The sequence below is a fragment of the Balaenoptera physalus genome (genome assembly GCF_965194825.1).
Source record: "Balaenoptera physalus genome assembly, chromosome: 5".
NCBI lineage: Eukaryota > Metazoa > Chordata > Mammalia > Artiodactyla > Balaenopteridae > Balaenoptera > Balaenoptera physalus.
In genome coordinates this window covers 87,664,136-87,736,224 of record NC_138884.1, presented here as the reverse complement: position 1 = coordinate 87,736,224, position 72,089 = coordinate 87,664,136, and the positions used below count along the sequence as shown (strand labels likewise).

General features: G+C 40.0%; 1 protein-coding gene across 2 annotated transcripts; it reads left to right on the top strand.

The window, feature by feature from the left end:
- Positions 1-27,009: 27,009 nt before the first annotated feature.
- PGM2 (phosphoglucomutase 2) lies at positions 27,010-61,302 on the top strand. 2 transcript variants are annotated; one of them, XM_082464217.1, is made up of 15 exons: positions 27,035-27,171; positions 29,028-29,113; positions 30,943-31,110; positions 35,376-35,482; positions 38,954-39,038; positions 40,693-40,776; positions 40,893-41,086; positions 43,539-43,728; positions 45,224-45,321; positions 47,070-47,250; positions 47,341-47,434; positions 48,927-49,056; positions 49,794-49,983; positions 53,392-53,525; positions 58,908-61,302. In XM_082464217.1, exons 1-15 carry the CDS (start codon positions 27,162-27,164, stop codon positions 59,008-59,010), a joined length of 1,854 nt encoding a protein of 617 aa, XP_082320343.1. In that variant the 5' UTR covers positions 27,035-27,161; the 3' UTR covers positions 59,011-61,302. The 2 variants fall into 2 exon arrangements, with proteins under 2 accessions (XP_082320342.1, XP_082320343.1); XM_082464216.1 differs by lacking the exon at positions 29,028-29,113 and having other exon boundaries at positions 27,010-27,171.
- The last annotated feature ends 10,787 nt before the right edge of the window (positions 61,303-72,089 follow it).

Below are 72,089 nucleotides of genomic sequence, written 5' to 3'. Positions count from 1 at the left end.
ACAGTCAGAGAGCCCAGCACCGTGCTGCTACAATTAAACTGTTTCCTCGGGGTTTACACATTTACTGATTCCATTCTTGACAGAGAAATCAAGTTCAAGGGGGTAAATAACAAATCTCTGGGAACCTTTGCTCACCTCATTTCCTCCACCAACCCTTGTTATTTCAGATTCCACCAATCTCATCTCCTTTTCCTTTTTATAAACTTCTCTGAATTGTCTTCAATCAGCTCTCTCTTTTCAGAACTCTAGATGTATATTCTCTCTTCCACTCAAATGGTGCTTAATTAAATATACCTTGTGATGACTCTCACATTTCCACCTGCCTAGTTATTAAATTAAACATTTATTTTCTTTCCAACTAGAGAAGCTCTTTTGGGGCAGGGACCGTGCCTCACTTTTCATTAAATCCCTAGAGGACCAAGTATAGGGCCTAAACAAAAAGCCATCCAACAAACAGTGAATTCATGAACAAAATACAGATCATGAACAGATACGTTTGAGACTACAAGGACGTACTATTTTATGTCTTCAGACTCTTAATTTGGCCATCATGAACTGAAGGAAAAACGTCTTGTCTCCCTGAGAAAATCTTTCCTACAATAAAAGTCAAAGGGAAGTTGGCCAAAGTTCACATGACTAAGTCGTGACCAAAAAGAAACTTGATCTGAGACCTTCAGTGACATGCTCAATGTAGAAAGTGTGAATGAGCTTAATGATTAGTGATGGCTGTTAAAAATTAAGGCTTTAAAAACTCTATTTATGTGACTACTAAAGCTGCACATATCTGGAGGTAATAGGTGATACCCTTCTGACTAAATTTCTGTTTCTAATATTTTCCTTCTAACAGTCTTCAGAGCAAATAAAGCAATGAAGCCAACCAGAAAAATGACAGGAAACAGGTTTTCCATATACCTATGGTCTGCTTTCCTTTTAGACACATCCTCGATCCTCGGACAAAAGACTTGTCCCAAAGTAAATTGATTTACAATATATGGAAACTTCATTCTATGACGTTTCATAACAAAGCTATGTCTATTATTTTTAAAAGTTTTTGTAACTTTCTTAAAAAGTTTCTCTTTTGCCAGTAAATGCATATCCTATTTACTGCAGCCCTGGAGTAGTGTTGATTTATTACACACTATTTCTCTTTACAATATTTTTCTGAGCCAAAAATGAAAAAAAGCATCATATGGAACAGTACACCATCAAGGAAAATGTAACAGACCCTACAGCCCACCCCTACTGCAACCAGTGAAAGCCACTGTCCTGCCCCGCGTTGAGATGTTCTAAAATAAGTACCCCTCCTCTGATGTGCCTTCTCTGTTGCCATTACTGGCTAACAGTTTTTAACCACTGGCTGACAAAATGAGCAATTGACAGTGCTGGACCTGCAGTAAAAGGAAGACTATCAGCCTGAATGTTAAAATGCAGATTTTAGTGAGCACAAGAGCTAGCATGGAAAAGGTCAGGGAAATCTAGGATTTGGAGTCACAGGCAACTGGGCATTGATGGAAGCCCTTTGACTTCGTAAAGGGCTTCAGAAACAGCACTGCAGCCTGGGAAGGCTGACCTACCGTGGAGGACACAGTGGCCACAGGCCAGGAGTGACCTGAGGGGAGAAGAGCAATTGCCTATGCACGATGAAGGATGGTTGTCAAGGACTGGGATGGCATGGGCTCAGGAAGCACTGATTGCCCTGGTTCAGTTAGAGCTCTCATTTCCAGGAGGGAGTTTCTTCATCCCCAGGGCAAATCAAGGATAGAGGAACATTATTTAAATGTTAAAATTCCTTCAAATTTAAATGCAAGCATCTTTGTTTTCCATATTCATTTGTTCATCTAATATCCATTAAGTGTCCTTTGCAAAGCATGGAGGATACAAAAGCAACAAGACGAAGAATCCACTGCTCCTAAGAAGCTCACAGTTCCATGGGGGCAGCGTACTGAATACTCTCCTCCGCCCTCTCGATCCACACTCCACCTTCCTCCACCCTGCCCAGTGCCCCTGGAGGCTGACTGCTATGGACGGCAGTGACTATAGGCTCCCTTGCCCTCCGGCTTCAGATTGGGATCAGTCGATGGAGGTAGAGGCCGGGAGGAGAGAATGATAAAGCTTGTTATTGGCTCCCTCCCTGCCCTGCTGAGGCTGATGGTGTCTCCATCCCCTATGGCCACAGCCACAGAGAAGCAGCCAACTCCCAGAGCCACAGGTCAAGCCAGGTTCCAGTAGCCGTTCCTTCCCACTGCTCCCTCAGGCCCAGGGCCAACAGTGGCTCCCACACTTGTAGCCTGGGAGTGCTTTATTACCCGCCTCTTGATTCTCCTTGACCCTTCATTAAACTTTCTTTCATTTATTTCCTGTATGCTGATGCAGAGGGGAAAGCAAGTAAATGTCATAGAGTCAAACGTACAGTGAAGGAGGAATGTACAGTGAAGTCAAAGGTACGGTCACAGGAAGGAGTCATCAGTCCTACCTGAGGAGGTCCGATGAGGCCGTGGTTTATAAAGTCCTGTTCCTATTTACCCTTGCAATTGCACATTGAAGTTTCCCTAGGAAGATGGAAGCAGCCACGTTTTTCTCCAGCAACTGCAGTGGCAAAACCTAATGACAACACTGGGAAGAAAGTTCCATGGCCATGTGACTGACTCTATAATGAAGTTCCATTTATCTAAAAATGGTACTTTGTTTAACTTATATTGATGCATCTAAGGTTATGTGAGATACACATAGAGCAAGGGAAGCTATTTTTAAGATCTACTTTCTAGTTGACTAATAACAGAAATGGCTAACAGTTATTGAATTCTCATTAATTCTCACTACTTGAATTCTCACTGAGGCTTAGAGAGAGTTAGTGACTCATTCAAAGTCAGACAGCCAGTTAGCGGCAGAGTAGGGATCCCAAGCCCATCTACCTCCATTCATAGCCATTATGCTCCCCAGTAAAGAATTGTCTCAGGTTATATATATATTAGTTAAAGGAACATTCAACACTATAACCGACAAATCCCCAAATCTGCCAGTATGGATAGTCATGCCGTATTTATCTGTCACTCATCTCCCACTCATCTCAAGTCCAGTGGGCAGTGGTTTATGTGACAAGGGTATGCTCCATACGGTGAAGGACCCAGGCAGATGGGAGGTCTGACATCTTCAACATCTACTTCCAGAATTGCCCTGAATGTTGAAGTCCAATCAGCAGACAGGGGAAGCAAGACAAAAGGAAGAATTTTATGGATCAGGCCCGGATGTGCCAGACACAAATTCTATCTACATTCCATTTGCCTGCTGGCAAATCCATTGTATGGCTTGGAAATGGAGTGTAGCTGAGTGTCTGGGAGGAAAGAGAAAGGATTTGATGGATGGCTAGGCACACTTTGCTTCGGATCATAACTACCCATCTGAATAGATGTGTTCTTAGGTAACAGGAAGCTCTGTCTGAATCAGATGACTTTAGAATTCAGCTGAAGATTAAGTGAATTCCACAATATTTAGTTTTCGCTATGAATGTTGAATCCGTCAGGATCCTGTCAGGAGAACAGAAAACACATTAGGTCTTTCAAACAGTGAGAACTTAATACAATGAATTTATAAAAGGATTTGAGAAGCCAAATAGGGGGCAGTGAGACTACCCAGAGATTAGAGATATAGGAAGTCACCACCATCCCCAGGAGGAGGAGGTCAATAGGAAGAGATGGTGTTATCAGAGCGCTGAAGCTGGGGCTTTCCAGTGGGACAAGGCCAGAGGAGAGCAGGGCTGATGGGCAGGAGGCAGAGACACAACTGCCACTGGAGACTCCACCAGGGACAGAGAGAGAGAGAGATGGAGAGAGAGAGACATGGAGGGAGGTAAGGTGGGAGGAAAAGAAGGAAGGAGGGATAACCACCATACGGAGAGAAATATTCTGGCTTCTCTCCTCCTCCTTACCCCAAACCTTCCTTTCTTGCCTCCCTTTAGCTGAACTTATCAAAAAACCAGTCAACAAACGAGCCTGAGAAATGTAGGCCCTTACGATACAAAGCAGAGCAGGGAGAGGGCAGAGTATGAATCTAATGGCAAACAGGCAAGTGACCAACAATAACATCTAATTCCCTCCAACTTACCCTTTAAACCTAATAGCAGAGAGATGTACTAAATTTGTTTATCTGTATCTATACAAATAAGGCAATATGAAGACCTAGTTAAAGCAAACTGCCAATAAGGCTGGGTTTTTTAGTCCTGATGGCTCTGTTGTGTCATACCTCAAAGTCATGCAGAAAATCAGATTAAGTTATTATCAGGGCAAATATTAAGTATAACTTTCTGCCTTTTTTATAAATCAGAAATATAGAAAACTCTATGGAAGGAAAGAACCCATTCAACATTCATTCACGTATTTATTAAGTGCCAGGCTCTCTGCTATGGGCTGGGGTAGGTCTAAGACATAGAATATTACCTCTTTCCCATTCCTGTCATTCCATATTTTCTCCTGGTTGTCTCTGATGCATAACTACAACTGTATCCATGCCTAGAAATCTCTTGTGCTCCACCTTTGAAATCTTAAACTCCAATGTTCTACTCTCTGACACACTCTTATCTTTCCAGCATTCTCATTCTTGACATTTAAAGATGCATCAAAACCTCCAGTACCATTATCCCTCTCTTTTCCCCAAATTTTTCACCTAATCTTTTCCCACAACTTCTCCTATAATCCCAGAACCAATGGTCCAACATTCAACCACTCTCTCTCACTACAGTGAATAGTAGGGTTTGTTGTTGTTTGTTTTCCTATTCAGTGTCTAAACCCCCATTTCCAATTGGGAGGAATCCCTAAGGTAAAGATTCCTGCTGGGAGGTAAAGACTCATTCCCAGTATGGAAGCTGGGAGAAGGAGCCAGATACTTATCCCATCTTCCTGGAAGTAGAGGTTGGACACATGACCAAGGGTTAGCCAATCGGATGCTCCTGCATGAGACCTCAACTCTTGATCGCTAGGGACAAATGGATAGTTTAGTATGTTTTCATGGCTGCAGAGTCTATGTACGGCAGGTGTAGAAGCAGGGGGAGGAGCCCCACTGAGAGTGGGGTCCCTTGGCAACAGTGGCAGCCACTCCAGCAGGGTATCCTGGTCATTCATTTCTGTGTTGGCTGTCTGATCTCCTGTGGTTCCCATCTGTTGTTTTAAACTTGATTCTCTAACCTTCCCTTTGATCTATGAGCTATTCATTATTTACTGAAGTTAACCATTCATTTCCATTACATTCAACCAAAGGACTGATATATTTACCATACTTCAACTCACTTGTTCCTTTGTCATTCTTTTCACCTCTCCACACATTCTAACATTAGTTTACTGATTCAATCCCTATTTTTTTTTTTTTTTTGCTCCTACATTCTGACTTTGTATTAGTGCCAGGAGAAAAAAAAACACTATTTAGACTGGAACGAATTCATGATCTGTAACCTCAGCCATAGTCCTTCTAAGAATACTTGGCTCTTGATCTCATTCCCCAAAGCAGCTACTTCAGTTCTTAGAGATTCTTCCCAAGTTTGCCCTCCATCATCTCTTGCCCTCCTCATTCCCAAGTACTTTCAACAAACAATTCAGTCATCTGCTGCACAGAGGAAAGAGAGGCCATGAGATGTAAACTCAGCTGAACAATCATTTCATAAATGGTTACAGCTGCAATCAGTACATAATTACTATCTTGTGCTTCTCTTTTTCACCTTAAGATTATTTTCCAAAAAATTCCAAGTATTTACACAGACCACATAAACTTTTTCTGCCCAGAGAATATGTCAATGTGTGTGTATTATGTGTGTTTATATACACACACACACATACACATATATACATACACACAGGTATGTATATGTGTGTATGTATCAATATTTTTTTGTTAAATAAACTCTTTCCCTTTCTATTTTTTTTATTTTGTAGTATAAATGGAGCAGCTATATTTGTGCTTCTGCAACTGATGTTGTTTCCTTTTAGTTTATTTCCTTAGGGTATACTTCCAAAATAGAATTAGTGGGTTAAAGGGTATGAAGTTTTTAAACAGCTTGCTATATATTGGAAAATTATTCTCCAGAAAGATGTCCCTTCTGCAGTGAGAAAGCACATTCTGTTTTCCCATGATGACCATGTAACCCTGACTCCATTGGGCATTATAATTTTTAATAATTTTTGCTACCTTATTTTATATTCCTTCTTTCTGTTGGCCCATAGACTCTTTCCATGAGACAATGCACTATCTCTTGTACTGGACGAGCTTTAATGGCTACTAAAGGAATTCTACCTGTTGACTTTCAATTATAGTCATATGCTTGCTATATTTGAATAGTAAAGCTTTTACCAGATGTCATCATTACATTTGTTTCCTCTATTCTACTAGTTTCTTTCAATATTTATTTTGATACATTGTGTGTACACAGATTTTAGTTTGACCTCACAGATTTGATCATACACATTGCATCTCTGGTCATAGCCTACACTACTCAAGATTCAAAAATGTATTTCTCCTCCACAGCTGGATTAAATTTGGCATTTCATTTTTCCAAGGATTTTTTTATTTAATAGATTGGTTTTAATATTTAATTCTTTGACCCATCTGAAGTTTACTGTGATATATAATATGAAGTACAGATACAAGCTAATTTTTCTCCCTATTCTGCTTGCCTGATAATATTCATTAAACGGTGATTTATACCTCACCCCCACCATCAGCATTTTTTAAACTCCTGACAATGATTTTCAATCCAATATTTTTCATTGTGTAGAGTAGTGACTTATTTTAAGAAACTAGTGTAGATAATTCAGACCTGAAAACTCCTCTCTGAGAAGCTGGGATTTTTGGCTTCAAAAAACCACCTGAGGAGCACATGGAAACTTAGGGCTATGAGGAATTTTAAAACTATTTTGTCCAACCCCTTCCTCCTAATACAAATGAGGAAACAGAGGCACCAATGAATTAAATATGATACAAGGGGCTCTGCTAAGGACTGCGGGAAAATGTAGAAAATTAAGGCATGTAACTAGAAATTAAGAGATGAATTTCAGATGAAAATGCATATAAACATTAAATAATAGCATTAATACAAATATACAGCTAATAATATACAAAAATACACAGGTAAGGAAATAATAATAAATATACAGCTAATAAAAATATACAGCTAATAATAATGACAGCTACTATTAATTGAAGATCTGTTGTGTTCCAAGCACTGTGCATCTCTTTTAAGACCCATGACAACCCTATAGGGTATGTATTATTATTCCCATTTAGATACCTAGTAATTTGCCCGAAGTCTGCCACCAAGTGGGGAGAGCCAGCTCCCAGCTCTCTCTCTGACTTGAAAGCTTTTCTCCCCCTACACAACACTGCCTCCCAACTACCCAGAGATAGAAGACTAGGCATATCAAATGACCACTAAATAAACTATTGCATTAAGATAAAAACCTTTTACTGGGGTGGGAGGGAGGCTCAAGAGGGACGAGATGGGGGATATATGTATACATATAGTTGATTCACTTTGTTGTACAGCAGAAACTAACACAACACTGTAAAGCAGTTATACTCTAATAAAGATGTATAAAAAAAAAAAAGAAGAAGAGATTAGGACACAGACAGACACAGAGGGACCATACGAAGACACAGAGAAAAAACAGTCACCTACAAACCAAAGAGAGAGGTCTCAGAAGAAATCAACTCTGCAGACACCTTGATCTTGGATGTTGAGCTTCCAGAATTGAAAATAAATATCTGTTGTTTAAACCAAAAAAAAAAAAAAAAAAGAAAAGAAAATGTGGTACATATATACAATGGAGTACTACTCAGCCATAAAAAAGAATGAAATAATGCCATCTGCAGCAACACGGATGCAACTAGAGATTATCATACTAAGTGAAATAAATCAGAAAGAGAAAGGCAAATACCATATGATATCACTTATATGTGGAATCTAAAATATGGCACAAATGAACCTATCTATGAAACAGAAACAGACAGACATAGAGAACAGACTTGTGGTCGTCAAGGGGGAGCGGGGATGGGGGAGGGATGGACTGGGAGTTTGGGGTTAGTAGATGCAAACGATTACATATAGAATGACTAAGCAACAAGGTCCTACTAGATAGCACAGGGAACTATATTCAATATCCTGGGATAAGCCATAATGGCAAAGAGTTTAAAAAAGAATGTATATATGTGCATAACTGAGTCACTTTGCTGTACAGCAGAAAGTAACACAACATTGTAAATCAACTATACTTCAATAAAAATAAATTTAAAAAACAAAAAACAAAACCCCAACCTTTAACTTAAGTTCATTTGCAACTGATTAAAAGAGTTGCTTCAATTAGTAAAATTGTATGATTTGGGAAAAATCAAGTGACCACTTTAGAACTCAGTTTACTCAGCCCTCAGTGGACAGCACCAGACAAGATGATCTCTAAAATCTTTTCCAGTTTTAAAATTCTAGGATTCTAATTTCTGCTGTCCACTTTTCATTCTTCCCTACAAATTAAAATGATACAATTTTTTTTTTAAGAAGTACAACCCATTTTTTACTCAATTAACATGTTTTTCTCTAAAACAGTTTTAGGGCCAATAAAGCCTTTAATAGAAATTAAGTTTTGATAACCATGCAAGAAAAGGAAAATAATAAATTAACAAATATTTTGTAATTTTTAAAAAACTAACAACTAAAAAAAGGAATTCTTTTGAAAGTTTATTTTTAATACAATGATGGTATAAGATGATCTGGGAGAATAAATACTATGTTTGATTTAAGGTTATAATAATAATAAAGTTAATAAGTACCTGTTTAGGGCTTCCCTGGTGGCGCAGTGGTTGAGAATCTGCCTGCCAATGCAGGGGACACGGGTTCGAGCTCTGGTCTGGGAAGATCCCACATGCCGCGGAGCAACTAGGCCCGTGAGCCACTATACTGAGCCTGAGCGTCTGGAGCCTCTGCTCCGCAACAAGAGAAGCCGCGATAGTGAGAGGCCCGCGCACCGCGATGAAGAGTGGCCCCCGCTCGCCGCAACTGGAGAAAGCCCTCACACAGAAACGAAGACCCAACACAGCCAAAAATAAAAATAATAAATAAATAATAAATAAAAAATTAAAAAAAAAATAAGTACCTGTTTAGTGAGTTAACAAAGGAACAAATTTTATTTAACTAAATTGCAATGCCTGGGCCAAAAGAATAGATTTATTAATTCCACTATATTTTTACCAATTGCTGACTAAATGGTAATTTTTGTATAAATCATTTTCATAGACTGTACTATAATATACACATTAAATGAAGGCTTATGTTGAATATTTGGGTAAACCACAAGATCTTAGATCTGGATAAAGTTTTTCTCTTTGAATAGAAATAGAATTCTGAAATACTTGCAAGAATATGTAAGTTATTGCCAATGACAAGAAACTCAGCCTTTCCCACCTATAGGTGTTAACACAGGCCAAGGAAGGCATCCCACGATAAGCATTTCTGTAGTTGTACCTTAAACCTTCCAAGGAAGGAGTCAAAGGGATTTTATATATTGGTAATAAATAGAAATTAGGAAAGAAACAGGGATTTTTTTTTTAACTAAGGTAAGTCATATTATTCAATTAAAATAGCAAAAATGCTTCCCTGGAGACTTCCAAAAATAAAATACTTTGTACTGGTTAAGATTAGACATAAAACACCTCGCAAAGTGCCTCTTAGTCCTGTGATTCTATGAGTTTCTGGTATTTTTTTTTCAAGTCCTTATTTTCTATTCAAAATCTTTAACAACTTTGGACATATTGCCTGAAGAGGGCGCCCTTTCCTATAAAACTAAGATTCATTTGCTAAATCCCTAGTATGTAAACAAATCTGTGAAATAAAGCACTATACCAACTTCAAGTTTTCAGTAGCGATCCTTTTTAAAAATTAGTAAAATATACATTTATAAGTGTATATTATTTGTATATACACCTTAAAGCATGAGAAGAAAAAGCACTCCTACATGCCCAGCATGGAAATTTAGGAAATGGGAAAATTCCAGTAACTTGGAAGCCCCTTTATGCTTCTCCCAATGTATCTCCATCTCTTCTCATTCCTAAGGGAAACATTTTCTTGGATTATGTGTTTATAATTTCCTTGCCTTTCTTTATAGTTTTATCACCTCTGTACTGTTTAATTCTGCTTTTTTTTTTTACCTTTAATATAACTGTTATGAATTCATACTGTATGAATTCTGTGACTCGCTTTTTTGATCAATATTAAGTGTTTGGAATCCATTCACACTGATACATGTAACTGTAGCTCATGCATTTTCTGTGCTGTGCAGTGTTCCACCCTATGAGTATATCACAAACTATTGCTTATTGTCTATGCTTTGGCGGTAGACTTTTTATTTTGTTGCAATTAAAAGTTGCACTGCTGGTGTGCAACAGTTCCTCTAGGACAATCTGCTGCTTGTTTTTGTATGGCCCACTAACTGGGAATGATTTGTGTATCTGAAATGGTTGAAGAAAAGAAAAAGAATATCTGTCACATGAGAATATTATATGAAATTCAAATTTCAGTGTCTACAAATAAAGTGTTATTGGAACATAAACACACCCGTTCAGTTCCATGTTGCCTATGGCTGCTTTCCAAGCACAGCAGCAAAGCTGAGGGATCTTCTGGCCCACAAAACCCCAAGTATTTACTATCTGGCCCTTTACAGAAAAATTTTACAGACTCCAGCTCAATCTTATATACCTAAGAGGGAAATGCTAAAGCTTAGAGTGTGTACATTTACTATTTCACTTGTTTTGCAAGGTGGCTCCACCCATACACACTGCCATCACCAGTGGGTGAGCATTCTCAAAGTCCTCATGGTGGAGACAAGAGAAATAGATGTGCTACAGAACTACAAAATCTACCTTTGTGGGTACCTGTGAGTTGTGGTGGTAATTTGCAACACTTTTGCTACAATTGTGATAAGCCAATAATACTAATTTCGTCTGTACCTTATATAACCTTCCCCAGGTTTAAGCTTGTCAGTAGACATGGTCTTGGACCATTGATATTTTCTAAAATAAATCTAGACCACATCCTCCCATGGTGGGAGGACCATGACCAAGACCATGCCCTGGAGTTCCCAGCTCCTCCACCTAGAGGCAGTTCATCTGGTTAAGACCATTCATGGGCCTCCTACAAAGCCAGGATGGGACAATGTGAATTGCATGCAATTGACATAACTGCCACATGCTCCTGGGTTAAATCCTGCAGTCTTCTGCTTCTGAGGTGTGTCTTCATGTAGCAAGGATGTTAACACGTGGTCGCTGAGCACTTGGAATGAGGCTAGTCTGAATTAAGATGTAATGTCAGTGTACTAGACCCATCAGATTTCAAAGACTTATTATGATAAAAAGAATGTAAAATATGTGTTGTTTTTAGCTGCTCAACTCAGGTAATTTGTTATCCAGCAATAGAAAATGAATACAGTAGAAAAAAGAAGAAAATGTGATATTTCAAAATACTCATAAGTTATTTTATTAACATTCTCTTAATATTTATATTAATTTTATTAGCTTGGCCAACACTTAATTTTTTAGTAGATATTAAGCATGTAAAACTATCTTCAGACATTTAAAAAAGAACTGTTTTAGTTCTGGAGATGATTGTACTGGTAGCCCAACAATGTAAATGTACTTAACACCACAGAACTGTGCACTTGGAAATGATTAAGGTGGCAAATAATGTTGTATATATTTTACCACAATAAAAAGAAGATGTTTTTAAATAGTTATTTTTACTTTCAAAGAAGAGAATAGTATTACCAGGTTGCCAAATAGAAATAAATAACCATTAATGCAAGAAAAATTATTACTTATTTTTACTGTTTCAGGAAGTCACTATGGATTAAAAGATGGCTGCAGGATTAATAACTGAATCAGAAATTTTATTGTTTGCTAAGTTGTTCTTTTCAAAAGCCATTGAAAGAGAATTTTGCTTGCTTGTCTCAATACCCATCTAATGCTGTTATTAAGAAGAAACAGTCTTCAGTGTCTGAATGACAAATGGGATAATGCATAAGAATAGACATTACTTGTAATAATGTGAAACTCTAGAAGAAAAATCACAATCGAGGCACAGTCCATTTACTTTCTTTAAGGTAAAATGAATATATTAAAAGAGAATGCTCAAAACCTTGCTAGATATGAAGCCAATATGAATGCAAGCTTCAATATGTGAATTATTGTTGAGGACAAAATATGTGAAGTTTGAGAAGGGGCAGGAATCGTAGGCGTGGACCATGCCCAGCTATCAGCTCCTGTTTTGGATAAAGTCTGCCAGCCTAGCATTCCCCAACTCTTGCTGACCATCAGAATCAGAACTGCAATGTCCTGAGATGCAAATTCCAGGTCCCGCCCCATAAAACCCGATGATCTAACTCTAGCTCAGTTTTGAGCGGGTGTGTATGTGCATGTGTGTGAAGGTATATGTGTGTGAATGAGACAGCTTTGTTTTAAGGGCTCCAGGTAATTTTGGTTTGGGAATCACTAAACTAGGAGGCTAATGGCTTCTTTCTGCAGGCTGGAAATCTCAAGAAAATACCTGGCATTTGTGTAATCTTTATTCCAGTGATCATTTCTGAGCTTTCTTCTCAGCAGCATTTGAGAAAGCTGACCATTCCTCCTTGAAACACTTGCCTCACTGGCCTCCAGGACCTCCCATGCCCTGGGTCTCCTGCAACAGTTCTGGCTGTGCCTTCTCAGGTGTCCCTGAAGATTGGGGTGCCCCAGAGCTCAGTCCTTGAAAAGAAACCGGGTCAGCCCAATCTATGCTCAGCTGTTTGGCTTCACCTCAAAGCCTCTTTTTCCATACAGATTTTTTTTGTTTAATTTATTTTATATCTATCAAAGTTATATATGTCTATAGTTTAAACAGTTACATAATTCTACAAGGCTCATTATGAAAAACAGCAGCCTCTGTAACCACCACTGTTTCACAATAATGCAACTTCATTTAACTCTTTTAACTGGTTTTGTCTTTCCCTCTATAGTTCCAAATAACATACTTATATAGATACACCTTGATTTTTCTTTTTTACTTTTAAACATAAGTTATTGATTTCTCACCATAGAATATGATAGTTTTATATTCTTTTAACCCACAGGCAGACACACACACACACACACACACACACACACACACACACAAACACATACATTCCTCTCAATATCCCACACTCCCAATATGTTGTAAGTTTGGTGAGATCAATATTTGGAGTTTCCATTTATGGCCATGTAGAACGTAAACTCTGTTGACAGCCAATTTATGTAGTATTAATTTTTTTTTCCTGTACAATTTATTTCCCTAGAGCTTATAATTACCTTTCTTTAAATTTGCTTACATTTCTAAGAATTTGTCACTAATTTATTCCCAACTTTTCCTCCAGTTGAGTAAGTCTCCTTTCAGTACAATACATCAGGAATTTTATCACTTTCAACTTTTTGAAGCCGTCTCTCCTGGTGCCTTTTGACCTGCTCTGGTCTGGATGGATGAATACCTGGGCCAGCTGCACAGAGGGCATTCGGATGGCTCCCTTGGTGTCATCCTAGAGATAACTTTCATCTTTCTCTTAAATGGATTCTCTTGTCTTCTCTTAAATGGATTCACACCCTCATTTGGGGAGGACATGCTGAAATTTCACTATGATGTGAAATGTGGGTCTTTTTAGATGTATTTTATTAGGAACTCAGTGGGCCCTTCCAATCTGGAAATTCATGTCTGGAAAATTTTCTTAAATTATTTCTTCAATGATTTCTTTCCCTCCATTTTCTTTTCTCTCCTTTTCTGGAATCCCTAAAATACTCTTTAATTTCTCACTTAATGTTTTTTCCTTATCTTTGTTTTTTTTCTACTTTTGGGGAGATTTCCTTAAGTTTTTCTTCCAACCATACTTTAGGATTTTTTTCTCCTATTGTGTTTTTAATTTCCATATTTTCTGGTCTGTAAATCTCTTTTTCTTAATAATCCTGTTATTACTTCATAAATGCATTTTCCTTATCTTTATCCAGATATTGATCTCTGTTTTGTAGTTTTTTTGTTTTGTTTTTTACTTTTTCTTGTTTTTTTTGGCCTCTGTCTTTCATATTGGAGGATTGCTCAAAATCTGGTGATTCTGGGCTGACTTCTTATATTTAAGAGTAGGGCACGAATAACTAACTGGAAGTTCTATATGCTGCATGAGCTTCATCATAATGCCACTTAGCTACCAATTTCATTGGGGGAAACTCTCAGTATCACTAGCTCTTATTCTTTCTTCTTGGGCTGGTTGTATTCTCCAATAAGACTCTCACCATTCTGGAAAGACAGATTGGCAAGATGCCTGGGTCAATATCAATATTCAGTAAATAATTTTTTAAGTTGAGGTATAGTTGATTTACAACAGTGTGTTACTTTCATGTGTACAGCAAAGTGATTCAGTTATATATATTTTCTCAGATTCTTTTCCAGTATAGGTTATTACAAGATACTGAATATAGTTCCCTGTGCTATACAGTAAATTCTTGTTGTTTATCTATTTTATACATAGTAGTGTGTATCTGTTAATCCCATACTCCTAATTTATTCCTCCCCCTCCTCTTTCCACTTTGGTAACCATAAGTTTGTTTTCTATGGCTGTGAGTCTGTTTCTGTTTTGTAAATAAATTCATTTGTATAATTTTTTTAGATTCCACGTATAGGTGATATCATATAATATATATATGTCTTTCTCTGACTTCATTTAGCATGATATTGTCTAGGTCCATCCATGTTGCTGCAAATGGCAATAATTCATCCTTTTTATGGCTGAGTAATATTCCACTGTGTGTGTGTGTGTGTGTGTGTGTGTGTGTGTGTGTGTATACCACATCTTCTTTATCCACTCATCTGTTGATGGACACTTAGTTTGTTTCCATGTCTTGGCTATTGTAAATAGTGCTGCTATGAACATTGGGGTGCACATATCTTTTTGAATTGAGAGGGAGCAGGACCCTATGGTCTTTCCCCCCAGGTCCTCCACCTGCCTTTTATCTGTGGAAAAACTTTAGCCAAAGTAGTGGAATCAGAGAAGTGAGAAAATGCAGAAGCAAAGGAAAACTGTCAAACAACACCAAATAATAATAGTTTAGTTATTAAGCAAAGTCAAGGACCTTTAGTTCCTCCTCAAGGGCTATAGATAATATTCTGAGCCATATCCTGTGAGCTGTCTTGTAGATACTGAAACCACCACCAGGTGGAAGAAGTTAACTACATGATGACCAGACTGCAGCCACAACATAAGCTGCCACAATTCCGAGAACTGACCTCAAAGAAATGGGAACAAACTGCCCCGGAACTGAAGACTAACTGTAACTGTACTTAAAACAACCAAGACAGTGCTGATCAGACCACTGCATGACCAATCTCAAGATGACTGTCAGAGCTGCCTATGCTGTTTCTGCATGTAGCCCCCTCCCTCTGCCTATAAAAGCTCTTGCCCCCTGATTGTCAGTGGGGGGGAGTTGGCCTTTGGACATGAGTCCACCCTCCCCCACGATTGCCAGCCTCTGAAGTAAAGCAAACTTTCCTTTCTACCAACCTTGCCTCTTTATTGGCTTTAGAGCGGTGAGCAGCCAGACCCCAACTTTTGGTAACAGAATTAGAGTTTTAGTCTTTTCCAGATATATGGCCAGGAGTGGGATTGCTGGATCATATGGTAGCTCTATTTCTAGTTGTTTAAGGAACCTCCATACTGTTTTGCATAGTGGCTGCACCAATTTACATTCCCACCAACAGTGTAGGAGGGTTCACTTTTCTCCACACCCTCTCCAGCATTTATTATTTGTAGACTTTTTGATGATGGCCATTCTGACCAGTGTGAGGTGATACCTTATTGTAGTTTTGATTTGCATTTCTCTAATAATTAGTAATGTTGAGCATCTTGTCATGTGCCTGTTGGCCATCTGTAAGTCTTCTTTGGAGCAATGTCTATTTAGGTCTTCTGCTTATTTATTGATTGGGTTTTTTGGTTTTTGGTTTTTTTAATGAGGTGCATTTTAAATTTATTTATTTTATTATTTATTTTTGGCTGTGTTGGGTCTTCGTTTCTGTGCGAGGGCTTTCTCTAGTTGCGGCGAGCGGGGGCCACTCTTCATCACGGTGCGCGGGCCTCTCATTATCGCGGCCTCTCTTGTTGTGGAGCACAGACTCCAGACGCACAGGCTCAGTAGTTGTGGCTCACGGGCCTAGTTGCTCCACAGCATGTGGGATCCTCCCAGACCAGGGCTCGAACCCGTGTCCCCTGCACTAGCAGGCAGATTCTCAACCACTGCGCCACAAGGGAAGCCCCTGAGTTTTTTGTTTTTTGACACTGACTTACATGAGCTGTTTGTATATTTTGGAAATTAACCCCTTGTCGGTCTCATTGTTTGCAAATATTTTCTCCCAGTCCGTAGGTTGTCTTTTCATTTTGTTGCTGGTTTCCTTTGCTGTGCAAAAGCTTTTAAGTTTGACTAGGTTCCATTTGTTTAGTTTTGCTTTTATTTCTTTTTCCTTGGGCGACTGATCTAAGAAAATATTGCTACAATTTATGTCAGAGGATGTTTCGCCTATGTTCTCTTCTAAGAGTTTTATGGTGTCATGTCTTATGTTTATGTCTTTAAACCATTTTGAGTTTATTTTTGTATATGGTGTGAGGGAATGTTCTAATTTCATTGATTTACATGAGGCTGTCCAGTAAGTAACTTATTACTATTCGTCCTACCTTCACATTGGTATCTTGATCTTAACCTGTATCTGGATTCCTCAGTCAAGAGACTTTAAACACCAGAAAATAAACCTTCAGCCCTCTGCTAGTATATGTGGCAAAGGGGCAACTGTCATTGGCATGGAGGGCAAGAAGTGTAGAGATCTAACTCCTTCTTAAACAGATTTTCAGCCAGTCTTCTCTGGTTTTAGCCCCATGTTTATTTTTACCTATAGAATTATCTGGGTCTACCAATTCCCACGTCTTTAGGGTTCTGCGTATGAACTGGATTATTCCTGGCTTTCTACACTAGTTTAGGACTCCTGTCCCTCCAGGCTGCTACATCAGCCATATTCTTCTACCTGCTTTCCAGCATCCAACATGTGGTGCTGTTTCCCACCCCTCTTGATTCTCTTTGTCCTGGTAGGTTTATATCCTCCTAAAGTGTCCCTTTATTTCCACCTTACTGTGGTTTTAGAAGGGGTGAAAGTAAAGTATGTGGCCAACCTGCTATTCTTGGTGTAAAGCCTCAATCTAGGTCTTACCATTAACAAAACTAATGTCTTAATGTTTATCTGTCAGGTTGAGTCTGTGATCTGAAGTTGTTTAGTTACTTTTCTGAGCCTTCTTTATTTTATTTTTATTTTTCATTATAGCATCCCCAGCATCTAGCCTTCCATGTATTAGACATGTTTCATCAATTTTCACTTCTTTAACACTTCTTGTGAAAAACAGCAACATTTTAAAAGGTAATTTTATGGAGCATGGAATTTTTTTCTCCATTACTAAAGTCAAAAACTAATACATACATACATACATACACAGAAATGTAAATGCACATTAAGACATAAAACCAAGCAATGGGACATTTGATATACAGAAATGATAACATTCACTGAAAACCTTTAATTATTTAGATGTCCAGCTATATAATTTTCTAGCCTTTAATTTGAAAAGGAGCCTGTCTAGAGCAACTTATAGTTGTCAAACCACATTTTAATGATTTCATCAAGTCAGACTATGACACGATGTTTTTCAGAATGTGATCATTACCAGTATTCAAGAGCTGTGGAAATTTTTTTCCTTTGTGCTTTTTGCAGATGTATTTTTATCTTTCTGCTAGTCTGAAGGCATTTGAAAAGCAAAACATGAAAAATTTAATAGTCAAAATGTTTCAATTATTCAGGGTACATAGTGCCTGGAGTTTGTTGAGACACATTGTGGTTTTGTTTTGTTCTGTTTTGTTTACCAGTAAGAGGAGGCTAAAAGCCCTGACTGTCCCTCATCAAGCTGGTGACTTGGGGAAAATGTCAAATTGATTAGGGAACTTTCTCTGAATACTTTTATCATCATATGGTATGGGAAAAATTAGAAGGGCTAACTTTTAAAATCCAAACATTCTTTTATTCCAACCATCCTCAAAGCAGGTAAAAGCCACTCCAGGGTGGATTAGTCAGCTTTGCTGCAGTAGCAAATGACCCCGCAAATCCCAGTGGTTTGCAAATATTTCTGTCTTGGCCACATTAGGTGGCAGGTGATGGGACAGGTGCTGCAACTCGCTGCTTGTGGCTTCTCATCCCCAGATGCAAACCAAAGGAGCAGCACCACTTAGGACATCTGTTCAGTGGCAGAGGGAAAGAGAGCTGTCTGAAAGATACGGTGCCTATTCAAATTTCTGTTCAAATGCGACCTATGTCTCATCTCCTCACAAAGCAGGTCACACGGCCACGCCCCACATTGATGGGGAGGGGAAGTTACTCCTCAAACAGGAAGTCCCTGCACGTTGCAAAGTAAAGGGTGGATGTATGATCTTCTTATAAGGAAGGGGAGGCATGAGTCATCAAAAACGATAATCTAATCTCTACAGGTAGAAAAGGAGGGGGGCTAAAATCATTGAAGAAAGAAAATGGGGTTAGATCAAAACTGAACAGTGATTAGAATGGGAAAGTTTACAAATTTAAAATCTCTTTTTTTCTGGAGTTAAACACGATGGTACCTTAAGGAATTTAAGGCTGGATTGTCCGCCTTAAACTATGATCTGTGTGTTATCTCTGCAATATAATTTTACTGGGGGCAAGTACATCTTTTAGCAATATACTCTTGGTCTCCTTTCTAATATTGTTTGCTTCAAGAAGTACAAACTAGGGCTTCCCTGGTGGCGCAGTGGTTGAGAATCCGCCTGCCAATGCAGGGGACACGGGTTCGAGCCCTGGTCCAGGAAGATCCCACATGCCGCGGAGCAACTAAGCCCGTGCACCACAACTACTGAGCCTGTGCTCTAGAGCCTGTGCTCCGCAACAAGAGAGGCCGCAATAGTGAGAGGCCCGCGCACCGCGATGAAGAGTGGCCCCCGCCTGCCGCAACTAGAGAAAGCCCTCGCACAGAAACGAAGACCCAACACAGCCATAAATAAATAAATAAAATTAAAAAAAAAAAAAAAGAAGTACAAACTAAATTCCATATTAATGCAGGGAGAATTAGAAATGACTGAGGTGAGAAGGCAGTAGATAAAAATAATCTTGATGAAAAAAGAAAAATGCAGTGTATCTGCAGCTTCCTTTGGAGCACAGTAACTTACCTAGTGGCTACCCAAACAGAAACTGTGGATTCTCTGGGTTCTGACTTAGAAAAGCTGAATAATTCAGTTGCCAAAGCAGTGGTGTTTCAGAAACATCAGGAATTACAGGATGCTTGGGAGAAAAAAAACTTTCCCTTCCTCCTGAGTCTCTTAAATTCAGCACTTCCAAGAGATGCAGTTTTTAGCATAAGGCTTGGTCCTAAGTGGAATGAGTATACTAACAGTTTACAGGACAATGAAGTTTTCAAACAAGAGTCTCTTAGGAGGATTTATGCTCACACACTCTGATGATGTGGTCAGGTGTCTCTTTCTCTGACTGAGGCAGAAACCAAGGCACATAGCACTTCAATGACGGTGCTTTCCTAAGTTCACCAGCTCATTAGTGCCTGGTCAAACAACCAAACACCTGAGGCAGAAGGACACAGTGGTGCTGAACTAGTCACCAACCGTCTAATGAGAATAATGACTCGTCCCCGGAGATCTGGTTGTGACAGGTCAGGAGTGTGCAAGATGTGCTAGACCACTGGGCACCACGAGGAGGAAAAAGAGAAGTGGAAAGAGGAAGCTGGCTGAGGGAACACTAACCAGCCCTGGCGTTAAATGTTTAATGATCAGAAGGCCTAGTGGGAGTTCAAGTGCAAAGAAATATTAAAATGAGTCATGGGAGAAAACTAGCCAATTTCAGGAATGTATTTAATGAAAATAGGCATAAATAAGAGATATTTGCATTTTTTCACTGAGAAAGACAAACTCCATCTGGTCTGCAGAAATGTTTGCTGTTGGTGTACTTTGGGTTTATGGCCCGTAATGAGTATACTGATAAGGTCTATTGACACATGCCTGCTTGTTTTCTCATCAGCCTTGAAATCGGGGTGCTAGAGAACAGTGGCAAGCAGTTCACTTTTCTTGGTTAAATTCAGAAATGTTTGTTTTAGAGAAAAAGTTTGTATAGGTGCTACATCTGTATCTTATAATATTACTATACCCATCTTTCCTTTTTCTTCGTAAGTGTAGGGAGACCCAGTGATTTATTCTTCAACAAACACTGAACATCTATTATGATGTTCTAGGTGCTGGGGACTCAGTCGGAAAAAAAAATTTACATTATAACACGGTCGACAGACACTGTTAAAAATCAAATTTATAATATCATGGCAGGTAGTGATAAACACTTTGAAGAATAATAAAGTAAGATGAGAGAGGGGTGCAGATCCCATTTTAGGAGAAGAAAGGTATGTCGGTGACAGCTTATACTGGTTCATCAGAGCTGACTAGCAAATTTTTAGGAATTTTGCTAGCCAGATGTTAAACACAGCCATTGTTAAAATTTAAATTTTATAAACTTCCAAGTAAATACATTATAATTAAAAGAACGTAATAAATACTCAAAACTCACTATTTTCTATTTATTTTACTACTTGTTACTACTATCTATGTTCTTAAAGTTATTTACATCTATTCTATCTGTGTATTGGAAACATTACATAATGATGTGCAACTCCGCATCTCCTCTCAACTCTTTGTTCAGTGACATCATGTTGGTAGCTTGGAAACAGCCATGGTGAGTGTAATTACACCACAGAAATTGGCAAATACTACAAACCAGGGCTTTTTATCCCAGAAAGCTAGTTGTTAAACATTTACCAGCACTTTACAGAAGAGAGTTTCTAATGAGGTGATAATTGAGCAAAAACCTGAATGAAATGTGGATACTTGTCATTGGGGTATCTGGGGGAAAACAGTGCAGGCATAGGCTCCAGGTCAGCTCTTGTTTGACATGTTTTCAAGATCAGCACAGAGAACGGCATGGCTGATTGAAGTGAGTGAGAAAAGTGGCAGGAAATCAAGGCAGGGGGATAGATTACGTAGAACTTTGAAGCCCCTGGTAAAAGATACAGTTTTAATTCTAAGTACATTATGAAGCTATGGAGGATTGAAAACAGGAGAGGGATGAAATCTGGTTACTATTACAAAGAAAACTCACTGTACTGTATGAAGGAGAACAGACTGTTTTAGCAGGTGGTGGTTCTAAATTTCAACTAAGTAATAGCTAAGAATCACTCCTTGCTTGTTAGAAATACATCAGAATCATTGATATTTGCAACCATCCTAACATTTAATCACAGGTAACACTGAATGTGTGGTAGTGCCCATGAGCGTTCCTCCCTATCCAACTTTCTTCTCCTTTCTGGGCACGTAGATAGTCTACACTTCCCAGTACTCTGCAGTTCAGTGGGTCCATATGATGAATTCTAGCTAATAAAATATGAGTAGGAGTGATACGTACCACTCCCAGGCAGAAGCATTTAAGAGCCACGAGTGACCCCCATACTATTCCATGGTGACTGCAGAGGCCACATCTTGGGATGGAGGAGCCACAGGATGGAAACATTCTGATCCCTGAGTGACTATGTGGAGTATAGCATCCACTGACTCACCCTGAACATGAGCATGAGCAAGAAACCAAAAGCTTTGTTTCACTAAGTCCTGAGATTTGGGATTAATTTATTACTTCAGTTTAGCCTAGGCTATCCTGACTAATGCAGATTGTCAAGCTAGTAAAATTTTCATGATAACAGGTAACGTTTATTGAGTGCTTACTTCATGCCAGACACTAGGCTAAGCATTTTACATGTAGTTCCTCATGTAAGCCCCACATCACCCCTGTGAGCTGGACACTATGATTGCTTCCATTTTAGAAATAAGGAGACTGAGGCCAAGAGAGGTTAAGTGACTTGCCCAGGGCCCCCAGAGAACAAAGGGTAGAGCCAAGATCCAGTTCTGACTCTAGAGCCTTCCCTTTTCCTTCATGAGGGAAGAATAAACAGACTCCTGACTTCAGTCATTTCTTCACCCATTTACTGGGCACTTACAGTGCTAGGTTCTGGGTAGGCAAAGATAAACAAAACACCATTCCTGTCCTCAAGGAGACTAGTGAGGGAGAGACTATGAAGAGAAAATTATAATGTGATGAATTTACAAGCAATACAAGAGACAGAGGAACATGTTAACAGACACCACAGAAACACAATCGGCAAAATCCAGACTGTTGGGAAACCCTACGGGACAAACAATCCAGTTTCTTCAACAAATAAATTACAAGGAAATTTAGTCAGAACCTATATATTAAAGGAGATCTACAAGGCTTATTAACCAATAGCAAGATTATTTGGCTCCAGATTCAAGCAAACTATTAAAAAAAATTAAGACACTAGATGGTTGAAAATTTGAACACTAAATGGACATTTAGTTGTATTAAGGAATTATTAACTTTAACTGTAAAATTTTTAGGTGAGATAATGATTTTGTGGTTATTTTTAATGTGTCCTTATCTTCTAGAGACACACTAAAAAATTTATAGTTGAAATTATATGATGTCTGGAATCTTCCTCAAAACATACAGGAGAAAAAAAATATATACAGGAGAGAGAAGTGGGTACACGAAACAAGATTGGCATGGTTGATCATAGGTGACCTGGGTGATATTTGCATGGTATCAATTTTAGTAAATATTTAAAACTTCCCAAAATAAAAAGTTTTAGAACTTTCTTTTATCCTGGGCTGGATACAAGAGAACTGGTAGAATTGCTGACAAGGTGTCTGGGGAAGTTGGGAAGGTTTCCAAGGAAAAATGGGACATCCATGTGTGAAACAGTTCTCAGGCAGCAGGAGAGCATGCACAAACAAATTAAATTATTGTAAGCATCACTTAATGTTATCAATGCCAGAAATGGTTAATATTTGTTTTTCATCAAGACCCAGCCGCTATCACATGGAAACAGGTTCCCAGAGTTCATGGAACTTCCTTCTATGGAAATGTGTAGAAATGGGCTGAGTGGAGCTGGAGATTGAACACTGGATTAGAAAATCAGGAGACCAGGCACAAGAATCCTGGCTCTGCCCGTGACCAGCTGTGTGTCTCGAAGAGGGGCTTGGAAATTTTCTGTCTCTGTTCCGTCATCTATAAAACGAGGTCCAAATTGTTCCCCAAGAACTCTTTCTGCTCCAACATTCTATTATTCTACATGGGCTTCTTCAGACATGAAATGTTAATTTGGGGATCACGTGTGAGAATCAACTGATTCAGGTCACTGTAGCATCATTGTCAGAACCGAAAAGACCTCCAGTTGAGGGACCTTAGTTACAGGAGACCCTGGGAAATTCTCCTGGACATAGAGACCCCATGACACAACTTCAGAGGACTTTTTCTGCTTCCCATGGGAAGCAGAAGGGATTAACAGAGTAAGGCCATTGTGCATTGTTTCTAGCACAGTACCTGAGCTCTTGGCAACCTTCATAAGTTAAGGGAGGAGGATTTACTTACAACTTCTCAACTTCCTCGTGAAAAGTTCTTCTGGGCTTGAAAAATCCTACCTGCTGGGCTTCCCTGGTGGCACAGTGGTTAAGAATCCGCCTGACAATGCAGGGGACACGGGTTTGAGCCCTGGTCCAGGAAGATCCCACATGCCACAGAGCAACTAAGCCCGTGCGCCACAACTACTGAGCCTGCGCTCTAGAGCCCAATGAGCCACAACTACTGAGCCCACGTGCCACAACTACTGCAGCCGTAAGCCTAGAGGACATGCTCCACAACAAGAGAAGCCACCGCAATGAGAAGCCCGCGCACCGCAACCAAGAGTAGCCCCCGCTCGCCGCAACTAGAGAAAGCCAGCGCACAGCAACGGAGACCCAACGCAGCCAAAAAAAAAAAAAAAAAAATCCTACCTGCTTTCTTTCCTTGAATATTGAGCACTGAGAAACCTGCCCCTTGGTGTCCCAAAAGGAAGTTAAATAGTTCTGACAGGATGTCTCCATGGGCCCATAATCTCTGTGCTGAGGAATATAATGTAAAGTGTCAGAAGATCCTCTGGCCTCCGCCTTCCCCACATTTGGAACTGCAGCAGAGACTCAGCTGCAACCACCCCCATTGTGGAGGGCGTGATTGGAGCTCTGAGGCTGAGGACCCCCCTCCCTCCCCCACCCCGCCCTACCATGGCAGAAGGCTGGAAGCTGCACAGCCCCACCTGGGAGAGCTCTGGTATTTGGGAGGGAAGCAAGTGCAAGTGAGAACTGTGTGGAAAGGGAATGTTGCCTGCCATTCCAGTAAACAACGAATGTTGCCCACCATCAAGCCGTTAGCCATTGTCTCCCCCCAATCCCTCCCAAAAGTGCACCCTGAGGGGCATGCAGAATGGAGAAAACCTGGAAACCCTCTGTGCTTTGAATACTGGCCCTAGATAGTTAAGATGCATATCTAAGGAATAACTTCAATGAGCTCAGACTTTTGCATCTTCCCACACAAGCGTTAAAATCATTACCTTGAGGTGTCTGTTTTTTGTGATTAGCAGTCATCTTTTGATGTTCAACTACATGTTTTTTTTCCAGCAAACTCCTACATATCCTGGTTCCCCCCCCATCATCTAGTCAGAGCAGTTCCTCAGAGCTCTCTGAGAGGCTGTCTCCCGGGCTATAGTCCTCAGTAAGGTCCCTGAATAAAACTTAACTCACAACTTTAGGTTGTGCGTTTTTCTTCAGTTGACACCTGTCTGGTCTCAGGCTCTTTGTGTCCACAATTTCTGTCCTAGGATGTTGAAAAGAAGGTTGGTCTGGTGCAGAGAAAGGAGACAGCCCAAGTGTGGCAGACCTACAACAAGCTGAGAGATGGGGAGACTGAGGCTGCCTATTCTTCTTCTCTTCTACTTCCCTGTGCTCTGGTTTCTTGTGGCTTTCATTTGGGGGAAGCACCACATTTAGAGGGTCCCTATCTGGAAAGCATTTTCCAGGCTGCCTCCCCCCAACATTAACTGCATCCTTCCCTCCTGTCTCCTCACAAGCTTCAAGTGCTGAGGGAAGCTTCCCCCACCAGGACAGCCCACTAACATGCACCCTCATGGAATCTCCTTGCTTTCCTTCCAGCATTCTTATCAGTTTGTAATTACATATTAACTGAAATGATTACATATTAACTCATGTGATTATAGGATCATATTATATGATATGCCTCTCATTAGACTTAGCTCTCATAGATCCTGGATATATATTGGTTTCTTCTTAAAACTGAAAGAGAATAAATAAATAAATACGAAAAAGAAAGAAATAGAATACAAAGAAAATGCACAATTCATAGGTGCAGCCCAGTGAATTATTACAAAGTGAACACACCTGAGCAACTACTGCCCAGGTCAAGAAATAGGACAGGCCCAGCATCCCAGAAGGCACCCTCTTTCTGCCCAAAGTAACCACTCTCCTGATGCCCATAGATTAGTTTTGCCTCCTTTAAAAGTTTTAAATCTTAAGACTTCAAACATAATTTTAAATTTACCCTTTAGCGTGTACAGTTCTATGAGGCTTGATAAATGTGTATTGTGTTTATCATAACCTCAGCCAAGATACAGAACAGTTCCATCATTTCCCAAATTCCCTTGTGCCCTTTGTAGGCAACCCTTCTCTCCATCCACAGTTCTTAGAAACCATTGATCTGCTTTCTTTCCCTATATTTTTACCTATTCTAGAATTTCATATATATGGAATGAGCCAATATTTCGCTCATTCAACATAATGTTTGTGAGGCTCATCTACAATGTGTACAATAGTTCATTTTCACATCTGTATGAATACACCACAATTTTTCTACATCACTGTATGAATATAATATAATGTATTTATCCACTGTATTGTTGATGGACATTTGGGTTGTTTCCAGTTTGGGGCTATTACAAATAATGCTGCTAGAGACATTCGTACGCATACCTTTTCATGCTCACTGCATGCATCTCCTTTATGGCTTAGTGGTCCTAAGGTCATGAAGATGAACTCTTTAGTTTCTAGAAGTTTCATTGCACCTTTCACACTTATCTACAATTAGCCTGGAATGCATATTTATATGAGGTGTGGTGTGAGGTAGGGGCTCAAGTTTCTTTTTTCTTCTTCTTACATAGATGTCCAGTTGACCTAGCACCATTAATTGAAAGTAAGTCCTTTCCCCTCGCTCTGCGGCGCCACCTCTGAAATAAATGAACTGTCCATACACGTGTAGATTTGTTTCTGGACTCTCCATTCCGTTTCACCATCTATTTGTCTTAATCCTCCCACTTCTTCTTCTTTTTCAAGATTTTTCTCGGTTATTCTTTTTTTTTTTTAATTAATTAATTAATTAATTTATGGCTGTGTTGGGTCTTCGTTTCTGTGCGAGGGCTTTCTCTAGTTGCGGCAAGTGGGGGCCACTCTTCATCGCGGTGCGCGGGCCTCTCACTATCGCGGCCTGTCTTGTTGCGGAGCACAGGCTCCAGACGCGCAGGCTCAGTAATTGTGGCTCACGGGCCTAGTTGCTCCGCGGCACGCGGGATCTTCCCAGACCAGGGCTCGAAGCCGTGTCCCCTGCATTAGCAGGCAGATTCTCAACCACTGCGCCACCAGGGAAGCCCTCTCGGTTATTCTTGACTTTCAGAATTTCTACATAACTTTTAGGCTCCTTTCTGGGCTTACCCGTGCTTGTATCCCAGCTCCTGACCCGGTGCCTGGCGCACAGTAGGAACTGAATGAATAGCTGTTGTATGAATGGGGGTGACCTCGGGATCTTTCAGCACGCCCACTTCCACCCCTCGCTTCTATCCCGCTGCCCCCAGAGGCGCAACTGTACACTGCAAGGAGGCTGCCCCCGGCGGAGGACGTCATTTTCCTCCCGGACGCGGGTGGCTCCCGAGCCGGTTCTCTCCGCCCCGCCCCGCCGGAAGGGCGATCTCGCTACCTCCTGAACTTGGTGGTGGCAGCGCAGGGATGGCGGCGGGGACGGGGGCTCCGGGAGGCGGCGGCCCCGGCATGGACGCCCGGCTGGACCAGGAGACGGCCCGGTGGCTGCGATGGGACAAGGTGAAGGGCGCCGGGGGGCCGGGAGTGCCCGGAGGAGGTGCAGGACCCCCTGCCCGCTCCCCGGGCGCCGCGCCGCCTTTCCTGCGGCGAGTGCAGGTGCAGGCGCTTCCTTCCTTCCCTCCCTTCCGCCCCGCGGGGCCGCGCTGGTCCCGCCGGAAGACCGAGGAGGACGCGGCGGCGGCCAGGCCTCGTCGGTGTGGCTGGTTTGTGGCACATTTGAACTTTGTCCGGGAAAGGTTGTCCCGAGACAAAATCAGCCATCCGGCGGGCGGGGACTGCAGGTTCGGGAGCGGGGCAGCGAGCGGGATTGGTCTGAATGCGGCGGGCCTCAGGGGTCTTGTTTAATTGAGGCGAGCGCGCGTTCCTGCCACTCAGACCGCGGGCTCGTCCTCTGCAGTCCGCCGTGCATCCCCCACCGACCCCTATTTGTTCCCGCCTGTTCCTCAAACTCCCGGGAACTTGGCAGAGCAGCCTTCCCAGGCGCTGGGTTGCAAACGTGGATCCTTTCGGTTGGACCCGCTTGGCTTCAGGCGTTTTTCTCAGGTCTCAGACTTTGCTGAGAAGAAGGGGGAACCCCTTGAACACAGCACCCTAGCTTTTCACTCTCTTAGGTGTTGGAGCAAACAGAAGCAGGGACCGAGCTCCGGACATCACTCCCTGTCTCCTTTCTAACCTGAGTCTCTCGTTTCCTACTTGTTACGTCGTGCACGCTGTTTGTATTCCCGGAAAGTTCCTCTCAGCTCTCTTCTGCTGAACTTGTTTCTCATGTCGTTACTTATGTTTCAGGCCTGAACTTAAATGTGGCTTATGTAGAGAGGGCTTCCCTGGCTTCCAAGGGTAAATTATTTCTCTCTAATACTCTCCGTAAACAGACTGTTCTTTTCCCTCATAGCTCTTAGCGATTGGCCGAAAACAAAAACACTTGCTTGTGGGTTTATTTGTTACTGGGCCCCAGCAAATCATATAGTCGGTGCTGCTCACTCATTCACGAACTTCCATGGTCCATAGTCCTGCACAGTGCACTACTGTGCACTGAAATAGTAGAGACCTGAAATATTTGAGTCAGTGAGGAAGATTTCAAGCCCTTTCTGCAGGGGCCAGGCCTTCCTCTTCACCCTCGGGCCCCCCACTTCACATGAAATGCCAGCACATCCTGTTTCTGGATGCTATTGGCAACTCCTTGGGTGGTTTTTCTTTGTAATTCTTGTGAATTCTTTAGCCGAGGAAAAGGTCTCCATTTCTGATAACTCACTAACTGGCAGTGAGTAGAAATCTTTTGAAGCCATAGTTGGTAATGAATTAGTTTCATAAAACTTTCCCTTTGAAGAAATAAAAACCCAATTTCCACAAAATGTTGTATCTTTGTATACAGAGAGAGTACCTCACTGGATAGAGGTGAGGGGGTGTTGTCCTTTTCATCTTTTTGCTACCACTCCTCTTGTTCTTTCCTCTCTTAATTTCTTCTTTGGCTTGAGACAGGCACCCAGAGGGAACTTCCCGCCAGCTAAAAGCATTGCAGCCCTGTGGTCTGATTGCCCCAAGGGTGGCGGTGCACCAGCAGGTACCCTCTGAGCATTTCCACTGTGCCTCCATCCCTGTTCCTCTGGTTGCTGACAAATGTGTCACTGCCACGTATGACTCTGATCTCTGCTGACCTCTTGATTTTTTTATTCTTATCTTTCTGCCTCCTTTGGTTTCTCTCAAGCTATTCGGTCTTTTATAGATATCAAAGGCCAATTAGGATTTTCCAAATCTACACTGTGAATGAAAGAATCACCGGATATTGGGTGTGACCTTGAAGTCTCAGTTTTCTCATTTACTCAGCAATTATTTATTGAACCTCTTTTACATTGCAGATCTGAGCCCTAACTTGCAGGCACCTAACAATCTGATAGGTCAGATTGTGCTCTGTGGTCAGTGGCTATTGCTTTTAACCAAAAAGGTGGGCTTTTACTTGTTTCCTCTTGAATCTGGAACAATCTGAAAATGTGGGCTTAATTCCAAAAGGCGGCATTTTATTGCAGTAGCATTTCAAAGTTTCATTATGTGGCCATATTTTGCCTGCATGGTCATCCACTGCGGTGATTACTGTAAGATAGAATATAAAGTACTTACTCTTTGTTAACCTGAATTCTTAATTTAAAAGTTTGACATGGAATTAATGTAATTGTCATTTTTCTCCATGCTTAACATTTTCTGCAACTATTGCTCAAAAAAAGGGCAATTTAAAATGAACTTAAATGATTCATGTGAGTGTCTGTTTGAAGCAGTTAATGTAATATGAAAGGTACTAAGTTAATGCTTACACATACAGTTTAAGCAGGACACTTCATCTCTGAGGCTTCCCCATCTATAAAATGGGGTTTTTGTTATTTGCCTGCCTCTTATAGTCATTGCAAGATTCAAATTTGACCAGATATGTGAAAGTATTGTACAACTTATAAAACACTACCAAAGTAAGGTTTTGATTTAAATTATATACGCTATCACTCTGGGAAAATTTGAAGACATTATGGAAGAAAATGAACATTTGATTATTACTAGGTGCCAGATAGAAAAAGGTGTTTTACATTAATTTAATGTAAACCACCTCAAAACCACCTTGTAAGGAAGGTTATAGATTGTTCCCATTTTAGAGATGAGGAAGCTGAGAATTCAAGAAGCTAAATAATCTGCCCAACATTATAGAGTTGGTGAGTGGTGGTGTTGCTGGGATTCCATTCTGAGTGTTAGATCCCAAAACCTGTATGTTCATTCCGTTTCTCCAAAAGTGCTTACCTTTGTAGGAAAGAAAATAATACTTACATTATAAAGGAAAAACTATTTCCTTTTACTCACAATACTTCTGACACCAAATGTGTGAGTCTTTCACACTGTGCTAGTTTCCATTTCTCTGTGGGCACCAGCTGAGTGTCCAACAGTTTAACTCAGTACAGAGTTAGCACAGACCCTCCAGCTTCAGGGCTCAGTCCCACAATATTGTCCCCACTTCAGATACCCGCAAAAGTCCCAGGTTGTCACCTCTCCTTCTGACCAACCAGTGATAAACCAGGGGTCTCGTGACCCCCTTCTCGGGTTTGGTAATTGGAGGACAGCTCACAGAACTCAGGAAGGCACTTTACTTACTATTACCAATTTTATTATGAAGGACACAACTCGAGAACAGCCAGTTGGAAGAGATCCACAGGGCAAAGTATAGTGGGAAGGAGTGCAGAGCTTCAGTGCCCCTACATAGGCATGATTGATTAAATGATTGGTGATTGAACTTAATCTCCAGCACCTCCCCTTCTTGGAAGTCAGCGGGTGGGGCTGAAAGTTCCAACCATCTAATCACTTGGTTGGTTCCCAAGAGTCACTTCATTAGGATAAGCTCAGGTATGGATGAAAGGGGTTTGTTATGAATAACAAAAGATGCTCCTTTCATCCTAATCATTCAGGAAATTTCAAGGGTTTTATGACCTCTTTGCCAGGAACTAGGAACAAAAACTAAATATATATCTCTTATTATATCACAATATCATGCATTATAATTTTTAAAAGACCAACTTCATATTTCAAATTTTAAAAGCATCAGAAAATTGAAAAGCCTATACTTGTATACGTATGCATATATATATGCTTTCCAAATACATACACATACATATATTAAATATATATATATATTTTTTTCTCCTGTAGGTTAGAATTAGCGTGAGGTTTTTTTTTATATTTCTGATTTTTCATTATGTTATTCACCTGGCTATACCTGGTATGTACATTTCTGTTTTGCAGAATCCTTTAACTTTGGAGTCAGTGAAACAACTAATTGCAGAAGGTAATAAAGAAGAACTACAAAAATGTTTTGGGGCTCGAATGGAGTTTGGGACAGCTGGCCTCCGAGGTGCTATGGGAGCAGGAATTTCTCGTATGAATGACTTGACCATCATCCAGACTACACAGGTGCCACATTTTTATATTTCTTAGTTATTCTTAACATAGTCCCAGTGCTAAAAGATAAACTGAAGCATATTAAAAAGTTTAAGAGTTTACTTGAGCAAAAATCTATTTGAATCAGGCAATTCCAAACTGGTTAGGAGCTGCTGGGAAGAAAAAATTTTTCCTCTACGCTTACAGATTCTTTGGCTGGTCTATTAATTAAAGTGGCATAAGACAGATTAACAGGAGAAAACAAATTTAATTACATACGTATGGGAGCCCCATAAAGACAATGAGACCCAAGGGCAGGTTTAGCAGTTGAGGCTTCAAAGTGGAGAATGACAATAGAAGGACTTTTCAAATATATATATATTTATATATACAGACATATATGCACATATGTGTGTGTATATATATGTTTTTATAGCTATATTTTTCACAGCGCAGTAGAAGAGCAGATGTTTGCTAGTTAATGTTTGCCTGCCATCCAGATAGCTCTTTCATATTAAAAGTTCTCTCTGATAATAGTTATCTTTTGGACTTCCCTGGTGGCGCAGTGGTTAAGAATCAGCCTGCCAATGCAGGGGACACAGGTTCGATCCCTGGCCCGGGAATATCCCACATGCCACAGAGCAGCCAAGCCCGTGCACCGCAACTACTGAGCCTGTACTCTAGAGCCTGTGAGCCACAACTACTGAGCCTTCGTGCCACAACTACTGAAGCCCGCATGCCCTAGAACCTGCACGCTGCTACTGAAGCTTGTGTGCTCTAGGGCCCGTGTGCCACAACTACTGAGCCTGCGTGCTGCAACTACTGAAGCCCACATGCCTAGAGCCTGTGCTCTGCAACAAGAGGAGCCACCACAATGAGAAGCCCGCGCACTGCAGCGAAGAGTAGCCCCTGCTCGCCACAACTAGAGAAAGCCCATGCGCAGCAATGAAGACCCAACGCAGCCAAAAATAAAAATAAAATTTAAAAAAAAAAGTTCCCTTTGTGGGTCAGGCTCCATATCTAAATTCTCCTAGGTAGTTAAGGAAGAGGTGAAAGTTTTTCTTCAACCTGCTGGGTCTTGATTGCCTTCATTTCAAAATGATCCACATGCCAGAGTGACATGTTTTGGGGTCACATATTCTGCTCCCCCTCAGAGCGCTCCACTAACAAGAACTAGGGGAAAGACTAAAAGAGAAGAGGCAGAAGCAAAGCAAGGAAATTAATAGATTGGCTACAGCTCAAGCGGGTGCCATATTTGGGAAAGCCTTGCTGGCTGTTTGTGATTGGCTGTCCTTAAGTTGCGATTTCTTAACCTTGGGGTTTTTACAGGGTTAGGTTTTGGCTTGCTGAGTAGGCTCCTAAGGCATTAAAGCCATCTCAGTCCAATGGCCTCCTTGTTTAATTAATTTAACTCCAGGCTCCTTTTGTATTTGACAGACCTAATTTGTTTCAATTATGGATGAGTCTTGTGGGTTTGCCTAGGCACAGGGAATCACACTTTTACTCCATAAAGTTAGGCTTGCACAGTCAGCTGAAGCAGTACCTTTTCAAACTCATGCAGCAATTCATTCATTCGTTCATTTATTCATTCAACAGAGATTTATTGGGTGCCAGGCATCAGGGATATAATAATGACTGAAACAGACAGATTTCCTCATGGAGCTTTCATTCCGGTGCCAATCCACTAACTAAGCTGACCGACTCCTGTGTTCTTATAATGTTTGTTATGGTTGTGCAGATGCAAGCATTGAAAAGCTTTTCTAACTGCCAGAATAACCAAGAGTTATTCGTTCTATTTAGTTTTAATTTACACCATAGGTGGAAATTATTGCTGAGTTCCCTTGCCTTCATTTGTGAATTTTACTCTTAGAGTCCAGACCCAACTTTTAGGAATAAAGATGAAGGCTTTGATAAAACAGCTGATGCTGAGTGTCGAGAATTCTGTTTATGAGGGAAATGAAGTGGAACAGATTGTTCTGTTTCTTCAACTGCTTAGACTTGTTAAAATTGAAGGTCACTTTAATTCCAGGAAAGAAGACGTTGGGAAAATTGACTACTGGTGATTACCTGTACTTTACATGTACCTCCCAACATAAAGGCAGAGTTGGGCATGTTCTGACAAAACCCTAAGATGGAACTCTTGCATAAGGGTACAGAGTTGCCATGGGAACACATTACTGTTAAGCAGTAGGGCTCCCTAGATCTTTCTGGAGGGAAGGCTTGGAATAAAGTGAGCCTGGGAATCCTGTTCTAGTTTATGGATAACATGGGATCATGTTGATGGATAAGGTCGCCCTCTGCTCTGGTCACTAGAGCATACAGCAAATCACCCAAAACATAGTAGTCTTAAACAACAACCACATTTATTTTGCTCACAGATCTGTAATGTGGGTGGAGCTCAGTGGGGACACCTCACCTCTGCTGCATTTGGCATCACGTGGGCCAGCTTGGAGCCTGGAGTCATCTGAAAACTCCGTGCTTGCTGGTCTCGGGTGCGAGCTCTCGTCTTATTGGTGCCCCCAAATTCATCTGGTTGTATTTAAGAAGTAGATGCATGTGAGTCAAGAACAACCCACTAGGAAACAGGATAGAGACTAGAGGGAAATTTTTGTATTGTTTGCCTCATTGACAGAGGTTATAGTTTCCTTTTAGGTTACTTAACTGAGCCATTACACATCAGTGATAGAGAACTCATTGTCTTCTGAATTAGCCATTCTGTCTTTGGATCGTTCTCATTAAAGAATGGTTTCTTTATTTTGAGACAAATCTATCTTTCTGTAGCTTTTACATATTGGTCATAGTTTGACCTTTTGAAGGTATATAAAGTTTGTTTCTTACACTCTATGATAATATTTCCATCCCTCAGTGAGTCTCTTCTCAGGAAAAAGCATGCTCCCTTCCCTTAGCCATGCTCTCAGGTCCTCAGCCTCAGCAGGCCCCAGAGTTTTTTAGAGCAGTTTGGAGATGATAGGGACTTTAGACTAAGGCTGAATGGTTTTTTGCCCCCCTTGAACACTGGGGCCACACACAGGGGTCGACCTGGGCCAGGGAGAGAGCGCTGTCACTGTTGTAAGCCTTAGAGTGTGAGCCTCTGTGTACCCTCAGGGGACCCCACAAAACCAGTACACATGTGTTCTTATTACCTCGTATCCCTCAACCTCAGAAGATATGCCCAATGCAGTATTTTTGCACAAGAAAAACTGGAGGCTTTCTAAATTGGCATCACTCTGGCAACAAAGCTGTGAAGTATTGCCCTACCAAAAATAAGAGTTACAATTAACTTTTTATAAGACTTCCTTCAATCAAAGTGAAATAAGTAGTATGAACCATCATTATAACCCAATCAACCAGAGTTCTTTTTGTTCTGTAATAAAACCTATTTTGTCCAGTAATCTAAACCTCTTGAATTCAAAGTTCACTGTTTTCTAATCTTCCATATTTCAGACTGATGTGATCTTATTGCACCCACTAAGATGCAGGAATTGTGTGTTCCACCATTTCTAGGCAGGTGGGAATAGCCCAAACTCTGCACAATTTTAATTTGTATAATGGTGGACTGATAGAGCCTCCTTAAGACCTACCTGCTTGAAAACAATATCACAAGCAGAACAAGTTTAGATCAGTTAACTGTGGAAATCTTAACTGTCGAATTTCTTTTACCTACTGATGCACAGGGCAGGTGGAAATGTCTGAAACACCTCCCTGTCCTCAGACATTTTAGGCTAGTGTAAAATGAATACAGTCTTTGAAGAAAAATGACAGTAAAAATAATGCTCATAACAGCAAACACATAGTGCTTCCTTGGTGTCGGATTCTCAGCACTTGGCATGTTTTAACTCATTTAGCCCTCATACAGCCCTTTGAAGTAGGTACTATTGTTATTCCCATCTTACAGAAGAGGAAACTGAGGCACTGAGAGATTAAGGAACTTGTCATTTGCTCGTAGGTGGGGGTAGAGTACAAGCCCACAGAGTCTGTGTGCTTTTAACCCAGCACTGAACCACCTCTAACCAGACCCAGGCACAAATCTAGGCTCTGCTATTCGTGTATCTGAAACTGGGCGAGTCACCGAGCCTCTCTGAGTTCTAGCTTTTCCATCTGTAAAATGGGGTTTCTTGGCCAAGTTGATCTGGGATTAGTGATAATAAATACTAAGTGTCCAACATATTACCTGATACATACAGATAGAAAATAAATACAGGTGTTATTTTCCTATTGTTCAGTATATATATAATATATATATAGTGTGTGTGTTAAAACATATAGTATACTCTTTGAATCCATGGGGTATTTTTTAGGGATTTTGTAGATACCTGGAAAAACAATTCAGTGACCTTAAGCAAAGAGGTGTTGTGATCAGCTATGATGCTCGAGCCCATCCAGCAAGTGGAGGCAGCAGCAGAAGGTATGTAAAGATATTTCGGAAACTATTTTTTTGTAGTGTATTTTGTAGTTTTAGGTGTAATCACCATTTCAATATGTTGACTTTAGATATGTTTGTCAGCTACATTGCTTAACTATAAAACTGATGGGTAGATTCTTTTGCAACTTTTAAGAATTCTGGTTTTATGTTTGGGTTAAGAAGATAAAATTATTTAGACAATTTAGAACTTATTACCTATCTAAGGTAATTTTTTTAACTGGCAATATTATTTCTCCCTCTCACTTTCTTCCTTTTATGTAAATGTTTTTTCTTCCACTATTTATAAGCCTCATGAGCTCCTTCCCATTCTTAAATGCCCATTGCAAGCTGCATTCATGTAACATTCCCAAACCAATGAGACTGTCTTATGTAGCTGTAGGCAGATGATGATGGTGATGGTGGTGATGGCGGTGGTGGTGGTGGTGGTGGTGATAGAATCATTTGAGTGCTGAATGTGAGTTAGGCACCTAAGTATTCACTCATTTAGCCCTCACCAAACCTGTAAAGTATGTACTTTTATCTCTTTGCTCTAATATCATAAAGTGAGAGAAGGCAACACAATTTTAAACATAAAGAGGCTGACACCAGGGGTCAGCAAACTGTTTCTCTAAAGGGCAAATAGTAAATATCTTACACATTGTGGGCTGCACAGTCTCTGTCACAACCACTCAGCTCTGCCATGTAGCATAAAAACAGCCATGAACAATTCATGACTGAATGGGCATGGCAGTGTTCCAGTAAAACTTTATTTACAAAATGGGCTGGAGTTTGCCAATCACTGCTCTTAATCACGTTATATGACCCTCTTTTTTTCTTGAACACTTCCTCTATTATGTTGAATTTTTTTAATCTTTCCAGAGTATAAATATTAGCAGTTTCTTAGATTGGAAGAACATGCCAATGTTTAATATTAGTGAAAAGTCTCATAACTTTACAGTGCTGGATAAATTCATAGAGTCCTAATCTTTGCTTCTCAGTAGCTTCTAGTCTAAGAGAGAAACATTAATGGGAACAAATGTGTGGCTGTGAGGAAGGGAGCATGGCCAGGGCAAAATACCAGATGACATCAGCTCCTAGGTTGAACTCAGGGTGATATAAAATATTGGGTCTTCAGCTGCAGGCTCAAAAATGTGATTTTTGTCAATAAAGCAAGAGAGAAGCTGTATCTCTCAAGGACTGATGCTTATGAACTACATTCACAAGAGAGTAATGTAGTATAAACCTCAGAATATCAGTTTGTCAATTTCAGTTAGTGGATTTACAGTGAGAATTACATCATAAGCATGCTTTACCAGCGGGTCAGACCTTCCGGTCAAAGCATGCACAGTGCATATATGTGGCTAACTGCCTGTTTAGCTTCTCAGATTTCTTCTCCTTAGACTGACTACCCTGCTTCAGGTTGACACATCTTTCATATATGTTAACATTGTCAATTAAGGTGCAGCTGTTTCTTGCTCTGGCCTTGGGGCCATATCAGTTCCTTAAAGTGACCGATGTTACTGATTCTATTTTTTTATGGTTCCAGTCTCAGAGTTTGATAGAATGGAATGGAGTGGAGCTCAGGGTCGCTGTCTATCACCGACAGCAAGCAAGATATTTAGAGGTTGTAACAATTACTAACCAGTGTATGGTAAAACACTTATGATGAGGAAATGGACATTTTCTTTTTCTTTTTTTTTTTAACTTATTTATTTTATTTATTTATTTTTGGCTGCGGTGGTTCTTCGTTGCTGCGCACAGGCTTTCTCTAGTTGTGGCGAGCGGGGGCTACTCTTCATTGCGGTGTGCAGGCTTCTTATTACAGTGGCTTCTCTTGTTGCAGAGCATGGGCTCTAGGCACGCGGGCTTCCGTAGTTGTGGCTCGCGGGCTCTAGAGCGCAGGCTCAGTAGTTGTGGCGCACGGGCTTAGTTGCTCTGTGGCATGTGGGATCTTCCCGGACCAGGGCTCGAACCCGTGTCCCCTGCATTGGCAGGCGGATTCTTAACCACTGTGCCACCAGGGAAGCCCAACGTTTTCTTAAAGAGTCGGAAACTATTGCAGTCTCAGAATTTTACCTAAGGAAATGTTGATTAGTTCTTTAATCTTCCAGTTTTAAATATCTGTTGGGGAACGTAAGCAATAACTGTTAAGTATATGCAGAGAACACACTGAATCTTTTTTCTTGCACATTTGTAACTTAATTCATATATATCATGTATATATCATAGGTATGTTGAGTGTCTCCTTTGCTAGCTTTAAGAAAGCGCCTTTAAAGTCAGCCTGAACACATGCTACACATTTCATGAGGGTAAAAGTGACTTCAGTACCTTCTAGTGAATACAGTGTGGATTTAATTCAGATTTTTAGTTAAGTTGTTTTTGCTAAATTTTGTTATTTTTATGACTTTCCCTTATGTAGAGGTATTTTTTTTAATTGTCAAAATCATTTTCGTATTACTATTGATCCTAGGAATTTTAACGCTTGAGTTGTTAAAGATCTCCTCTTTTTGCCCCAGCCAGCTCCCGAAATAGTGTTCCATGAAGTTAGTGCTCAAGAACTATTTGGGAGAATGATCAAATATTTTGTTTGTTTAGTCCTGTAATAGTGTGGTGGTGTTCATTGGAAGTAAATTGCTCAGTTATTGTGATGAAGTACTTTACTCCGTGCATGAAGAAAGACCCAGTGCCATGTTCTATGTCCTGCCCTAAGCCAGGTGCTGTGGAAATTGAGAAATATGTCAAAGTGTCAAAGATTTAAGTCTTCTTCTAAGGGCTGAATGGAGCCAAGATGTATATATGTCATATACATGTCCTATGCATATATGTGTTACACATATATCACATACGCACACATGCCAATGTGCCATATGTTTTGTAGAGGACAACATCGAATCAAATACGAGTCTTCAGGGCATATACTGGATAGTGACAGCTTTAGACTCGGGTTTCTCTGTCCCTGCACTGTTGCCAAGTGACTTGGTACTGGGCCAGATAACTCTTTGTTGTGGGCACTGCCCTGTGCATTGTGGGATGATTAACAACATCCCTGGCCTCCGTCCACTAGCTGCCACTAGCGCTCTACCCTGGTGACAACCAAAAATGTCTCCAGACGATTCAAATGTCCCATGGGGACAGCATCGCCCTCCGCTGAGACCCCCTGAGATGGAGGAGAGCTGAGAGACTTGGGTGCAGCCCTGGGTCCGCCGCTGAGTGGCTCGTGGACATGGGACAAGTCATACGTCCTTTCTTGGCTTTAGTCCCATTTCTGTAAAACAAAGGGGTGGAGTGAGATGACTCCTACGCTTCCTCCAGCCTTAATGTTCTCCGCCAGCAGAAGTATAATAAACGTTTTCTTCAATCTGGCTGCCGCTCTCAGTCTAAAGAAATGGTTGAACCTTCATTTCCTTCTTTATTGTCACCCACGGTCCTGATGGCTCTACTTTCCTTTTCTCCCCCATCGCTCTGCATTTCCAGATTCGCCCGACTTGCTGCAACTACATTTATCAGCCAGGGGATTCCTGTGTACCTCTTTTCTGATATAACCCCAACCCCCTTTGTGGTAAGTAACTCTTTCCTCTTGTAATTTCCTATCATGGAATCAGAGATGGGACATGGCCGAGTTTCACAGTCTTCAGTGCTCTTGGGATTCAGGTGTTTGAAAGATAGAAGGGCTCCTTGCCTTTTATCAGGAATTCTCCCTCCTCTCCAGGAATGTTCCTCCCACATCCTAGTAATATTCTTTGGTATTCAACTTTTGATTCATCAGAATTGATTTTTTTTTAATGCAATTTTTCTTTTACTTGCATTTGAAGGATATTTTAGCTAGGTAGCAAAATGTCTTTTGTTTGTTTGTCTGTCTGTTTGCTTTTTAATTTGGTTTGTATTCTTTTTTCCCAGCTGTCACAGTTAGGAAGCTTCTTGGGTCTAAATCTGAATTCAATTCAAACCATGTCTTATGAAAATTTTTGACAAGTTGGTACACCAACTTTTTATATAAATGTTTCATTCTAAATCCTATTCATGGCCAGTATAAGAAGCATACTTGGCATGTTTTAGTAAGATTTTTATCAAATTCTTATTGTAGCAGAATCTGAAGAAAAGGACAGCTGTTGCTTTTAAGTAGATAGAACTGTTAAGAGTGGAGCCAGATGCTAAGCATAAATGTTTTTAGATACTAAACCAAAAACATGGTTTGAATGCAGTTAGTTCCATCAAGTAGAAATGAGAGTGTGTAAATAAAAAAGTAAGCTCCACTAGCTTTGTGTTTACTGTCTCTAGTGCACTGACAGGTAGGTGTAGCGCCTCCTAGATTGTAAATATCCCAGTAGGCACTCAATGTCACATCCAGATGTGGTTCAAGTTTTATTGTTTGATGGAAAAATTGCAATGTGTTCAAGCATCATTGGTCTTCTGTACTATATAAGTGCTGATAGCTATTACTTTTATATCAGACATGAATTGAATGAGTGTCTCATGGTCATTTGCCCAAGTAGTGGAGTGATTCTCCCTTTTTCTTTGCTCCAGGAAACCTGGGGACTGTGAGATAACTCCTAGGGGGGACAAGTGACCACAGTGATTCTTGGTGGGAGGCTGGAAGCGGATGGGCAGGTAGAATCTCAGGATGCCTGTGTAGAGTAAATCTCATGTGCAGCCACGGGATGCATAAGCCTACCCTCTCCCCATTTGGGGAAGTAGTCTTGTAAAGATGGGAGCTAAGTAGAGATGCAAGAGAGGGATAATCAGACCCGGAGTGGGAGATAAATGACAAGCTGTGAGAGCTCTCTCCATTTCTCCCACATTTTCCTCAACCTCTTCCTTAAAAGCAAATCAGGGGAAGAAGAGCAGAGGAAGCAGTTGGAGGGAATAAACTGAATCCATAAGCTGCTGTCCCAAGCAGAAGGCTTAAAAGAATGTGCAGTGGAGAATCAGACCATCGTATTGTGTGGAGAGCTTTCTAGCTCTACCAAGGAGAAGACAGAATAAGAAGACACCTGGGAAAACACTCACCTTTCTTATTTGAATTTTGAGCAGTGAGTTAGTTCTAAAGGTAGTCAGAGTGTACTGCTTGGATGTGGCACAAAAATATTGTATGACACAATATGATGTTTATATATGCTGTTTATTAAAAGGGAACATGGTACAGTATGTGATAGACCTTTTAAGAATATCTAATTTTTTGTTTAAAACTCTTCTCCTTTCCTACTGTATTACAGCCCTACACAGTATCACATTTGAAACTTTGTGCTGGAATCATGATAACTGCCTCTCACAATCCAAAGCAGGATAATGGTTACAAGGTACGTTTATTTTTCTCTCCACACTTACGTCCTTCTGTATGAATCCTGTGCCTTTATGGTTTGGGAGCACAGGGAATGAACTGTAAACCACCTGGATATGTTCCTGCATTCTCCAGGTCTATTGGGATAACGGGGCTCAGATCATCTCTCCTCATGATAAAGGGATTTCCCAGGCTGTTGAAGAAAATCTAGAGCCATGGCCTCAAGCTTGGGACGATTCTGTAATCAATGGCAGTCCACTCTTTCATGACCCAAGTGCTTCCATCAATAAGGACTACTTTGAAGACCTTAAGAAGTACTGTTTTCACAGGTAAATGGATTTAGCCAAATTCTGTTTTCATTAAATTTTCTCCTCAGTTGGTACATATACTGTAGCTGCATCTGACTTTAGAGGCTATAGATGAGGGGCTGGCAGCTTTTCTTAGAAAGACAGATAGCGAATATTTTGGGCTTTGTGAGCCACTGTGTTAACAACTACCCAACTCTGCTGTTGTAGGAAAGCAGCCATAGATCATACAGAAATGAACGCATGCAAACATAGCTGTGTTCCAAAAAATGTTATTTACAAAAGTGGGTGGCTGGCCCACAGGCCACGGCTGCTAACCTCTGTTGTGGATTCATGTATATGTATATGTGTATATACATATATATGTATATATTTGTGTGTGTGTGTGTGTGCGTGTGTGCACAAGTGTATTCATAAGGTACATTGCAGGCATCAGAATTATATATGCATTTACAAAGTTGATAACGGTTAACAAATTGCTCTCCAGAAATGTTACACTAGCTGAGATTCCCACCAACAGTATATGATAATAGTATATGATCCACACATTCTTACCTATACTAAGTATTAAATTTCTCCTCTTTCCTAGTTTGCTACATGAAAGTAATACCTAACTTTATTTGCATTCTTTAATTATGAATATTTTTAATATTTATTTAACCTATATTTTTCTGTGTATTTGTTCCTCTTTTGCATTTGTAAAACCTCTTTGCTTATATAGAAAACTAGACTTCATTTATTTCAAATATTGTTTTCCCTTCTGTTGTTACCTTTGGACTTTTTCATTGAAACTTTTAATTTCTGATTCCTGGGTTTTGTGTCACTATAGATAGATTTCACTATACCAAGATTATTTTTTTAAAAAAGCACAACTCTTGTTTTGCTTTGGCTTTCATGATTACATTTTGCAATGTTTAAATCTTTTGAGTTGTTGGTGATTTTTAATTTTGTATGAAGCATAAAGTAGGAAAGCAGATTAGGTTCTTTCTAAAAAGTTGCAATTGTAACAACATATTAAACTAAAGAATCTCTTTTTCTTTGACTGATTGGAAATATCACCTTTAATCTAACAATTTCTAACATGATATATGAGTGCTTATTATGTATCAGATAACTGCTACAGTCCCTTCACTTGTACTAATTAATTTAATCTCATTTTAATCATCACGGTAATGCTGAGGGTAGGTTCTAGTGTATTGCCATCTTATAGATGAGAACACTGTGACACAGAGAGGTTAAGAAGATAACCAATAGTCACACAGCTTATAAGTGGCAGAGCTCCAAGATTTAAATTTAGAGTCTGTCTCTAAATCATGTTAACCACTAAGCCTTACTGCTTCTCATATATATTTCCCATTTCAAATTGGATCAACTTCTGGACTCTATTCTGTTCCTTTAATCTGCCTTTATATATCTAGGCCTAAACTGTTCTAATCGTGATAGCTTTATAATTCACTTTAATCATCTAAGAGATTTTTTCCAGATTTGTTCTCACTAATCTTGCATGTTTATTTTTCTAGATGCATTTTATTTTCAAGGGTATGTTTGTTTTAAACTACTACTGTCTTAAGGAAGACCTTGTTCATTTATTCATTGCCAAAAGAAGTGGGCAGTAACCTAAGAATCTAGCAGTCAGATCATTGGAATTTTTTAACATCTTGTGTTTACCTTTCTATAACTTCTGCTGTTAATTATTTTTCTTTTTTTTTAAGGTATGTTAATATTTTATTCATCTTCAAATTGGTTATAAATCATGCATCCTTGTCCAACACCTCCTATGGCTATGGTGTTGCTGCCCTTTCCCGTACAGATTAAGGCTTTTGTCCTATAGGGGGGATGGAAAAGAAACATCTGGGTGGAGTTTTGTGTCCCTCCCATGGTGGTGTATGTTCACCTCCCCCCAGCCTGGATCATAAGAGATGCTTTCTTAAGGATTCTCCCCAAGCTTGGGGTCTGGAGAGAAATCTGCTGTTAATTTTGATGTTCATTTTTATTCTACATTAAGTCCCTAGATCAGGGCACTTTGCCAAACAGGATTGTTACTTGACAAAGAAAATGTTTTATTTTTTATGCATCCATGTATGGGATGTACCATCACATTGTGTTAAAAGGGACACTTTGAAACGTGTGAAGCTAGTAAAGAGTATTTACTGGCACTGCCATGGGTGGGTACTGCCACTGGGCCAGCTGTGAAAGCTGTAGCATGAAATAAAATCGAAAAGTAAGTAAATTTGTGGGAAATAACTACAGAGTAAAATTTAAAACTTGAATGTGTTGGGGGAGGGTGTATGTTTGAAAGAGAGTGAATAAGTTTTCTTTTTTTAATGGAATTAGAAAGATACTCAGTTGTCTTATACATTCTTATTACTTTGATACCTTACATCCTTAGGAATCTGGTTCCTTGATATTTTGCAGTCCTTCCAGTTTTGAGAGCCATATTTGCATATTTTACCATTCTCCATGTGTCTGTTTCTAGGGCTGTGAACAGGGAGACCAAGGTGAAGTTTGTGCACACCTCCGTCCATGGCGTGGGTCACAGCTTCGTGCAGTCGGCTTTCAAGGCTTTTGACTTTGTTCCTCCCGAGGCTGTTCCCGAACAGAAGGATCCCGATCCTGAGTTCCCAACAGTGAAATACCCAAACCCTGAAGAGGGTAAAGGTGTCTTGGTAACCTGATTTTTTTTTTAATTATAAAATTTACCTTGAATGTAATTCAAAACTATTACTATTGAGTAAAATGTTTTTATGCATTTTCATTGTGCTGAACAAAAAAGTAATTTCATCATTGGAAGTATTTATATTTATTAATCATCCATTTCTTAAATTCTTTTTTTTTTTTTTAAATTTTATTTTTGGCTGCAGTGGGTTTTCATTGCTGCACAAGGGCTTTCTCTAGTTGTGGCAAGCGGGGGCTACTCTTCGTTGCGGTGCGCGGGCTTCTCATTGTGGTGGCTTCTCTTGTTGCAGAGCACAGGCTCTAGGCACGCGGGCTCAGTAGTTGTGACTCATGGGCTCTAGAGCACAGGCTCAGTAGTTGTGGTGCATGGGCTTAGTTGCTCCACGGCATGTGGGATCTTCCCAGACCAGGGCTCGAACCCATGTCCCCTGCATTGGCAGGTGGATTCTTAACCGCTGCGCCATCAGGGAAGCCCAGTCATCCATTTCTCTAAGGAACTTTCAAATCAGATGTCTTAGCATCAGGATGTGAGAGCTGAAATTGCTCGCAAACTTAAAACGATGCTTTACATTCAGTTTAATCGATTTAATTTTAAGTTAATTTACTGTTCTTCTTAATGCCAAAAAGAAACAGTAATAGAATGGAGATTTAGCACATGATTTTTATTCCTCAACTGATATTTTTCTGATACGAAGAAGTGCCATTTAAATTATGGTTCCTTTTAGTCTTTTTAAAGGTTCAGGTAACAATGGTATCCAGAGAGTCGGTTTATTTTGGTTTGTCTGTTAGGTTGATCACAGGCCCAGGCCTGGAAATACCAGTCCAGCCACACACACTGTCAGATGTGGGGCGAATGCCATGGGCACATGTAGGTCATGTGTTGATGCTCTCATTATCTGACCTTTGACTCAAGAAGTAATATGTGACCAGCCAAGACCAGCTCCAGAAATAAAATTCAGCCTCGGTTTGGGGAAAGACCTCTTTTAGTTCTTAAAGAACTGAACATTTTTAAAGACTGAAATGTGCTCAATTCTTTTTTCTTTTTTTTTAAGCATTTTTTTTAAAAATTTATTTTATTTATTTATTTATTTGGCTGCATTGGGTCTTCATTGCTGCACGCGGGCTTTCTCTAGTTGTGGTGAGCGGGGGCTACTCTTGGTTGTGGTGCGTGGGCTTCTCTTTGCGGTGGCTTCTCTTGTTGTGGAGCACGGGCTCTAGGCACGCGGGCTTCAGTAGTTGTGGCACAAGGGCTCAGTAGTTGTGGCACAAGAGCTCAGTAGTTGTGGCTCTTGGGCCCTAGAGCACAGGCTCAGTAGTTGTGGCGCACGGGCTTAGTTGCTCCACAGCATGTGGGATCTTCCCGGACCAGGACTCGAACCCGTGTCCCCTGCAGTGGCAGGCAGATTCCTAACCACTGCACCACCAGGGAAGCCCTGTGCTCAATTCTTGATTGGAATGATCTTTTCTCTTCTTATTCTTTTTCAGACTTTGTCTTTTGCTTTGGCTGACAAAACCACGGCCAAAATCGTTTTAGCAAACGACCCAGATGCTGACAGGCTTGCTGTGGCAGAAAAGCAAGACAGGTACAATTAATTGTGATTACCTACATAATGGAAAATATAAAAGGTGACATCTTTGGCAGTAAAATGTTTCTGGAGAGACCAGACCTATTTGGAAATATTTCCCATTCATTTTGCAAATGATCATCTCACTGAACCTCAGTCAGATCCTCTAACATAGAGCAAGTACTGATCCAGGGGCCACACGATCAGCAAGCACATTGCAGAGTAAACCAGTCCAGTATGTATTTGGAATTGAAATTACTATTTGTTATCATTCCCCGTTTTATCATTGCTTTTATTATAATTAATGACTCAGTGCCTAATGAGGGCAGAGTACTTTGTTGCTGCCTTTACAGTTCAGCATTTGGCAAAAGGTTTGATGAGGAGCTGGACCTTCAAAGCAATGTTGAATTCAGGTTGAACAGACCAGGGAAGATGCCTGTGGGGCGCTGACGATGCTTAAGACAAGTGCGACTGTAGAGTTTGTATAGAGCAGTGGTAGGTAAGGGGGGAAAATTGAAAGCAGTTTTGGGTGTCAAACAGCCTATGTGATGTTTGGGAGATGGTGGGGTGCTGTCAAAGTGTTAGGATTTTCGATTATAACAAAACAGATTCAATTCTATATCAGGTTTTAGAAATTTAAGCTAAGGTGCTACATGCTGAAATGTGAGGTGTACTTGTAGCCACCTACAGACAGGAACATAAGCTGCAAGCCTGTTCTCTGGTGTCCTGACTGTGTGAATACCGTGCTGGATCTTAAGGAATGCTAAGCAGTCTCTCTCTCAGAATCAGCAAAGCTGAGCGGAAAATTGAGATATGCAAACTGTTATGCTTGGGGGCATCTTTTTTTTTTTTTAATTTATTTATTTATTTTTGGCTGCGTTGGGTCTTCGTTTCTGTGCGAGGGCTTTCTCCAGTTGCGGCACGCGGGGGCCACTCTTCATCGCGGTGCGCGAGCCTCTCACCATCGTGGCCTCTCCCGTTGCAGAGCACAGGCTCCAGACGCACAGGCTCAGTAGCTGTGGCTCACGGGCCCAGTTGCTCCACGGCACGTGGGATCCTCCCAGACCAGGGCTCGAACCCGTGTCCCCTGCATTAGCGGGAAGATTCTCAACCACTGCGCCACCAGGGAAGCCCCCCTTTTTTTTTTTAATATAAATTTATTTATTTATTTTTGGCTGCATTGGGTCTTCGTTGCTGCGCGCAGGCCTTTCTCTAGTTGCTGAGAGCGGGGGCTACTCTTTGTTGCAGCACGTGGTCTTCTCATTGTGGTGGCTTCTCTTGTTGTGGAGCGCAGGCTCAGTAGTTGTGGTGCACAGGCTTAGTTGCTCCGTGGCATGTGGGATCTTCCTAGACCAGGGCTCGAACCCATGTCCCCTGCATTGACAGGTGGATTCTTAACCACTGCAACACGAGGGAAGTCCTTGGGGGGCATCTTGCCAGCATGTTTCTGTTATGTTTAAAACCAAAGCCTTTGCCGAAGACTGAGATAAAAGCATTTCTCTGCCATCGCTGATGTACTTATTTTATACGCTCTTCAAAGACAGGGTGTTTGTCTAGGCGAACAGGCTGAGACATGGTAGCTGCTCGGATGTTTGTGCAATGGCAGTCGCGCTTCTGGCCTATTATTTAAACAAGAATAACAAGAACAGTCCTGCAGAGTCTACTTTGAGCCTGGTTTGGCATAACTGTTCTGTCCTTAATTGTTACTTACAATTAAGTGATCTCTCTTGAGATCACTGCTGTGCATAAGTTGTTTTTTCTTTCAGTGGTGAATGGAGAGTGTTTTCAGGCAACGAGTTGGGGGCCCTCTTGGGCTGGTGGCTCTTTACTTCTTGGAAAGAAAAGAACCAAGATCACAGCGCCCTCAAAGACACATATATGTTGTCCAGCACCGTCTCCTCCAAAATCCTGCAGGCCATTGCCTTAAAGGAGGGCTTTCACTTCGAGGTAAGGTATTTGTGAGACTTGCTCTTTTCCCTTTCTTTTGCTCTGTAGAAGGTCTAAGGCATTTCTTTCTCTCTTGGATTATCCTTTTAGGAAACATTAACTGGCTTTAAGTGGATGGGAAACCGAGCCAAACAGCTAATAGACCAGGGGAAAAATGTCTTATTTGCTTTTGAAGAAGCTATTGGTAAGAGTTGATCATGATGATCCTGGGATCAGTTAATTTATAGAATGCAAATAAATGGGCAAAGATGTGGATTTGGATTTGGGTTCAAAAGATTAACTGTGAAACAGGAACACACAGTTTGTTTTTCTTCTGTGATGCTCAGCAAATGCTGAACTGTCCTACCCCAAAGTTGGCATCACAGATTTTTTTAGCTGAAAAGAATATCTCACAAATAACCAAGCCATTCATGTCAGGAAGTGAATCCTTTGCCCAGATAATTGTGAACAGTGATGTTCTGTACACGGCTGTAGTAGCTGCAGAATCCTCCTATTTGGGGAGTTATGATATTTCCTCACTATGGTATTGATATCCAGGCCAAATATAGTTCACTCCCCCTCATAGAGTGCTCTGCAGAGATCTGTCTGGAAGAAAGGAGAAGGCATGGTTGTGGGACTTCCATCAGAGTGACTGTCACCTGAAAGAACCAGCCAGGATGATAGAAAAATACTTGTCTTAAATGATCACTATCAATGAGCAAAAATGGAGAGCTAGCAATAGAAATGTGAAATGCAGATGTTTGGGCTGGGGCTGTTTTAGCTCTTTGTTTAATAAAAGTTATTGTACGTCATGCTCATTATATATAATACATACTCTTCCGGTTCATACGTTCCCTGCAACATAGACACAGGGTCATCATTGAACTAATTCATTGAATGAAGTGTATAAGAGCTCAACTTTTGCTCTTTTGCTCTCAGAACTGCAATCCTGGCCTTCCTGTAGCTTTTTATTTAAAAAAAAAAAAAGATTTTCTTATATTTGTTTATCAAATATTTATTGCATATCAGTTGCACACTGACTGAAAGAAATGGATGACACTGACCTTAGCCTACAGCAGTTTATATAGATCTGGTTAGAAACCACACAGAAGAGTATAGGCTAGGTGTCAAGATGAATCATTTAACTCGTAAGAAATATGGGGATTCGGAGAAGACAGAATAAGCATTGACTAGAACAATTGGAAACAGTTTTGTGTGAGCTAGAGGGATTTGGTCTACACCTGGAAAATGAGTACAATTTGTCTAGGAGGGAGACTCTCCTTACAGGTTATTCAACAAATACTTTCTCTGTTTTTCTTTTCTTTTTTTAAATTAAAGCATAGTTGAATTACAATATTATATTAATTTCATGTGTATAACATAGTGATTCAGTGTTTTTATAGATTATACTCCAGTTATAGTTATTATAAAGTATCGGCTACGCTCCCTGCGTTGTACAATACATCCTTGTATCTTAGTTATTTTATGTATAGTAGTTTGTACCTCAGCAAATACTTCTTGAAGGCCTGCTATGTGCTAGGCACTGGCCTAGATTCTTAAATGTAATGGTGGTGAATGAGAAGCATTTACATATGACAACCTCTTATGCAGTAGGCAGGGAGCATATAGATGTGTGCACGCACAGTGTGTAAAGGGACCTACTCCTCAGAGTGTGTGTATGACACGTGTTTCTGCAGGATATATGTGCTGCCCTTTCGTTCTGGACAAAGATGGAGTCAGTGCCGCCGTCATAAGTGCAGAGTTGGCCAGCTTTCTAGCAACCAAGAATTTGTCTTTGTCTCAGCAGCTAAAGGCCATCTATGTTGAGTAAGTTTCTATTGACTCTGTTAAATTGAAGTAATTCTTTTTTCGTTTCAGTTGTGCAACACAATGATTCAATGTATATCTATATTGTGAAATGATCGCAATAAATACAGTTAACGTGTTATCCCCACATGTAGTAATATTTTTTAATGTTTTACTCCGTTCTTATGCATGAGATACTAATATTCTTTCTGATGTCCTTACTTTGGTTATGAATTCTATTGCCTATAAAAACTAAATAAGGGATCACCTTTTCCTTTGATATTTAACTACTTAATAGTAATTACCATTCATGACGACATTGATTCTTAACAAATGAGAACATTAGTTGCAGAAATGGCTGAGGGAAGAATGTGATTTTTAAGTGTCCAATGTCAAAAAAGACTAAATGTGTTCACAAAACATCTGTTTAGTCTTTAAAGCAATTATTCACCACTGCCTTTGTAGTGCAAAAGCGGCCAGACACAATATATAAGGTAATGGGCATGGCATGGCTACGTTCCAATAGAGAAACTTTTACTTAGAAATACAGGCTGAGGGCCACAGAGCAGTTCAGCGATCGCTGGGGTAGATTGTTGGACCTCTTTTATAATGTTGGACCTCTTTTTTAAAGCTGAATTATTCCGTTGAAATTAGTTGCAGTTATTTGTTTTAGAATATACTGGTTGATACATGTTCAGTGTACGCTGTGCAGAATTATTTGTTCCTCATTTTGCATGTAATTGTGTTTGTATTGATAGGTACGGCTACCATATCACCAAAGCTTCGTATTTTATCTGCCACGATCAAGGCACTATTAAAAAATTATTTGAAAACCTTAGAAACTACGATGGGAAGAATAATTATCCAAAAACTTGTGGCAAATTTGAAATTTCTGGCATTAGGGACCTTACAACTGGCTATGATGATAGCCAACCTGATAAAAAAGCTGTAAGTAATGTCTTTTATCAATTAAACTCGCCTCTGTTTACTTTTTGACTATACTTTGAATAGCTCAACTTAATCATATAATTAATTGAAGCTGATTTTAGGCACTATTATAAAGAAGCTATCAAAATATATAGATAGTTAAAAATCATGAGCTGAAACTAAAGGGGTTCTCACTAGTCATGTAAGCCAATGCCATCATTTAATACAGCAGGAAATCGATACAGTCGTCCCTCATCATCCGAGGGTTTCACATCCGCAGATACCGAGGGTCGATTGTACTACACTATTTTATCTAATGGACTTGAGCATCCATGAATTTTGGTATCTGTGGGGGGGGCTCCTGGAACCAATCCTCCACGGGTACCGAGGGACGACTGTACTCAGAAGTGTAAGACCTGCCTGTGGTCACACAGCTAATTGGTGACGCTCGGGATAGAATCTGGGTCTTCTGATTCCAAACCCAGCTTTTCCTCTCTTTCAGCAGTTGAACTTGAAAAAGCATCAGAATCACCTGGTGGCCAGGTTAAAACACTGAGTGCTGCAGCCCACCCCTTATTTGCTTTTCTAATAAGTTCCCTGCTGATGCTAATGCTACTGGTCCAACTTTGAGAACCACTGCTTGCTTCCTCCTTAGTTTTACCCTGTTCTCTGAATATGTAGGAGTTGTTAGCTGTAAAGCATGAGTTTGCATTCTTCCTACCATGTAGATTCCCCCACTGGAGTCAAAAGAAGGCTCAAATGTGGCAGAAGAGTATTGCTAACTATGGCAGGGGTGTGGAGGAAGGAGAGTAAGAATATCCTTATGAGATACTGGACATTTGCCTTTTTTTTTTTTTTCGAATTTTATTTATTTTTTTATACAGCAGGTTCTTATTAGTTATACCTTTTAGACATATTAGTGTATATATGTCAATCCCAATCTCCCAATTCATCACATGGACATTTGCTTTGATGTTCACCTTTTTATATTTTTTAATTTACATCTGTACACAATATGTTTTTAAAGGCAAATAGTATTAAAAGGGTTATGATTAAACATGGCAGTTCCGACTCCTGCCATCTCATTTCCATGTGCCAAGACAACCACCTTCCCTCTTAGTTGTTTCTCCTGGTATTTACCACCAGATTTCTAAACAATGTGCCCATGTGGTGATACTATGACTTATCAGTGTTAGACTTTATTAATTTTCTATTATGGAGATAGGGATTTAGTTCTTACACTTCCAGCATTCACGACTCTTCTCCCCTGTCCTCAGTACATTTATACCACAACTCTTGGTGACATCAGATTCCATGCTTGTATTGTTATGACTGGTAACTATTGTTTTTTGCTTAGCTAAGTAGTGTACTATGATTAGGTTCCCCTTACTTTGTATAGAGAATTACTTTTCCTGTAATTAATAGCTGCTTTGTTCTTTCATTTGCGTGGATTTCTATGTAACCCTCACCAGTTCTTCCCACATCCTTCAAATACCTCTCAGTAGGGTTTTCGACCTGGACTGTTGGTCCCATCTTGTTTCCAGTGGCCTCCCTCCTGGTCCCTTCCTCCGGGGAGAGGCTTCTGCTCTCTGGGTTGAACGCCCAGCTGTCATCCTGGAAATGCCCTTTCACCACTCTCTGGGGGTGGGTCCCTTGCTCCTAGACCCCATGATTTCCTCTTTTTATATTTATCTTCCTAAATCACATCCTCTAGTAGCTTCCTAAGAAGAAATGAATGGGAGGTAAATTTTTGGAGGTGTTTAGGTCTGAAAATGTCTTACTCTACCCTCACGCTTTATTGACTCACCGTTTGGAAAGCATTGCTCTGTATTTGTTAAGCCGTTGAGCATCCATCATTCATTCACTCAGGAAATAGTTGGGACCTGCTGTGTGCTGCATTCAGGGATGAGAACACCATATTCATTCAGTCCTTTCCGTGCCATTTGTTTTCTTCTCCATGGGAAGACATTAGGAACTTTCCGCTAAACTTGGGGTTCTAAAATTTCAGTGATATGCTTTTAGTATGGGTCTCTTTTCATTCATTTTTCTGGATACTTGGTTGGTCTTTGTTGATCTATGGAGTCATTTCTTTCAGTTCTGAGAAATTCTCTTGATTTTTGTCAAAGAAGGATGCTGGATGGTTGTTTTTCAAGTAACCTCTTCCCTTGCATTTTCTGTTCTCACCTTCTTGACAAGTCCTTCTTGACAAGTTCTTAGATGCTGACACTCCTGGAGTGATGTTCTACTTTCCGTGTTTCTTTTTTCCCACTGTCCATCTATAGCCTTCTTCCCTACTTTTGGGGAGATTACCTCAACATTAACTTTCAATGCTTCTCTGAACATTTCAGCTCTTTTTCTCTAATTTATTAAAAGTAACATCTTATTCTTGTTTCATGTGTATTATATCTTACCTCTCTTAAGGATATTAAGTATAGCTTTTTTAAAATGTAGATCTTGTTTCCTCTGTATTGTCTTTATTTCCCTCAAGGTCTCCTGGGGACGCCTCACTCCCACCCTAATCTCCTGCCTGAGGGTAATAAGCTGGGATGCTGAGAACCCAGAAGTGGTGGAGAGGTGCTGCGGACCTGGGAGGAGGGGTTTGAGCATTCAGTATGCAGACTCTGACTTACTCTAAGTTTTCTCCATGCCCTGCCCTCCATGGTGCCCAGCGTCCCCAGCTTCGGAGCCCTTCTGGTTCAATTACACCAGAGATTTAAACCATCTCCTGATGAGGTGGTTGGTTGACCACGTGGGCAGAAGGTGGGGATTTGGGAGGATCTAATAGCTCCTTTGTCTCACGCCTGCCCTTTGCAGTACCAGGTGCCCCAGGTAGTGAGCTTTACCAGGGCCCTGCAGAACATGCTGACTCGGTTCTTACCTGCCTGCTACAGGGGCTCCGAGGTCATTCTTCTGTGTTCCATCAGGTCACTTCTGCCCCTCCACCTGGTTTCTGACTGCCACGATTAGTTGGCAGCCCCCTCAACTGCTGCTGCCTCTTTGCCCTTGTGTGTTTTTTGATTTTAATGCTTCAGTCATTTTAGTGGAGTTTGGAGAGCAATCAGCTAAGAATACATCTACCAGAAGCCCTTGAAGGTGAAATAAGCCTAGTGTTTTGTGGGGTTTTGGTAATGCATTATTAATCGGTTTAAAGCAAGTTCTTGTGAAATGATGTGTTTCAATTTTAGTAAAACTTTAGTAGCTTTAATAGAACCATGGAGGTAAAAAGTAATATACAAAGTTAATTTTCACAAATTGCCATATTATTACTTATTTCATTTACACAGAGTATATTTTCTGATTTCCTCAAAAATGTTCTTTTCTTCTTTGTTTTGCATTTACTTTCTTGCTTATTCAGGGGAAAATGTTAGTCAGGTAAGAACAGCTTATGTTATTACTACTTAAATTTATAACGTGTAAATTAATTCCTAGGTTCTCCCTACTAGTAAAAGCAGCCAAATGATCACCTTTACCTTTGCTAATGGAGGCGTGGCCACCATTCGGACCAGTGGGACAGAGCCCAAAATCAAGTACTATTCGGAACTGCGCGCCCCCCCTGGAAATAGGTATGCTATGGATGGCAGCTGCTGTGATATTTATTCCCTAAACTTCCTAAATTCTATTCAGACGCTAAGTAAAATATTTTATCTTTCCAATATGTGGTTTAATTAGGAACGTTGTTTCAGAACCTGCAGCACTATTGTGACATTAACAGGCCCTTGAAGCGTCTAGGGACGAGAGTGCTTACTTCCTACTTGGTTATTTCCTTCTACCCCAAATTTCCCTGTATGGGAAAATTTCATTCCTAATTTCAGTAATAATAATAAAACTTCCTTTTTCTAGTACTTTATATTTGAGGCTGGCACCAATGACTTTTTCTCTTTTTCTCCGTGTCTCTGATACAATAAATTAAAATGCATTACACGTCCATTCAACAAATATCTTTGAGCACCTATTGTGTGTAAGTCATGCTGGGTCTTGGGGCAGTTGAAGAGCCACAGCAGAACGAGTCCTTACCACCAAAGAGCCAATGGTCTGGTAGCTTCAGGGTCGTGTTTTGTGACCTTGGTAAAGGGTTTGAGTTGGTCACTTTCCAACACCTGTAACATTTTGAACTTTATCAGCCATGGTACATGTAGCTAGCACGTGTAAATGTCATATTACACACCTATTTAACAGTCACTTAGCTATCATTTCTCTATTCAGAATACAGTTCAAAATCAGGAAATTTGGGACTTCCCTGGTGGCACAGTGGTTAAGAATCCTCCTGCCAATGCAGGGGACAGGAGTTCAAGTCCTGGTCGGGGAAGATCCCACGTGCCGCGGAGCAACTAAGCCCGTGCGCCACAACTACTGAGCCTGCGCTCTAGAGCCCGCAAGCCACAACTACTGAGCCCACGTGCCACAACTACTGAAGCCCGCGTGCCTAGAGCCCATGCTCCACAACAAGAGAAGCCACTGCAATGAGAAGCCCACGTACCGCAACGAAGAGTAGCCCCCGCTCGCCACAACTAGAGAAAGCCCGTGCGCAGCAATGAAGACCCAGCGCAGCCAAAAAATAAAGATAAATAAATAAATAAATAAAAATAATTTTTTAAAAAGCAGGAAATTTTTTAAAAAAGTGAATTAAGTCAGTGCTGTCCAACAGGAATAAAATGTGAGCCACATATGCAACTTGAAATTTTCTCCTAGACACAATTTTAAATAGTGAAAAGAAACAGATAATATATTTATTTAACTAAGTATTTTAAATATTAACATTACAACATGTAATCACTATAAAAATTATTAATGAGATATTTAAAAAATTTTTTTCACACTAAGTCTTCAAAATCCATACAGTATTTTACACTTACCACACATCTCAAATTCGAATGCTATATTTTTTTGGAAATACTTTAAATGTATTTTTTTTTTAATATTTATTTATTTATTTATTTGGCTGTGCCGAGTCTTAGTTGCGGCTCGTGAGATCTTCGTTGCGGCATGCAGGATCTTTTGTTGCGGCATGTTGGATCTTTTGTTGCGGCATGTGGGCTCTAGTTCCCTGACTAGGGATCAAACCCAGGCCTCTTGCATTGGGAGCGTGGAGTCTTAGCCACTGGACCACCAGGGAGGTCCCCTTAATCTGTATTTAGAGTTCATAAAATTTGCAGTTGAAAAAGTAGATTTTGACACCCAAGTTGTTGCAAACATACTTAAGTTTTCCAATAACTGAATCAAGTGCTAGTTTTCAAATTTGAATTTCAATTAGTTAACTTAAATGAAATGAAAAATTCAGTTCCTCTGCTGAACTAACCACATTTCAATTGCACCATAGCCACGTGTGGCTAGTGGCTACTGTAGTAGACGACACAGGCCTAGGTAGTAATGGTACATACACTCCAAAGCTTTGTCCATAGGGTTTTTCTGGCTTGTGAACCAAATTTACGTTGTGTGGAAATAAGAGCAGAGGAAATTTTCTGAGCATCTTAAATCAGCGAGCTAATAGCAGATTAAATGTAGCAGATTAGAGGGGCAGGGAAGATTTGCTACAGTTGGACTTTCCTTAGGCATGAAGAAGTGAGGGCTGATAGCAATGCAAGAAATATTAAAACAAAACAAAACTATAAAACATGGATACAAGAGCTCAGAACAGTCACCTGTTGGGGACTTTATCATAAAGGAAATAGCAAGCCACACCCAAATCAGCCCTGAATCTTCTTCTGAATAATTCTCATTCTCACTTAGTGTTTTCATATTTCTGTATCTCATTCTTTTGAAAACAAATGGACATAAGTCCAATTTAAAGATCTATTTTCTCTATGTATTTTTTCCTTTTCGTTATCCTGTGAAAATATGTGTAATATTTTAGAAAACTTTCTTTTATAATAACAATACAACTTACTGTTTAAGGATCTATGGTATTTACATTTTTCACATGGCTTATTGAGTGGACTTAAATTCAAATATTAGTTTCTGAATTGCTGAAAATACTTTGAAAATTTGTCCTTTTATTATAGTCATTGAAATGTTGCTCCCATTTACTAAATGAAACATTAGGCACTAGGTCAGCCCATAGATATACTGTCAGGGCTCAAGCAAGGCATGAGCATAACTAACACACAACAACAATAAAGCCATGGCTAAGGTTTCCTTACTTTCTGATAACGTTAAATATTATTAATATATTTTATATCATGAATTTCATTCATTCATAGAATTCAGCAACCCACTAACCCTTTTGAATAGAAAATCTTTTTCAAATATAAGTCCTGCTTTTAAAAAATATTTTTGTTGGGGTTGATGTCTTTAGTTGTTGTTTTTTGTTTGTTTTTTGTTTTGGGGGGTTTTTTTTGGCTGTGCCGCACAGCTTGTGGGATCTTAGTTCCCCAACCAGGGATCAAACCTGTGCCCTCAGCAGTGAAAGCACAGAGTCCTAACCACTTGACTGCCAGGGAATTCCCTTGATGCCTTTAGTTTTGTCCAACTTTTTATTGTGAAAAATTTCAAACCTATAGAAATGTAGAAATAATATAGTGAATACCCACATACTCCTCACATAGACTAGGGGTTGACAAACTTTTTCTGTAAAGAGCCAAATAGTAACTATTTTAGGGATTGCAGACCATATAGCCCTTGTTATAACCACTCAGCTCTGCTGTTGTAGCTGGAAAGCTGCCACAGACATAAAAGAATAGGTGTGGCTGTGTTCCAATAAAACTATTTACACAAACAGGCCGCAAGCCATAGTTTGCCTACCCTAACCTAGTTTCAGCAGTTGCTAACATTTTGCAATATTTGCTCTCACTCACCATACATATCAATATTATATATTTGGGTTGGTTTATTTGTTTTCTCAGCCATTTGAAAATAAGTCACAGACTTCAATACTCAATTCCTAAGAACAAGGACACTCTCTTACTATCTCAAGATTTAGGTAATAATGTCAAGCCAGGGTGCTAACAGAGAAACAAAACCGGCAGGAGATATATAGTAAATTCATTGATGAGTTTTGTTTTATGTATATTGTTTTAAGAAAACCAATAAGGGCTTCCCTGGTGGCGTAGTGGTTAGGAATCCACCTGCCAATGCAGGGGACACGGGTTTGAGCCCTGGTCCGGGAAGATCCCACATGCCGCAGAGCAACTAAGCCCGTGCGCCACAACTACTGAGCCTGTGCTCTAGAGCCCACGAGCCACAACTACTGAGCCCAGGTGCCACAACTACTGAAGCCCGCACGCCTAGAGCCCGTGCTCCGCAACAAGAGAAGCCACCACAATGAAAGGCCCGCGCACCACAATGAAGAGTAGCCCCCTCTCGCCACAACTAGAGAAAGCCCGCGTACAGCAACAAAGACCCCACTCAGCCAAAAATAAATAAATAAATAAATTTATATTTTTTAAAAAAAAAACAGTAATTATTAGTCAGTGTGCCTTCCTGAGAACGGTTATTTTCTTCAGAGCACATTTATGGAGAAGGAAAAGAAAAGACTTGTGTAATTCATATGTATTTATGAAGCATAATTACTATATATGTTACCAATGGGGGGTAAAAATAATTATAATGATAGCTACATTTATTGAGGTTTTTGGGCCAGGTTCTGTGCTAATTGCTTTCTATAATTTATCTCAATCTATACAACAACTCTCTTGAGAAAATAAAGTCTTTATCTCAATTTTACAGATGAGGAATCTGGGCCTTTGAAAGGTTAAATCACTTGCCCAAGGGCACACAGCTAGTAAGTAGTACAGCCAGAATTAATGTCTGTAATAAAATGGATTGTTTTAGTTGTACTGGTTAGCTGTTACAATGCAAAAATGATATTAACTAATTACAAAGATTGCCCTTTCTGTTAAAATTAAGTTTGCATATATTAAAGGTGGTCAAGTATGAAGTATTAAAAGTTTGAATTGAAGGATTTACGTTTTTCTATTGAGCTTTTTGGTTTTAAGTACTTATAGTAACTCACCTCATGCTAGTAACCTGATATGTAAGGCTGCCACATAAATTAGACACCTGTCTAATTACAAGTCTGTTTTCTCTGTTATCAACCTTCCAATTGTTTGCACATAAATGAGTGTTTTCCACATGCTTGAAAACTTAGTTTCCTTAAAGGGATCTAGTTCCCAAGATTTTTGTTTATACTTTAGTTGTGACCCTTTTGTTCCCAAAGTAGAATAAAAAGCAGCCGCATAGCACAGGGAGATCAGCTCGGTGCTTTGTGTCCACCTAGAGGGGTGGGGTAGGGAGGGTGGGAGGGAGATGCAAGAGGGAGGATATATGGCGATATATGTATATGTATAGCTAGCTGATTCACCTTGTTATAAAGCAGAAACTAACACACCATTATAAAGCAATTATACTCCAATAAAGATGTTAAAAAAATAATAATAAAATAAACAGGGGGTCTCAGGGGGTCTGAGTTCCGGGTGAGTGACCAGCTGGCCCACTAGGAGGCTCTCCAGCTCTTCCATCCTGGGAAGGCCTTACACAGGACGCTGTAGCCGAGCTCCCGATAGTTTGAAGACAAACAGGATCAAGAACATTCATATCCTGGGGGACCAAAGACTTGCCAGCCATGTCATTTGTAAAAGTTCAGCAGGATTTAATGACAGCTGAAGTCATGAAAGTTTTCTCTGCACTGTTAGGTACAGACAGAGCTTTTAGGGATGCTAGGCTACACATTGTGTTTCCTAAAAATTCTTACGAGAAGTGCAAAGGGGTGCTTTTGTTTATAGTAGAGACCTCAGGAAGGCCTTTGCGGAAAATAATGAATATTGTCACATGAGTTTTTTGTCTACATCACAGATGTGTTCCCATGCTTAAGTAGCTGGAGTTCTGTTTTGTCTGATTTAGCCCTCCGCTTAAGGGTAAATATCAATGTTAATTGATCTATGTGAGGAGTCTTTAAAATATGCTTTGGAATAATCCATTGACCTGGAATTTTTTTCCCCTTTATTTTGCAGTGATCCCGAGCAGCTGAAGAAAGAACTAAATGAACTAGTCAGTGCTATTGAAGAACATTTTTTCCAGCCACAAAAGTATAACCTGCAGCCAAAAGGAGAGTAAACTATCCCAGCCTTGGGCATAATTACATTTCCCTACAATTAAGCTGAACTTGATTTCTTAAGCAATATTTTTGTGGGCCAAATAATTGAAACTATTGCTACAAGTATTCATATTTTTTTTAATAGACGTACATTCCTCCTTGTTTTATATTTGAACTTTAAGAGTAATAAAGAAAGATGGCCAAATCTAACAAACCAACCTTCCTGTTAAAATGTTGAGCATCATCTGAATTTAAAAATGAAGATTTTAAAAATAACTAACCTTCAAAAATATATTGTAATTAATATGCTTTCATTAGAATAAATACCAAATATGTTTCTTCTCTAAAATTCATTTTATGTGTAAGTAAAACAGCCAGAAAGCCTATACATATTACTAAATTCTGGGCTGTCCTATGTAAAAGATAGCCACTTCTACATATATATATATTTACATTTCTATCAATTGCTTATAAAGTAAAATAGATAAACAGATCAAATGCTGTGTTTAGGGAAAATACAATTCACAGGAACCTATAAAGTAGAGCAAAAGATACTTTAAAAAGATAATTTTTTGATCTAAAACTTTAATTCTAATAATGCACCATTATACATTGTGTATGTGCTAGGAAAAAACAGCTTAACCATCTTTGTTCAGTGTGTTAACATTCACTTTATCTCTTTAAATCTTGAATGAAACAATTGGTTATTTGAAACTTGCAAAGTAGATTATTGTAGTTTTTTGCTTTAACACAATTAATGTAATTTTGGTCCTAAAGCAGCAAGGACTCTAAACAGTGACTACCTGACCTTGATTTTTTTTGCCTTGTTCTTACGTGATCATAATCTAAAACTAGACTTTTCCAGGTTCATTATTTAATCTGTGCCTCCTCATAATTGATGGCCTTATAACCTTCCAAAATGACTCCCTTTGAGTACCCATGACTGAGGACCAAACTGTTCTTTATACACTTTATATATTTTGTGTGATTTTTTGTTTTTAAAGCAAATGATTGCCTATATTATTATTAACTTAAATGGTTATTAACAGTTTCAGAACAATGAAAAATTACAGTACCATTGACAATCATGTTTCTAATGTAAAGGAAAGAATATTTGTATATCTTAGTGATACATAGTTTGTCCCCTACCAGAACTCTTAAATGTACAATATTCAATATATTCTATCAGCTGCTTCATTGTAGAAGCTATATTTATTTTTAAATATAGTGTACTCTTAAAGTGTACTCTGGAAAAGAGAAACTTCAGATTTGTGTCCTCTCTACATTTTTGTGAGCACATAAATTGTACCCCATCACAGAGTTTGTTTCTGGAAATGCAAATGTAATTAAGATCCAGTCCTGCTTGATGGAGCTCAGGGTCTAATTGGAGGGCTAATAAGTAACTACAGTACTTAACACATTCTATAATTGAGTTATCTGCAAAGTACTCAGAGTTGAGGATTGTGAGAGAGGGATTCATTCTGCCCAGAGGAAGCTAACTTCAGAGGCAAGTAGCAGCTGGAGATGGAGGAGGAAGTCTTCCAGGCACAGAGCACAGCGTTAGCAAAAGCCTGGAGGCACTGGGGTGTGTGCGGTCCTGGACGGAGGTGGGGAGATGGTGAAAACAGAGCCCAGATGTAAACTTCAGGACCTGCCCCACTTCCCTCACGTGAGCGGGTGATTCAGTTGGACCTAGAGGAGATCCTCCAGTAAGTATTTCTTGACTTTTTCTTGTTATTGCGGGATGCAGGGTAGCAACGTGTGGTGCATAAAGCTTGCACCATAAAGACCCTGCATTCTAGTGTTGGTCCACGGGGAGCCAGCTCTGTGACCTTAGTCAGGTCCACTTAGCCTGTCAAAGTCTCCATTTTGTTATTTTTTAAGACTTTCGTTTTTTTTTAGGGCAGTGCTAGGTTCACAGCAAAATTGAAGGAAGGTACAAAGATATCCCGTACCCACCCTGCCCCCACCCCATGCACAGCCTCCCCCATTATCGACACCCTACCGCAGTGGTGCATTTGTTACTATTGATGGACCTGCGTTAACACGTCATTATCATCCAAACTGTGGAAACAAGAAAAAGATCAGTGAATTGCCAGGGGTCAAGGGGGAAGGAGAGATGAATAGGCAGAGCACAGAGGATTTTTATGGCAGTAAAAAAAATTTTCTGTATGATACTGTAATAGTGAATACATGTCATTATACATGTGTCCTAATCCGTAGAATGTACAACACCAAGAGTGAATACTAATGTAAACTGTGGACTTTGGGTGATAATTTTGTCATTTTAAAAATAAAGAGATTTTACTAAATGGTCTCTGAGGTCATATCATGCTGCAGGTCTTTAAATTATATAAAAATCCATTAAGGGCACCATCAGCAATCATAAATCATTGGCAGTTCTCTTTGGCAGAATGCTTAACTAGCCCTCTTACAAGACCTAACATCTGAGATGGGGGAAAAACACTTTGTACCGAAGAGACAGGCAGCCGTGTGTTCCTGTCCTGCCTTACCTTGCAGCCTGAAGGGAGGGGTGCTGAAATTGGGGACGAGGAGGGCAGAACCACGTGACATGCAGAGGAAGGCAGAACCACATGACGTGCAGATGCCAGGAAATGTTCTGCAGGGGAGGAAGGCAGTGATGGGGACGGAGCGCTGTGTAGCAGCCCCCTCTGCCTTCTCATAGCTAAACTACTTGGGGAAGACCGTCCAGTTTGAGTGTAGAGGTGGCAACCCATTTTCTCTTGGTGCCTAGAAAGAACAAATTCCAAATTAAGTCTGAGAGACTGACTTGCAGGAGGAAATGCAAGCCAATTGTTTTTTTTATTTATTTTTCCTCATGGTGTCTCTATGAAATAAACACCTTTATTCTTTCCTCTAAGAAACATTGGCAGTAGCTGTCATTAATTTAGCTCATCGGTTTAACTCAGTCATCATGCTGTTAAGGGACGGTATTGTTATTTCTTGACATTAGAAACATGGTTTTAAATTTTTTTAAATTAGTTTGTTTATTTTTGGGCGCGTTGGGTCTTCGTTGCTGCACGCGGGCTTTCTCTTAGTTGTGGCGAGCGGGGGCTACTCTTCGTTGCGGTGCGCGTGCTCTAGAGCGCCGGCTCAGTAGTTGTGGCATACGGGCGCATTTGCTCCTTGGCATGTGGGATCTTCTCGGACCAGGGATCAAACCCGTGTCCCCTGCATTGGCAGGCGGATTCTTAATCACTGCGCCACCAGAGAAGTCCCTGGAAACATGGTTTTAAAAATAAATGCTTTAAGTGACGGAAAAAGTGAATATGCCCTCCTTTTTAGGGATTTTGAAAGAATGGCATCTAAATCATATTTATAATTTCTACTTCCTGAAAGACTACATCCTGAGACTTATTTGTGCATTCGTTCATATGTTCACTGACTGAGTCATGCTTGAATTTTGCTATGAGTCAGGCACTTTTCTGGATACTGATGATAAACAGGCTTGGTGATCTCAAACTTCGCCTCGGAAAGCAGAGGAAGTCACATGTACGCAGAAGACTGCTGCATTGCAATAGTAAAGTATTTGAACTATGGGCAAACCACTCTGTAATGTCCCCTTTTGGACTTGTCTTTTTCAAGAACATCAAGTTCAAACTCCTAACATTTTTGTTCAAAACAATTTGACTCTGGGAGGCTGTTTGAATGCCATTTTCCTGCATCATCCTTCTGTCCTGTTCTTGCTACCAACATACTTTGTGTAGAGTAACCCAACTATTGAAAGCAAGATGTCACACTCTTAGGCAGACGGGAAGCAAAGTTTAAAATAACGCCACTTTGATAGACTTCTCCATGTAAGCACAGTGCAGTAACTTAGACTCACTGGAGGAGAAAGACAGCTGCCTGGAGAGATGAGGTCCTCGGACCTAAGCGCAGGGTGAGCAGGGTGGAGAGCACTGTTGGGGAATCTGGTTTCTGTTGCCCTGGCTTCCTTGTGTAGGTCCCTGAAATTAAAATTTTCGAAACAGCTAGTGGCCACTTCCCGTTCGCATCCAGTGAAAGCCACTTTGGTGTTTGGTGCAAACCTAGTCCAGAATGGAGCTGGGCACACGGACCAAAGAGCCAGCTCCAGGTCAAATAAGCGTTTGAAACCATTTCAAAATAGCATTGTGCAACTTCCAAAGGGAAGTTAGGGTTGCAGTTTACAGAGATGATGAGGCCTGACTGTGTTCTTAAAATACATTGTTCTGAACTATTTCACCTTAACTATTTTTTTTTACAAATCTCTAGGTGGCAACAGTGAAATGTAGCTCCATATCTGATAAAGGTTCCTAAATCCAAAGTAAATTTTAGGTGGAGGCTTGAGCTAATTATCTCCTTTGCTGGTTCAGCAGGCTTCCTTATATTTTCCTTCTGAACCCTAAGTCATTTCATTCCCGAGGTGGAATCATCGATTCTCTACCCTCTGAAAGTGTCTTTATGCTCAAGGCTGTAATTGTCCTAAGTGTAGGACTACAGACTTCTCTCCCAAGTTCCGACCCTATATTACCACCTGATTCCTTGAAATTTCCTACTCAGATGTCCTCAAATTGTGTTCAGTGTAACCCAGCCCCAAATCAGTTTTTTTCTTCAGTTAGTTCCCCAGCTGCCCTTCTTCCAATTTACACCACCGCTTAAAAACACCTGCCCAGAACCTTCGGTGATTTCGATATTTGACTTGCACCTTTTCCTTTTTAAACTTACGGAAAATTTCAAACATATACAAAGAATTGTACAATGGACCTCGAAGTACCCATCACCCAGCTACAGCAAATCCCCCATTCATGTCCAATCCCGTTACATCTAAATCTTCCTCAATCCCCATCCTTCTACAGGACAATTCTGAAGCAAATCCCAGACCTGTCATTGTATCTAAATATTTCAGTATGTATCTGTACAAGATAAGGACATATTCTCTCTCTCTCTCTCTCTCTCTCTCACACACACACACACACACACACACACACACACACACACACACGCAACCATACTACTATTGTCACACATTTTTAAATGTTTACAATTCCTTCCTTAACATCATCAATTATCTAGTCAGTGTGCAAATCTCCCCATTTGTCTCATACATGTTGTTTACTCTTTGCTTGAATCAGGATTCAAATAGTATCCACTTACTGCATTTGGTTGATAGGTCTCTTAAAATCTCTTTTAATCTATAAAGTCTTCATCTCTTTTTTCTTTTCTCTTGCCTTTTTTAATTTATTCCAAACGACCAAATCATTTGCCCTGTAGGGTTTCCCACATTTTGAATCTTGCTAATTGCCTCCTCATGATGTATTTAACATGTTTTTCTGTGCCTTACGTTTCCTGTAAGGTGACATGGAAGATGGAGAAGCATGATCTGATTCGGGTTTGACTTTTTGGCGATACTTGATAGGAGTGGGGGGGGGGGGTGGCACTCCCAGAGCGTCTAGTTGTTTTCCAAGTGCCATGTGCTGGTTATCACCAGTCAGTTTGCCCACTCCTGCTTTGCCCTGTACAATAAAAGGGGAATCAGGTAAAGGCAATGGGGTTCCATTAAAAAGAGACAAAAAAAAAAAAAAAAAGAGAGAGACATGAATGGATGTATCCATTGTTGCGCAGGCCTCCCACAGAAGGGAGGCAAGAGGAGCTGATGAGCTATTTCAGACAGAACGCGTAGCTCATGTGTCAGCCGTGATGAAAGCGTACTTCTTGCTCTCAGAGAGCTCTCTTGGGCTCCAGTAGTTCAAAGGAAGGGATTTGTCACGCCTTTAGGTTCTCAGTGATTCCTTTTTTTTTTTTTTAACATCTTTATTGGAGTATAATTGCTTTACAATGTTGTGTTAGTTTCTGCTGTATAACAGTGAATCAGCTATATGCATACGTATATCCCCATATCCCCTCCCTCTTGCATCTCCCTCACACCCTCCCTATCCCACCCCTCTAGGTGGTCGCAAAGCACCGAGCTGATCTCCCTGTGCTCTGCAGCTGCTTCCCACTAGCTATCTATTTTACATTTGGTAGTGTATATATGTCGAAGGGATGAAGTCAGTGATTCCTTTTAATTATGTGCCTGTTCTGGAACAAAATTACAGTTTTGTGTTGAGTTATGAAGACCAACAAACAAAGGGAGAAATATGAGCAAAGTACAAGAATCCACGGAGAAAGCTGTTGAAGGATTTGCTTGAGTGAACCAGCTGCGTGGTGGATGTAACCACAAGGCAGAGGAAATAAGACCATCTTCCTTTAGAAGGCATGTGCTCTGGTGTGCAACCCCAGAATGGGAACCAAGATCTTTGTTTGTTTTGTGTTAAAGAATATAATTATCTTTTAATTTTTTTGGCCATGCCATGTGACTTGTGAGATCTTAGTTCCCCAACCAGGGATCAAACCTGGGGCCTCGGCAGGAAAGTGCAGAGTCCTAACCTCTGGACCGCCAGGGAATTTCCCCACCAAGATCTTTGTTGATAAGATCTCAAGAGATTTAAATAAGGTTGAGTTTGTGCTGCTGCTTGAGAAAGATGGGCTCATTTGAGATCTACATCCTCTGTCTGTTCAGAGAGTATACATTTGGCTGGACAAGAAACTGTTAAATTGTGTGGTGCCGTGACATTTGCTCTGGAGTATGCATTTCTGTGGCAAGCAACAAAAACCAATTTCACAAAGTGAGACAAAACGATTCTGAAAGAAGCCTGGGAAGTCACCCAGAGTTCAGTCAATGTTGTTCTCTATCATTTATTCTCTGTCATCAATATCATCTCGATCATCAATAACAAAAAGAAGATTTGACGGTTCTGCTGCTTTGAGAATCACCGGTTAGCAGCTCAAGCCGGAAGCTGGCTGACGAGTGGAAACCTAAACTAATAGAGAACATGTAGTCACAGTTGAATGGACTGACCTTGTGGATGAAACAGACCCTGAGTTTGTGGCCAAGGTATACGTTTTATTTGGGAGAATCTTGACTATCACAATGATGAAAGAAACATTCAGTAGGCCATTTTCTGAATTTAGAAAACTCAAAACGATGAAGAAGTTGAAATAGTCTATATTTGCTCACAAATGGTTGCACATTATACACTCGGTTCTGCATCCGTTTTTCATCCCCTAGTTAGAAGGACATTTAAGTCGTTTCCAATTCTTTGCTAATGTAACATAGCTATAAACAACACTCTGTGTGTGTGTGTATATATGTATATATAATTTTCCCTCTCATTCTAGTATAAGACAGATAATATTTTAACAACTAAAATATCTCCTTGTTGAAAGAATGTCATGAGATTATCTAGATGAGAACACTTCATAATTTGCCATTTGAGTATTACTATCCTTGGATAAATGAACAAATTAGATTTATAAACTATGTTTTCATATCACCCATTCAGTGTTTGCAGCTCTGTGTTAGAAAACCAGTATCATTTTGCTGCCTTCATTTCCCACATGGTACCAGTGATTTTAAAAAAGAAAAAAAAAATCTATATCATTTCTAGGTTGTGCCCACTACAACCCATTGGGGTTACAGTTATACGCTCCATAGCCAAGCTATCTGAGTTTCAATTCCAACTTCATTACTTTTTAACTATGTGATGCTGGACAAGTTTCTTAAAATCTCTAAACCTCAATTTCCTTATTTGTAATGTGGTTGAAATCCAATCACTTGTTGCAAAATAATTGCTAACGACATTTCAATTGTCTTAGACCATAAAGGACACTAATCAGTGATTAGAGAGAAATTTAACATCATCAGCAGAAAAGTATTACCTATTGGAGAAAATGCACATGGGGGATTAGGCCCCATGGATGACATGCAGATATACCCATTATTGTTCCCGCCTATAAGGAGATAAAAGTTTGGGGAAATGAGACTCACATAGGACCTATGGGAACTATTGAAGAAAATATAGATTAATTATTTTGTAACCTTGGAATGTAATCTTTCTAACTACAACTCAAGTTACAAAGAAAGGATTGAAAATTTGCCTACATTTAATAAAATCTTCTGTCACTTTTAAACTGGGCAAAAATATTTGCAACTTGTATCACAAAGGGCTTATCTTCCTAATAAAGAGCCCCTAGATATCAATAACAAAAAAAGATCAGCAACACAATAGAAATAGAACAAATGATATGGAAAGATAGTTCACAGAAAAGGAAACACAAATGGTTCTTAAGTATGTTTTTTTAAAGTGCTCAAGATAATTTTTTTACCCCTCTTCCTGTGCCATTTTAGCTGTACATTCAATTTCTATTTTTTTTGTGGTTATACTTATAGTAATCTTAACATGTGTATTTTCTTTTTTCTTTAATTTATTCATTTATTTATTTATTTTTTGCTACATTGGGTCTTCGTTGCTGCGGGTGGGCTTTCTCTAGTTGCGGCGAGCGGGGGATACTCTTCGTTGCAGTGCGCGGGCTTCTCATTATTGCGGTGGCTTCTCTTGCTGTGGAACACCTGCTCTAGGTGCACGGGCTTCAGTAGTTGTGGCACGCAGCCTCAGTAGTTGTGGTGCACGGGCTTAGTTCCTCCGCAGTATGTGGGATCTTCCCGAACCAGGTATCGAACCCGTGTCTCCTGCATTGGCAGGTGGATTCTCAACCACTGCACCACCAGGGAAGTCCTGCATGAGTATTTTTTAATCAGGTCTAAAGTTAATATCTCTAGCCTCCACCCAAACAATACAGAAAACTTAATTTTTGCTTAGACAGTACATTCAAATGGTAGAAATTTCAAAATGTACCAAAGGTATATGTAGAGTGAAATGTCTCTAGTCTACCACTAGTCACTGCCACTCAGTTCGTATGCATCATCTTTGCTAATTTCAAGTGCATTCTTCCAGAGAACTTGTACATAAAACAATTATGTAATGGATTCTTTTGTTTTGATTTATTTTATCCAAATGGTAGGACACTGCACACACTGTTCTGCACTCTGCTTTTTTCACTTACCAATTGTGAAAGAGTGTTTTAATGTTTGCAATTATTCACTGTCTTCTTCTCCTTAGATGGAGCGTATGAGAAATTCATGTTCATTGTTATAACCCACTGATGTGTTGTAGTTGTTAATGAAGAGAAATCTGACTCATAGAAATACATTTATTCTATATCACACTCAGAAATATAATTCAATGGCTGAATGTACAGTCCAATGTACGGATGTAATGCAATCTATTTAATTATTTCCCCTATTAATGGATATTGAGGTTGTTTCTAATTAATGCTGTTTAAAAAAATGCAGCAGTGAATAACCTTGTCACAGATCATTTCACATGAGCGTGTGTCTGCAAGATAATCCACCTAATTTTTAAAATCCTTCATTCCCTGGCGGTCCAGTGGTTAAGACTCCGTGCTTCCACTGCAGGGGGCACGGGTTCAATCCCTGGTCGGGGAACTAAGATCCTGCATGCCACACAGCACAGCCAAAAAATTAAAATAAAACCCTTCAGAATTATTTTAAATAATTTTTCCCATTTTATTGAAATATAATTGACATACAGTACTGTAGAGGTTTAAGGTGTACAGCATGCTGGTTTGATTCACATACATCATGAAATGATCACCACAAGTTTAGTGATCATCCATCATCTCATCAAAATCATTATTTGTGAAAGTTAATGCTTATGTAGATTCACCCAGCGCTTTGCTATTTTGATTCAACCATCCTAACCCTTCTCGCTGAAGCACATATTTTAGAGGTGGTTTTAGTCTTGGCATGAAAATCTCATTAGTCACCCTCATTCATTGGTAATGGTTCTACCAGGTAAAGGGCTCTAATTTGATGTTTATTTCCCCTGGCACTTTGAAGTCACTGTTGAATTATATTCTGGTCTTTTTTGTTTCTGACCGAAAGTGTGCTGTTACTCTAGCTGTCATCCCTTTGTAGATAGTTTTTTTTTTTTTCTTCTTTCTGATTGCTTTTTTAAGTCATGTTTTTATTAAGGTGTAAAATACATACAATAAAGTGCACAAAATCTTAAATGTACAGCTCAGTGACTTTTTAGATTTTAAGTATCCATGAAACCATGGATATAAAGATATAAAACATGTCCGTTATCTCAAAGGGTATCAAAGGGTACCCTCACGCCCTTTTCAGTTGGAACCCTTCCTTCAACCCCCAGAGATAACCACTATTTACAGCTAATACCATGGATTCATTTTTCCCGTTCCTGAGCTTCATGTAAGTACAGTTGTATCTTTTGCTCAATACTTGAATGCTTTTAAGACTTTTTTTCTTGCTCTTTGATATTTTTCCATTTCATTATTATATTAGGTTACTATATTCATTGTTTTCTACTTCTTTATCTCTGCATTGCCCTCTCATCTGGAACTGTCTTCCAGCTCACTAATGTCTCATGAGCTTTTCCTAATCTGCTATTCAATCCTTCTTTGGAATTTCAAATTTCAATGTTGTTGCTTTTTAAAAAATTTCTAAAAGTTCTATTTGATCCTTTTTCAAATCTTCCTTCTCTTTATTATTAGTGTCCCATTCCGTCTTCTTGGTTCCCATTTTTGGTTTTTGTTTATGAATAATTTTTAATATGCTTGCTTTAGTCTCTCTAACAGCTTGCTCTGTAAAGTTCTTGAGATGCTATTTCTTCAGTTTGTTGTATGTGTTGACTGTCCCACACAATGGATTGTTTCCTAGTGTTTGTGAATTTGCTTGTTTTTATTTTCAGCAGAGATTTGTTTTCTTTTTTTTTTCTGTTTTTGTTTCTTTTAATTTGGGAGAGTTCCTTGTACCCTATGTTGTAAAAATGTTATTACAAGGCAATTTTATATTTACTTCTGCAAGGTCCCAGGGGTTTCACTGTTCTGTTGCTGTTGTTGTTGCTGTCATTGGGTTTTTAAAGTATTTTTTTGTTTGTTTTGTAATCTTTCTTTAAATTGTTCATTGCTTTGCATGCCTATAATTACAGTTATTAATTATAATATACTATTTATACATGGTTGTAAAGAATGCATTTCAAAAAGATTTGTATAAATTTATATCTGGTAACATAGTGCTACCCAAAACAACTATACAAATTAATTTTAAAATTCATATGGAAGAGTAAAGGTATCACCGAGTACAAGCTGGTACTGCTCACCACACAACAGGCAACAAGAAATGAGTTGTTGGGGCAAGGAATGGTGACTTTATTCGGAAAGACAGCAGACCAAGGAGATAGTGGACTAAGTGTCCCAAAGAACCATCTTACCCAAGTTAGAATTCAGGCTTCTTTTACTAAAAGACTGTGTTTGGTTGTTGCACAGCTTCTCGGTGTTGGGATCCTTTGTTCTTGCAGCTGTCCACATGGATAGGTCAGGTCAGGATGTTCCTGTAAACCTCCAACAAAACAAATGTTATTCTCTGTTCTGCAACTTTTTATCTCTATATGAATGGAAAAGTGTTATACTTTTAAAGGTCAGAGCCTTGAGAGTGGGCTATTCTGTATATTCCAGGCTATAGACAACATTCTTAACCTGTTGCAAAAGCAGTAGAGTACAAAGGTTAAAGTAAAAGAAACAGACCCTATACGAAGTCAGATTTTTTTCTTCCCTATTACAAAGAGCCACAGTAAACAAAATAATACCAAAGAAGTAATGTTGGGAGACAGTGCTCTATTGGTCTCTTGCATTTCTGCACATCTCCTGAGCAGACACACTGACATTTTTTTCTGGACTATCTTTTCAAAGATGTTTATACAGCAAACAGCTTTGGAAGACAGAGATGGCGTCTCCCTCCAGGGCAGAGGGAAGATTTGTTTGATGTCCAGGATATTTAAGAAGTGTCTCCCTCTGGGGAAAAGGACAGGCAGGTTTGCTAGCATCCGCCTTTAACGTTTGGGGTTTCCTAAGCTCAGGTTCCTCATGGTGACATGTGCAGCATTCATCTCCGCTCTTCCATGTCACATGTGGAACTTGGGGACAGGGGCAACTGAGGTGAACGTAAAGCTTATGCTGCCAGCTGTGCTGTGAGTGCTGTGCTGTGAGCAATAAAGTCCTTTGCCTCTGACTCACCAGCCTCTCATGTCTTCTACTTGTATCCATGAATCAGTGACAGGCTAACTTCTTAGCTTGCAAATAGATAAATTCTCAGACTCTTCACAGTTTATAACAATAAGAAGAGGGAAATTGTGCTCTTATTAGGATTTATTAGGATTCATTATAAAGATACAGTACATAAATTTGGCAGAGATGAACAAATAAACCAGTGGAAGGAAATAACAAATAAGCAAATGTATATAGAAGAAATTGGTATATGGCCAACATGGCATCATACGTCTGTAAGGAAAGAACTACTGAGTAAAAAATTCTGGAACAATTAGCTGTCTAGATGGAAAAACTAAAATTAGATCCCTACCTCAAACCATATCCAAAACCATATGGAAAAGTAAACTGCAGTTGGATTCAAGATCTAAATGTGAACAACACTTTGAAATTTTTAGAAGAAATTCACAGCATTGTAAATCAACTATACTTCAATTTAAAAAATACTTTTAAAACTTTCTGTTGCAGACTTAAAGAAGAATTTTAGAAGAAATTAATTGTAGGAAATTGTCTCTATGATATCATGGTAGAGAAGGATTTCTTAAGAGGCATCAAAAGCCCAAACCATAAAGCAAAAGAGTTGACCACATTTGTATAATAAAAGCCATTATAAATAGAATTAAAAGACAATCCACAATCTGGGAGAAGATATGTGTAACTCTTCTAACAAAGTTGGTGATGAGTTTTTTTGTTTTGTTTTTTGTTTTGCCTGTGTCAGGTCTTAGTTGTGGCATGCAGGCGGGATCTTCAATCTTCACTGCAGCATGCGGGATCTTTAGTTGCGGCATACGAACTCTTAGCTGCTGCATGTGAACTCTTAGTTGCAGCATGTGGGATCTAGCTCCCTGACCAGGGATCTAACCTGGGTCTCCTGCACTGGGAGTGCGGAGTCTTAGCCACTGGACCACTAGGGAAGTTCTGGTGGTGAATTTTTATGCTACTTTTATTAGCTTTGAATCCTATACCAACTTGTAAGCATAAATCCACACTTCATACATTCATGTGACACAGGTTTGGAGTTCTGATTTCTGATCACAAACTCGCTCTCCCCACCTCTGACCCCCAGCCCACCCCTCATCCCTATCCAGTGTCT

Excerpts from the sequence above, each read along its gene's own strand:
- PGM2 (XM_082464217.1), top strand. Across the intron at positions 39,039-40,692 it reads TAACCCCAACCCCCTTTGTG|CCCTACACAGTATCACATTT; the intron begins GTAAGTAACTCT and ends ACTGTATTACAG. Across the intron at positions 49,984-53,391 it reads GCCAACCTGATAAAAAAGCT|GTTCTCCCTACTAGTAAAAG; the intron begins GTAAGTAATGTC and ends ATTAATTCCTAG.